The sequence below is a fragment of the Sminthopsis crassicaudata genome, chromosome 3 (genome assembly GCF_048593235.1).
Source record: "Sminthopsis crassicaudata isolate SCR6 chromosome 3, ASM4859323v1, whole genome shotgun sequence".
NCBI classification, from domain to species: domain Eukaryota; kingdom Metazoa; phylum Chordata; class Mammalia; order Dasyuromorphia; family Dasyuridae; genus Sminthopsis; species Sminthopsis crassicaudata.
The window spans coordinates 546,643,114-546,704,061 of record NC_133619.1 but is presented as its reverse complement, the minus strand read 5'-3'; the positions used below and the strand labels follow the sequence as shown (position 1 = coordinate 546,704,061).

Sequence of the window (60,948 nt, the reverse complement as noted above, 5' to 3'; positions counted from 1 at the left end):
AGTAAATTTAATACTAAATTAATACTAAGAGCTTGGAATAAGGACCCAAGGCTGCACCTGTTGTCCTATAGCTTTTTCTCTAACTAGCCGCAGCCCCCACAGAGCAGTTTGGGGAGGTGCCTAGGGAGGAGCTGCAACTAGCTTTGTTCTCTGACCCAATGAGCAGGGGGCCAGGTGGCGAAATCATTCATTAGCGTAGAGAGTGAGGGAGAGCGAGCGGCTGGCTGGGTTGGAAGCGGGGTGCGCGCGCGCAGTCCAGGGTCTGGGCCGTAGTGGAGAGGTCCATGGGGAGGTGTAGCGTGCCTGTGAGGAGAGAATACTACGCGTCCCGTGGACCCGGAGCTGCCCCGGTACTAGGCGGAGCGCGAGCCTGCTTCGGGCCCAGAATCCGGCCCTGGGAATGCTCAGGCTCGAGGGACCTTATAGCCTGGTCTGAACCTCGCTCAGAGCGTTGAGGAAGCGGCAGCCACAGCCACTACTACGGCGGTGCTTGGTACGGCCGAGCTTTCCCGCCCCAAGAGCTGGCTCAGCCTCCGACCTGGAACAAAAGAAGCTGGGATGAGCCCCACCGAGAGTTTGCGAACGGAAAGTGAAAGCAGGGCTGAGCGCATTGAGGCTGTGACTGGCTGAGAAATTGAACGCCTGTCAGCCAGTCCACCCGGCGCGGCCGAGCATCATGAGCCCTGGAATGCAGTCCTAAGCTGGATTCCCGAAGTTAGCTGTCCCCGGCGGTCCTCCGAGCGATTATCCCTGTGCCGCCATGGCCATAGCCCACCTGGCCACGGAGTACGTGTTCTCGGACTTCCTGCTCAAGGAGCCCACGGAACCCAAGTTCAAGGGTTTGCGCCTGGAGCTGGCGGTGGATAAGATGGTCACTTGCATCGCAGTGGGGCTGCCCCTGCTCCTTATCTCTCTGGCCTTCGCACAGGAGATCTCCATCGGTAAAAATCTGGGGGAACTGGGAGGAGAGAAAGGAGGAGCCCTGTCCTCCTTGGCCCTGGGAATTATCTTTCCGTGGTCTCGGGCCACTATCTTTCGTGCTCCTTCAGTTCCTTTAATTGCGGTTGGGGAGTGCATTGGTTTGTTTAAAGATTTAATTCTCGTTTGTAAAAACACTTCGTCAATCAGGGGTTATAAGGAAACCCTTTACATACCTTAAATGCTTGCTGTATGTCAAGGACTATGCTAAGGCGCTAGCTAAACAAAAACCAGTCAAATCTTACCCTCAAGGAGCTTACACTCTGTTTTTCGAGGGATTCAACATATTCACACGTGTATTAAAATATATATACAAAATTAAAGTTTTGGAGAGGCACTGACCGCAATTAGTCTATTTCAGAAGTCTGACACAGGATATTTCTGACACTGGATACAGACCTTTTTCCATTTCTCGACAACCACATACATAACAACCACATACACCACTACAACACCACTACCACCATCCACTATTAATTTAGCACATCGTTCCTAAAATAGCCCAAGAGGGAGGTAGTTTTTAAGAGTCGTCTTCACTTAGAGTTGAAGAAAGTGAAGTTAAGTAGCTTTTTCTGTAATCTAGAACTGCTGCAGAACCAGAAATGAATTGTTGTCTTCTGACTCGTTACGGTGTTTTTGTTTTTTTTTTTTTTCGTTAAACAGTGGTTTTAGGATAATTATACTATTTTCGATTCCAGTTGCACCATGTCCCCTGTTTTTTCCAGAATTAAATACAGTAATACAAAATAGATTTGGTAAGATTCATTGAAAATTATTTTTTAATAGGGCAATGTTGGCCAACATTTTTAACCATAATTTTTATGATAGGCTCTTTGTTCATTACCACTGTATTGAGCACTAGGGGATTAGAGGAGAGCAGACTGATTATTAAAGGGTAGTGGTGATGCAAAATCATCAAACATTTATTAAGGTCTTACTATGCTCCTGGCACAGTGTAGATATAAACGACTGAACGAAAAATCTTTTATGCTTACTGTGTTATCCTATATCTCGGCTTACCACGCCCAAATAGTCCTATCTTTATCTCATAACATCCTAATAACAATTATGTGAGATAGGGCAATTATGGCAAGGTGGCCACAGTGCAAAGGGTTTGGGATTCAAAAAAACCCGAGTTCAAATATAACCTCTGGAGCTTATTATCTGAGTAAGTTTTGGTCTGTCTCCCTAGCTGACTCATTGAAAAATGAAGTTTGGATTCAATGGACATATTGGACTCAGATGTCCATTATAGTTCTAAATCTGTGATTCCATGATAGTCATTTTTCAGGAAGAAATGAAACACAGAATTGGGTCACTTATCTAAAATGAGCCTCCCACTGTAGTAGAAGAAAGCCTTATCTCATCTAAAAATTGAAGGGATAAGGTGGCAGGCCTAAAATGGGGAAGACTCATGTTCCCAAGTTCAAATTTTATCTCAGACACTTTATTAGCTGTGTGATCTTGGGCAATTCACTTAACCAGTTTCTCTGTTTTCTTATCTATAAAATGAACTGGAGAAGAAAATGGCAGATCATTCCATTGTCTTTGCCAAGAAAACTCCAAATACTCCAAACTCTAACATGATTAAAAATAGTTCATTATTTATGAGCCTTCCAGCAGTGATCTTTGTGAAATTGAGTTGGATTATAAACTCATATGTTTCCAGTATAAAATATTTAGGTTTTATTCTTTTTCAGAATTTCTCAAAATATTTGGAAATTCCAGTTTTGATAAGATACAGTTCAGCAGGAATTCTACTACAGTGATAATTGGTAGAGAAAGTAATGTAGAGGAAATCCCCATTTTTAATGAATCATCAGCTTACTCTGGGAAATGAAGGGAAAGCAATGAATTGTGGCTAAAGTACTATATGAATGTAAGATATTCGTATTGTAGTTGCAAAGTAGACATTTTTTTAACCCACATTAATCTTCTGCTCAACAATTGGGTAAGACTGGTAGGCAGCTATTGGTATCCATATTGTATAGCTGAAGAAGCTACATTATCCATTCAAATGAGAGACAGTATGGAGTTAATGGATATACTGCATTTGAAGGTAGTAAAACATAAGTTGAAATCTGTGAGAAAGGGTACATATCTGTAGTGGAGGAAATCTGGCCAAGTTAGGTTCTGTTTGACTGTTAGGGTGGAACCTAGAATATTTGTTTGGTCTTGCCCTGATGTGGGATCAGCCCCATTTATAACACGCATCAGGAATAGAAATTTCCTTGGGCTATCAGTTTACTGGTGAATAGTTATTTTAGATTTTTAAGTTGGAGTTAGAAGGGTTTTTTTCATTTTCTTTTGCTTTCTTTCTCTTTTATTTCTTTTATTTTTATTTTTTGTATTTTGAAAGGTTAATTGAAGTTTTTGGATTTTGTAAAGTAGTAAAAAGTATTATCTTTGTTGGATGGATTGAATTACTCACACTCTGACCTTTTGTAGAGTTTGTCAGTTAATGAACATGTTCCTGGGATGGTGATATAGAACTGAGAGGATAGAAAGGGTATCAGGAACAAAAGATATAAAAATTGGGAGTTTTTCTTCTCAACTAAATTGGAAGCTATTTGAAGGCAGGTGGCTAGAGAGAGCATGTATTAAATATTTACTATGTGTCAGGTACTCTGCTTAATAGATATTAATATTTATGAACAGTATGAAAATTAGAAGTGTATTGAAGTGCCAAATTTTGTGGTAAACAACTCTATTGGCTTTAGTGATAATTCATGATTATATAGCACTCTATTTTATATATATAACACATGTATATATATTATATATAATTAATAATATAACATAGAGTATATATTAGCCCCCTTCATTCTGCATTATATATATATATGTGAAGAAAAGTTTTACATGCTATCTATCACTGTGGATGTCTTTATGTATATATATATATATATATATATATATATATATATATATATATATATATATATATATATATAAAAGAGAGGACAAAAACACACAAATGGAGGAGGATGCAAATTACAATGTCTATCTCTTATAATAGGCTATCAATTAGAAATATGAAGAGGATTAATCTAATTCAACTTTGAAAAGATAGCTTGGATCTAGATTGTAAAAGACCTAACATTCCAGGAGAAAGGATATATATTTTGTCATGTAGATTAATAGGGAGCCACAGAAGATTTTTTTAATCTCATTTTATGTGTATAAAAACTACAGTATAATTATGTTCACATAATTCCTGGTTTTGTCTTGGCAGGTAATGATCTGATATTGTATATTGTCCATAGTTACAATTTATAATTACTTTACACTTATCTTAGTTTTCTTTATTTTTAACACATTGCTTTATGAATCATGTTGGGAGAGAAAAATCAAAGCAAAAGGGAAAAACCATGAGAAAGATAAGAAAAAAAAAAAAACCAATAGAAAAAAAGTGAACATAGCATGTTTTGATTTACATTCAGTTTCCTTAGTTCTTATTAATTTCAACATTCACCTGGGAATGCTATATGATTACAAATAACATAATGCTACAAAATCTACAAATAATCAGAATTAGGTGACCAAAATAGATGAATATATGGTAGGAATAAGTAGGCTATATTATATTTGTGTGTGCAACAGGTAGCATAAAAAAAAATCCAGGAGATATACAATTGCAAAAGAAGATGGACCCCCAAAACTAAGTGCTGTATTTCTGCTGGATATCCTTTCCATACTATTTCTAAGTAAACTTCCTTTTGTTAAAAAGAAAAAACGGGCCATTCATGCATGGAGAATGAATCACAAAGGGACAGCTATGATGAATAACAATACTCATCAAGTATTAAAAGACCTTCAGGAAGGGCCTCAGTGTAATAGGTAGATCCTTTCTGGAAACCATGGACCAGGCTGGGATGAATTGATTATAATCTGCACTACTGGTGAAATGGTAAAAGTTTTAACTCTTAGTTCTCCAAAACATGCAGGATATATTTTAAAGGTAAACCTTCAATCTTATAACACTTTTTCACCATCATTTTCTTACATCTAGACAATAAATTAAGCTCTGATCTATAGAAATGCTCATACTAAAATTTTAATAATGAGCTCTCTGTAAGAGCAGACTCCATCAAACCCCAGGAGTACTAATAGAAGAAAGATTACAAATCTGTTGGAGACCTAGTGCCATTCTTGTACATCCCACACATATCATCTAGCTAACTAGTACTACAATCTAGTAACATGTACCTTCCTTCAAGAGCTTCTTTTTTCTGCATGCAAATGGCATTTTCTGTTCAAAGCCTGTTGGGATTGCTTTGGATCACTGAACTACTGAGAATAACCAAGATTTTCATAGTTGATTCATAGCACATTCTTACTGTTATTGGGTACAATGTATTCCTGGTTCTGCTTGTTTCACTCAGCATCAGTTCATTTAAATCTTTTTGTAATCAGTTAATCAACATGCATTTATTAAGCACCTATTATATGAAAGATACCATACTAGGTTCTGAGGTTGCCAAGACAAAAGTAAAATAATCCTTGTTCTCAAGAAGCTTAGATTCTGTTGTGAGTCTGGAGTAAACAGTAACTGAAGACCTGGGGGAGGGAAGTGTGGAATTTTGATATACCAAAGTCCTTAGCATTGTCAAATGGTTCAGCATGAGAAATGGATATGCTTTCCACAGTGAGGGCAGGAAACAACCACTCCAGTTGTTGGAAAGTTTGATTTTTTTTTTGTCTCTTTTTCCATCTGTCTGACTGTCTAATCACCTAAACTCTGAATGGCCTAGGTCTTTGGAGTCGAACTCAGATAGAAATGGGGATTACTAAGCCATACATAAGGATCCCTGCAGATACACATTAACTTAGAAAACCACATTATCCATGTTCTATTACAGTTTTAATTATTTTGTCAAATGTTTCCCAATTACATTTTAATTTGATTCTGATTCCAACATGAGAGCTACATATTAAACACTTCTGTTTTAGGCAATTTACAAAAAGTAGAAGTTTCAAAAAAGGGGATTATGACTCTCAAGGAGTTACCCCATCCTGGAATTCCCTATTTCAATGAAATCACAGGTTCATGATATTCCAGTGTACATGCAAGATATAAATTACTTCATGTATATGTATGTGTAAATAAATGTATGTATTTATAAATGTATAAGAATATAAACATGTATGCATACATATACACCAGTGAGTTTCCCTTTCTTCCTTCTAGTTCTTACCTTCTAGATTAAAGCAGAACATATTTTAATTCCCCTGTATCTTCTGTGACCCAGAGGTCTGAGACCAGGGAAGGACTGGAGACAGCTGAGGAAAAAGAGAGCTGCAGCCTAGTAACTCAGAGATGTGGCCTTTTTTTTTTTTTTTTTTTTTTTTTTTTTCTTTTCTTTTTTCTGAGGAAACAATAAACCAATCAGGCTTTATTAAAGCAGTTTTAATTTTTTGTTATTTATAGTTCTTTATCTACATTTAATATACACTCTGAAAGTTTACCAGGAATTGTATTAAGTTCACAGGGCTGTAGTTTGTGGACTTTGTTCTTTTTGGTTCTCTGATTCTGTCATGTCTCTCCCATTTACCAACATCACCAATGATTCGATAATCTCACCTCTCTGGTTGTTTTTTGTCCAAATTCTTTAAAAATTTTTTTCAAATTACATGTAAAAATGATTTTTAATCTTCCTTTTAAAAATTGTTCCAGATTCTCTCCCTTCCTGCTCTCCTTCCTTTTTGAGAAAGTAAGCAATTTGATATATATGAGTCAGCAATAGAGTGATTGATTCAAAACAGTTCCCAAGGACATTTGTGATGAAACATGCTCTGCACATGCAGAGAAAGAACTGGTGGAATCTGAATATAGATTGAAGCATACCTTTTAAAAAAAAATTTTGGGAGGGTTTTAGTGTATATAGTTTATGTGTATAATTTTTGGGGGGAGTGGTCTGGTGTAATGTTCTTCTCTAAAATGTAATGTTCTCTGAGAGCAGAGTTCTTGGAGGGCTTCTGGAGGCAGCCTTTGTTTCAGTTCTTGTAATAATCACCTCAAATGCAGCCAGGAGTTAAAGTCCAAATCCTTTATTTTCTCCTTCAAAGTCTTGACTCTTTTCCTGGGGCCTGATTAGCTTTAATAGAGGCCTATCTCTCTCCTTGGTTCCGAGAGCTCTTGCTGCTAGTCCTTTGTCTGCTGTCTTCAGCCTCTCATCCTCCCAATGTCTCCAGCCAGCACAAAGGTGGAAAATGGAATGAATCTGACTCCGCCTCCAAGAGTGGGCTTCTGGGCTTCTGTGGGCTTGTTCTTTTGGGAGCTCCTCCTTATATATGCTCTCTTAAAGGTGTGAACTCTAATAAGTTCTAAGTACATAATCATTGTCTCTATCTATTCCAGTGACTTAGCACCTTGTTTCGAGTTCTAGCCCATAACAGTCTGGATTTTCTTTTGTAACATGGATAATATAATCTACACTTATATGTATTAAGTGTGTATATAATACGATCTATGTCATTATATAGCGTATATTACACAATTCACACAATATACATACATACATGTATAGATGTGTTTGTATGTAAATGGACATACTTAAAACCACAGGACCCAATTTTATATTTGGAAGAGGCTTTAGAGATCATAAGATCATTGTATCAACTATAGGCAATTCATTACAGATCTTCTTCATCCTTAAAGCAAGAACAGTCTCTAAATGATCTCTAAGGTGCCCTCCAACTCTACCAAAAAAAAAGTCTTTTAAGCAAAAACTAATATTGAAAAATAAACATCAATGTGCTTAATTAGATGATCATGAAATTTGTAGAAATTGAGTGTTTGAGAAGACACTAAATAATATGATATTTTACCAATAAATAATATGTCTTATGTGTTTATTTATCTGAGAAACATTTATCAAGCATTTATTGTTTGTAGAGCTAGGTGCCAATGGAGATACAAAGTTTAGATAAGCTAAGCTCTGCTTTTATGAAGTTGACAGAATTTTGTGAGTGTAAGTCACAAATAGTTGTAAAAGGATCTCATGATAAATACATTAGAAAATTGCAAAACAAAGTGCTAGGGAGACCCAAGTGAAAATGTTGTGATCTGTGGAAGGATCAAAGAGGATTCTATGGAAGAGAGGGCATTTAATTTGGGTTTTAGGAAGTAGAAAGGACTTTCACAAGGAAAGACAGAGAAGACAAACCTCTAAATTTAATGTAGTATTTCAAAGTGTAAGCAGGTCTCTACTTATGAACACTAAATTCATATATAAACAAATGACCATTGAGCCATGACATGTCTCCCCATAGTAAAAAGAACACTTTGCCAAATTTTTAGAAACATTTGCACCATATTGCAGTAATAATCCCTGGAAAAATGAAACTAATTCAACTGAAATAGGCCAGTTCTATAACTGAGATCCTGTCTCAATTCCATTTTTTTTTACATTATTACTAATATTTTTTCTTTCTTTACTTGGGTTTTTCCCCTATAATTCTCTACTGCTCATTTCAGTCCTTTTCTAGCCAGACCTCGATACAAGTTCACATAATTTCAGAGTTGTAAGGCATCACGGTGGACATACAGCCCAACCCAAAATGAAAAGAATTTTTCAATAACTGTAGCCAGTAAGTGATTGTTCAGACTCTGATTACCTCCAATCAGAGGGAACTGAGAAATCTCCTAAAGTAGCACTTGCCCTTTTAGATTGCTCTTAAATTATGAGAAGTGTTTTCTGAAACCAAGTCCAAATTTCCCTCCTTGTAACCTCTATTCTTCTTTGGTTCTGTCCTCTGAGGTCAAATCCCTTTCCCACATGGTAGCATTTCATATTTGTGGAGCTGTGACTATATATTCCCCATGTCTTGTCTTCTCTTTCTTCCATAGCTTATCCAGAGGGTAGGATTTTCAAAGAGTCTTTATTAGTAATCTAAGAAAAGAAAGTAAAATGAAATACCTGGAGTACAAGATTGCTAAGTTACAGAGCACATAAATCTTAACTTAAAAGATCTCTACTAACTAAACAAATATAAACTTCCTAGGTTAAGTAGTTCCATTTACCTTTCAGATTGAATCTCAGTTTGGTGTCCACAGATAGCTAGCCCAACATCTTTGCTTAGCATCTAATAAATGTTTTAATGACTTGATTCAGCAAGTAAAACTTTTCTAACTTCTTTGACCCTGTCCTACCAAATCTTCAATTCCTTTATCCAATCCTAACCTTCCATTATTCCGTCTCTTATTATACTTTCCCCTCCCAAAAATGTTCTTCATTCTTATTTGGACCACCAATACTTCCATTACTCCATACTCTCTAAGATCATCACTCTTCACTTTCTTTTCTAGTCTCAAATCCTATTGTTTACCAGTATAACTCTACACAGTTTTTACTTTTGAATCCCTTATTCCCTTTTACCATTGATGCTGATACCTTGTCTAATTCTTAACTCCCATGAGACATCTTCACTTATATTCATGTGCTGCTGAACAGACTTAAAGGAATCATATAACTGAGCCAATTAGTCTATAACAGATTTGTTCAATCAAACAACAACAAAGAAAGGAGAAAAAACTATTGATTTGGATTTTTAAGGAATAGTGTACCTGTCAGATCCATGGAGAAGAGAAGAGCTTATGACCAAAGAAGAGATAGAGAACATTATAAATATAAAATGGATAATTTTGATTACATTAAAAAAGTTTTGCATAAACAAAACTAATGCAACCAAGATGAGAAGGAAAGCAGAAAGGTGGCAAATAATTTTTGTAGCTACTGTTTCTGACAAAGACCTCATTTCTCAAATATATAGAAAATTGCAAAACAAAGTGCTAGAGAGACCCAAGTGAAAATGTTGTGATCTGTGGAAGGATCAGAGAGGATTCTATGGAAGAGAGGGCATTTAATTTGGGTTTTAGGAAGTAGTAAGGACTTTCACAAATTTATAAGAATATAAGTCAAGGAAGAAAAATTTGGAACCAAAATCTTATAAAAGTCATTGTTGAAAATCATCTTTACATGTAATTTTCATGTATTAAGTTGAAAAGAAGTTTGAGTTCCAAATTCTCTTCCTCTCCCCCTATCTTTTCCTGACATGGCAATTTGATGAAAGTTATACATGTGCAGAGAAGCAAAGTTCCCTATTAATCATGTTGTAAAAAACAAAAAATACAGACCAAAAAAATGAAAAAATAAAGTGGAAAAAATGGTGTGCTTTGATTTACATTTAGACTTCACCAGTTCTTTCTTTGGAAGTAGATAACATTTTTCAGTTTGAGTGAAAGAAAATATTTTATATTCATTTTTGCATAATTGTAACACAGTATTAATTAACACAGTATCTAGGATATAGTAAGTATTTACATGTTTGTTGGTTGTTTTGTTGATTGGAATCTACATTCATTACTTCAGACCTTTCCTCTTAGATTTTTCATATGGGCAAAGCTATTTCCAGACTAACAAATTCATAGTTTCCCTTTCTTTACCAAAAAAACCCATGGATCTCCTATAGCTTTTAAGGCATAAGAGATGGATCATTTTAAAAAAAAATATTTTTAAATGTTATTTGAGAGCCTACTGTATTCATAACCTCTGCCATGCCTATTTATTTCCTGATATGGATTGGTATTTATGTAAGTTATATTAATAAAGACCATATGATTTGGAAGTAGATGGAACTTTGGAGATCATCAATAGCAATACTATCACTTTACAGATGAGCAAACTAGAGTTGAGGGAGATCATAGAATCATAGATTCAGAACTAGAAGAAACCTTTAACTTTGTTTTTTAAGGAAATCAGGATTACATGACTTGCCCAGATCACACAGCTAATAGGTGTATGAGGTCAGATTTGAATTCACATCCTCCTGACTTCAGGGCCAGTGCTTTATGTACACTCCACCACCTGGCTGCCCAAAAGAACTAGAAGAAACATGAGAATCAAGTCCAACCCCTTCATTTTAAAAAATGAGGAAACTGAGGCCCTGATGGTTAAGATCTGTAAATTTAAAGTTATACAGGTCGTAAATGTTAGAGATAGAAGTTAAATACAGCTCCTCTGACTCGGGAGTCAGAAGCTGACTGTTTCAACTGCACTAAGCTAGATCACCTATCTAATAAGTGGCAAAGCCAAGAACCAAAACTAGTTCTTAACTCCAAATCTAGGTCCCTTTCAGCAATTCCAGAAGTAATTGCTTTATTTTAAATCTTAAGTTAACACTTTAAGGTTCCATGGTTTCATCTCTGTGGGTAAATCCTTCTAACAAGAGTATTTCACACATTGTCATGCCCCCCAAAATGCCAATTCTCATGGGCATTAAGGGGCAGGAAGGGCAGGTAATGATATAGCAGATAGGTCACTGGAGTTGAAATCAGAAAAACTTGGTTTCAGATATTGTTTCTTACTCGCTTTGTGACTCTGGACTAGTCATAGCCTCTCTGGGGCTCCATTTTTTCATCTCTAATATAAGGAAACTAGATTCACTGGCTTCTGGACTTCCTTCTAACTTTAAATCTATAGTTCTTAAAGAACAGACAGTATGTTGGTGGACCCATAGCTTTTTGTATTGCTAGTACTTGAGTTCTGCTGAAATTAGCCTCAGTTACCTCAGTCCCATAATGTGTTATCAAAGTAACTTTAGTTTCTTTAGGGAAGAATCCTAATGTCTATGACAATTAATTTGATTTTCATTATAAACACTTTTTTTCCCTTCTATTTTTTAATGAGGTCTTGAGAAATTAGCCTTTTTCTCTTTGTGACTCATTTTACATGACAGCTAAAAGAAACAACTTTTGGTTTCACTTTTGACCATCTTTTTTTCCATTCATTATTTCCATTATTAAGAAATATAAAAATATCCCTTTTTGACTCATGAAATTGTTGACATCATATACATATAGATACATATGCACATATATACATATTTAGGTCAGATGTTAAGGTGATGGGCAGAAAAATTTACATGATAACTTTATGATATATTTAAAAGGAATAGCAAATTGTACATAATAGTTTCATATGTAATCATCTTTTTTATTTTAATATATTATGGAAAGATTGTTTTATTTCATAAATCAAAAATTAAATAAGATAATTTTTAAAAAAGGAAATTGTTGACATCATCATACATTATTTTAATGTCTTAAGATGGCCAAGCCCAATCATTCATTTAATTACATTTATTGAGCACCAATTTATCCTTTCAGATATTTGTGCTAGGGTTACAGAATCACAAAATGTGAGAGTTTGAAGGAACCTTGGTAGCATCCAGTCAATGCATTCACAAAGGAATCTTTTTCTCTAACATATTCAGTAAGTTGTCAACCAACTTTTGCCCCTTCTCTAGATAGCTCATTCTACTTTCAGACAGTTTTTGCTATTGGGAAATTATTCCAGATATTGACCTCAAATTTACCTCTTTTCATCTTTCTCTCATTACTGCTGGTTTCTTTTTAAATACAAATGGAACAAATGGCAGTCAGGTAGCACAGTCAGTAGAGTGAAGTCTGGAATTAGGAAGTCAACTCTTTCAGAGTTCAAATTTGTTGTCAGATCCTAACTGTGTGGTCCTGGGCAAGTCATTTAATTCTTTTTGACTCAGTTTCCTTATTTGTCAAATGAGCAAAGAAGGAAATTGTAACCCACTTTAGAATCTTTGCCATGCAAACCCCAAATGGGGTCAAGAAGAGTCAAACACAACTAAAAACGACTAAACAACACAAAACCAAAATATGGCACACTATGTGCCAGGGGACTGGGCAAAGTGCTGGACCTGATGTTAGGAACATGTGATTTCAAATCTAGTCCCAAATACTAGTAAGCTGTGTGACCATTGTCAGATAATTTAACCTCTACTTCCCTCAGTTTCTTCAACTGTAAAATGGGGATGATAATAGCATCCACCTCTTAGGGTTGTTATAAGAATCAAATCAGATAATATCTGTAAAGTGTGTAGTGCAGTGTCTGACACATAATAGGTGCTTTAAAAATGCTTGTTTTTAAATTTTTTTTTTTTTTTAAAAGACTATGAACAATTATTCATAGTTTGGTGAATCAGGCTTGGAACGCAAATGCAGACTACTCTTACTCACTTAAAACATCTCATCTCCTGGCAATATGCATTTGTATAGTCCTTCTCCTAAGCTTGTAATGCATTTCTTCCTTACCTCTACCTCTTTAAAGATCTATTTTTGTTCAGAATTCAGTTCATATTGTTGGTGTTTAGTCAGCTTTCAATCATGTCTGACTCTCTGTGACTCCATTTGGGGTTTTCTTGGCAAGGATACTGGAGTAGTTTGCTATTTCCTTCTCCAGCTAATTTTACAGATGAGGAAACTGAGACAAACAGGGTTAAGTGACTTGTTCAGGGTCACACAGCTAGGTAAGCTAAATTTGAACTCAAGAGGATGAGTCTTCCTGACTCTAGGTCTGGCTCTTTATCCATTGCACCACCTAGCTGCAATATGTTCCACCCTAAATATGAGGTCTTCTTAATCTCCCTAGCTGAGAGTATAAACCCTATATTTATTATTTGTATTTATTTTTGTATTGTATTAATATTATATTTATGCACTCCATCATGAAAGTCCCTCTTCTTTAAAATTCACACCAAGCACTATCTTCTGTATAAAGCTTTTCCTGTCCCCCACCAACTGCTAATGCTTTTCTTTCCAAACTATTTTATAGTCAAATAGTTTGTATTTATTTATATTTAGTCTCTCTCTTCCCTTCTCTTTATCTCTATGCACAGATGTACATTAAGCTGCAACGTGGACCCCAGGCAACTGACCTAAGCCAATAGCAGTACCACTACTGTCATTCTTTATTTCTACCCCCCCTTTCCCTTTTTTTTTCTTTTTTTTACAGACTGTGTCCTTGTGCTTGAAATAGTTTCTTTTCTCACTTTTGTCATTTAGATTCCCTAATCTCCTGCATAGCCTAATTCAGATGTCATATCCTTTGTGAAGCCTTTCTCATTTTCCTGCTTCCCATAAATTTGATATTATATATACTTAGATATGTACATGTTATTTTCAACAATATAACTACCCAGGGCAGGTAATATTTTAATTTTTGTCTTTATTTGCTCACAATCTATTATTATTATTAGATGATTATTGATTGGTTTAAATAAAGATTATAAATAGAAAGGCTGTCTGGTTTGAAAGATGTAATAATAATGATAATGATGGTGACAGTAATGACAGTGATCGTTGTTGTTGTGGTTGAATCATATCTGATTTCATTTCGGGGTTTTCTTAGGAAATTTTCTGGAGTATATCCTCCATTTTTCTTCTCCAGCTCATTTTACAGATGAAATAACTGAGATGAATGAAGTTAAGTGATTTGTCAGAGTCACACATCTATTATCTAAAATACATTTTGAACTCAGGTCTTCCTGTCTCCAGGAAGTATTTATTAGATACATTAAGGTTTGCAAAGAACTTTATATGTGTGTGTCATCTTCATTTGATTCTCACCAAAACCCTGTAAGGCAGGTACTATTGTTAAATCTGAGAGAAATAAAGGGATCACTTAGCTAATAGATATCTGAGGTAGGATTTGAATTTAGGATTTGAATTTAGGTCTTTCTCATTTGGATTCAATGCTCTATCTACTGTACACCAAAGCCTCAAAGCTATGGCTAACATGTATTGTAACAACTTCAAGACATGTATCCCCAAGAATTATCTGTGGAGTTTTAGGGAGATTTTATTTTCAGTTCAGCAAACTTTTCTGTATCAAGCAATGAGCTAGATTCTGGGTATCCAAAACCAAAAATGAAACAGAGCCTGCCCTCTAGAAGCTTATATTTTACAGTTCTCATACCTTCCTTAAATATATTACCCATTGCCTGAGCAGTATCAACAGTTTGTCATTTTAATAGGATGGTAGATATGGTGAGTGTGCTTTCTAGGGTGTATTTTCCATACATTATCAAATTATTCTTGTTTTCAGTCTCATGCTTTTTTTTTCCTGTTCTTCTGGATCATGGGGATTTTTTAGGACTAAGATAGAGTTATTTTTAGTTATATCTTCTCACTCTTAAGTGTACTTTATTGAAGGGCATTTCCACCCAGCATTATTATGGTGAATATAAGACATCTGTGACATTTTAAATATGAAGGAGCTCTTTATACATATTCTTATTTAAATATAAAGAAGAAAAATGCTAATGCCGAGCTCTTTTCTCCCTCTTAATCTTAACTCTATTTGTTGTTGTTCTTGGCTCCAGTGGTAACTGTACTTCCCGGTTTGCCTCTGGTAATAGATAATCATGCATGAATCCTAAGTTCACTACTACTCTATGAATCAAACTTTAAAGCCATAAAAGACTTAGAAATTGATTATTTGGTCTAACTCATTCAATGTACAAGTAAAAAAACTTTGGGCTCAGAGCAGATATTAGATGCCCCCAAAGTCACACATCAAGGCAACCTGTTACTTTGTTTTTACCTAAATTAAACAAAGTTCTTTTTAATGTTTTTTAAAGTAATTAGGTTGCATATATTTGAAAAGTCTACATTTTCTGTCATAGTGAGGCAGTATTACACAGATATGCTGGTTTTGACATGCTAGTTCCTGAAGAAATTGCTCTCTTATCTTTAATCAAATAATTTACCTTTCCCTATTAAATTGTCATTGCCTAGTTTTTTAGATACAATAGAAAGATGATAATACTCAACCCTTGAATAGTTTAGAGCAACATATCTCCGGATGTGGATAGTGAGCAGGACAATTTTCTGAGATGTCTGAGTTTATACTCTAGAAAATGAGATTTGATTGAGACACTTTTAGTGGAACAAATGTTACTTTGCAAGAAACATCACTTTTCGGACTATTGCAGTTAAATTCAAGTATATTTCTGTTCTTCCTTTTGTAAAGTCAGTTATATTGATAAACCAAGAAAGATTTGGCCTAAAGGAATTATTTTTTTGAGTTCCACCTTCCCAGTTTGGGATGCAGAAGGTAACTAGTGTTGTCTCATGGATTTGAAAAAGTTAGCTACTTGAATGAGTTTTTTACCTTGGTAGGAGGAGGAAAAGTATGAGCAAGTATTAACTGGCTTAATTTAGAAATCTTAGGTGCAGCACAATGGATAGCATAGTGGACAAAGCATTAGTCCGAAATCAAGAGTGCCTGCAGTCAAATCTAGCCTCAGAGCCAGGATTCATATGCTTCAGTTCCAAATGCAGTGTTCTTTGATTCTCAATTTTTACATTCATTCCTCTTACTATTAACCTTCTTTCACCAAAGTTCTATTCTGATGTATCATCACAATGTAGAGAAGATGACTTTTTTCATTAAAATTTTTTCCCCATTTAATAGTATTTTATTTTTTCCTAATTATAAGCAAAGATGGTTTTCAACATTCATTTTAATAAGATTTTTAATTCCAAATTTTTCTTCCTTCTGCCTTCCCTTCCTCCCTCCCTCCCCAAGAGACTAAGCAATCTGATATAGGATGAATATTACTGCTGGTTTCTTTCTGAGTACAAATGGAACAAATGGCAGTCAGGTAGCACATATTTCTACATTAGTCTTGTAGTGAAAGAAGAATCAGAACAAAATGGAAAAATCATGAGGAAGGAAAAAAAAAGTGAAAATAGGTGTGCTTTGATCATTCAGGCTCCATAGTTCTTTCTCTGGATGAAGTCAGCATTTTCTATTGTAAGCCTTTTGGGATTGTCTCTGAGAAGAGCTAAATCTATTATAGTTGATCATCACACAGTGTGACTGTTACTTTGTACAATATTCTCCTGGTTCTGCTCACTTCACTTAGCATGTGATGATTTTTTGAAAGCTATTCCAAAGAAGCATAATTTCTTATACATTCAATCAAACTAGAAAAGTTTGGGATTTAAATCCTAGTTATGGAAAGTGTATCTTTTTTTCCTTGTACAGACTAACCTGGTTAGCAAACTGCAGGAAAAACCAACCAACCAACCAACCAAACAAACAAAACCAACTCCTAGATTTGAGGAAAACAAACTTGAGGCACAAGATAATGAATTTATTTTTAGCCATAACAAATCACAGATGTTTTACTAAGACACAAAGAGGTTGGAATATGTATAAGTAAAGGGATTAATTACAATGATGAAATTTCATATAATTGAAGAAAGAAATAAATTTGGACTCCAGGGATTGTGGAGGAGAGAGTGAGGATGATGATTTTGTGAAGCTCTCCTTCACTTAAATCTAATTTACTTGCAAGTTAAGACCTTTGCTCTTAAAAGTGATGTCTTTGTACCTCTTTGAAAATGAAGAATGAGGGGCAGCTAGATGTCACAGTGGATAGAGCACTGGCCCTGAATTCAAATTTGGTCTCAGACACTTAACACTTCCTAGCTGTGTGACCCTAAGCAAGTCACTTAACCCCAATTGCCTCAGAAAAAAAAAAAGGAGGAAAAGAAAATAAAATGAAGAATGAACAAAAACTATGGAATGGCAGGATAGGAAGCCCTTACAAAGAAAAGGCATATGGAAAGAAAGGCTGGAAACCCTTAAAAAATAATGTTAAGATAGATGATCAATACCAGTGGTCTTCTATTTTACCTGAAGGAATAGAATTGATAATTCCCAATACATCCAAATCATATGATCAGACAAGTAAGTTCTGAATAACTTAGACTTCAGGAAGGGAGTAAGAGGAGAATGCTGAGCACCCTTATGATGGTAGATCTTTTTGCCTCAGAGCAGCCTGCTCCAGGAGAGGAGCTATGGTAGAAAAACAGATAAATTGTCTTGGGGATCCTTTTGGTGTAATAGTTTAGACTACCTGATCACTGAGGGTAAATCCAACTCTAAAATTCTGTGATTCTGTGCCAGGTAAAACCTAAATAGAAGTCATTTAAATTTCAATGTCAGTTTGGTAGGTCTGAGTACCTGGAAGAATCTCAGTTTGGGCTTAGGTTACTTCATATTACTATCCATGCTTCGGATAAAAGGATACATGCTGAGTTTATCAGATTTACAGATAGTTAGAAGGGAAAGCTAGAACAGTAGGTCACACATAATAAGATGACATTTCATAGAGACCAATGTAAAGTTGTACATTTGTAAAGTTGACTTTTTTGGGGGGCGCGACACAGAGGTACAAGGTAGGGAAGCTATGCCTAGATAGTGTTTCATTTGAAGGGGAACTAAGGATAAACGCAGTGTAAGTCCATAGAATTTAACAGCTAGGAAAGCTATTTTTGCCTTGGGCTACATTTGGAGAGGCACAAACATGGAATTTCGGACTAGGGAAATAACACTCTATTCTCAACCTCAGTCAGATCATAGGGGTATTGTGTTCAGTGTTGGGTATCACATTTTAGTAAAGATATTTATAAGCTACAAGGCATCTAGAAGAGGGCAGCTTGACTAGCAAAGAGCTTCATACTCTTCCATATAATTTCTATGTAGTGCTTTTTAAAGGCTAAAAAGCACTTAATATTTATTTTCACATTTGATCCTTACAACACTCCTGTGAGGTAGATGCTATTATTATCTCCTTTTCACTGAAGAGGAAATAGATTGAGAAGGATTTAAGTGACTTGCTCAAAATTACACAGATAGTAAATGTCTGAGGCAAGATTTAAACTTTTTTTTTTTTTTTTTATTCCAAGTCTAGCCCTTTATTCATTAAACCACACACTAGCAGTGTTTGGTCTAGAGAAGAGAAGATTTCGAAGGCATGTGATAACTCTTCAGGTATTTGAAAAGCTGTCTCATAGGCAACAGAAATCACAAAAAGGACAAATTTAAACTTTTTGTAAGGAAAAAAAAGAAAGCCTGATAAATGAAAATAATAATAAGAGTTAGCATTTATATAATGCCTTAAGATTTACAAAGCACTTTTATAAATATTTGATCTCACAACAAATCTGTGGGGTAGGTGATATTATTTTTCCCCCATTTATACATGAAGATATTGAGGCTGAAACAGTTTAGATGACTTGCTTATCATCTCCTAGTATCTAAAGCAGGATTTGAACACTTCTTTCTGACTCTCAAGTCCAGCATTTTCCACTGTATGGCCTCTCTGCCTAGCTGTCCCCTCATTATTGTTGAAAAGGCAGAATGGGATATCTTGGGTAGGGGGGTTCTCACTTTTTTGGAAACCTTCCATAAGAAGTTGAATTAACCTATTGAAAGTTATGTGGTAGAGGGAAAGGCTTTTTTAGATATGGATTGGACTAGATGGTTTCAAGACTCCTTACTCTGGACTTTATAATTCTGTTAGGCTTTCTTCTTTATTTGTCTTCTTGCTTCAAACCAAATTTGTATCCCCTCCTCACCACAGGGCCACTAAATGCTAGTTAAATGTGTATCTTTGATCTTTTGTACCTAGTCTTTGAAATTCTAAATCTATTGAAGAGTTCTTTGTTAATTCAAGTTTCTTGTTGTTTTTCTCCATTTTTTTCTCACTTGCAATATCTGTAGTGTTATGGTTAGAATTTAATTCTTCTGAGCTCTTACTTGCCTTTTAATGCCTGATAATGAGTCATATGTATCTTAGAATCCAATTGAATAAACATTTATTAACAACTGTAGGCTTGGGACTGTGGTGGATATTGGGGACACAAAGACAAAAATGAAATAGGTCTTGCCTCCAGGGAGCTTACTTTCTACTTGAAGAAAACTATATCTACATAGATAAGTGAATATACAACAAATGTAAACTAACTGGAGAATTTGGAAGAAACTAGCAACTGGTAGGGGATCAGAAAATGACTCTCTCTTGTAAGAAGTGGTATTCCAAACATGATACATCTATTTCCTCTCTCAGCTGACACGACATCAAAAAATAAGTATTTATTTAATATCTACCACAAGCCAGGAACTAGGGAGTCTGGGTTTTTTTAATTGCCCTTCCTAAAATAAAAAAAGCTTAGACAGAACTCTGAGCCAGTAGCACTTTAGTAAAAGGTACGTGGTCCTTTCTCTCTAATGATGTGAACCTCAGATCCTTCTTACAATCTGAGATGCCTTCTTTCTGCAGGACCTTAGTTTTAGTAGTGCTTGCTACCTGGACAATACAGATGAAGCAAATTAAAAATACAGCATCTCATTGGTTTATAGATCTTGCCATTGACCTCCAGGAGGGTTAATAGAAAATACAGACTCCCTTTTGTTGACAAAAAGGGCTAATGAGAAGATCTTGACAGACCTTTCTTGACTTTAAAGGAGATCTACCAAGCCAATGAGCACAGTCATGGGTTGGTAGAAAGGCAGGTTGCAGACTGACAACCAGCACCACTTATTGGTCAAGTGCTTATGGTCATTTCCTCATATTGGGCAAGAGAGGGGTGACAAGAGATGGAGGCAACAAAAATAGCTGGGGGACTTTCCAGGGACTTTCCATGGAGCCACCTCTGCCATGTTGGGCTTCGCTACCATAACAAGGAAAACAAAGGTGGAGTTCCTCTAATTGGCTTCCTATGATTAAGCAAATGAACTTGCTATGAGGCTTCCTCACATGTACTCTAACTCTCTATGTCTTTATATTAGTTGCTCCCAATGCTTTTTCCTAATGTAGTTTTCTCATCTCTATCTCCTTATTCCTTGCATGCCTCAAAGCTTAGTTCAAGTCCTTCTATCTAAACCTCTTTCCATATCCCAATGCCCTATATCTCAAAATCTCCTTGTATTTATGTATACATATACCCACATGTGTGTCTACCACACACACACATACCTGCATGTCCACATATATATATATATATATATATATGTATATACATACACATGCCCAATACCTTTCCTAATAGAATATGAGTTCCTTAAGGGCAGGAATGGCTTCAGTTTTGCTTTTCTTACTACTGTGATAGATGATTATTTGGACTTCTATTTTATCCCAATCAGTATTAACCATTTTGATATGTAATGATTATAAATTCTGATATTAAGCCTCATAGCAAGCTCACCAACTAGGAAAAGAGACTAAGAAGGAAAGGTCAGCCTGTTGGAGAGAAGGAGGGAGGGAGGGAGGGAGAGAGGGAGAGAGAAAGACAGAGAGACAGGGAGAGAGAGAGAGTGTGTGTGTGTGTGAGTGTCTAGGGAAAAGGTGTGGGGAGAAGAAGGGGAAGAGAAAGAATTGAAATCTTTACATTATTGTGGTTATTGTATAAATGGTTCTCCTTCACTCCACATTTGTTCATACCAGTACCAGAGTACTCATATATACAGAAAATTTTAGCAGCAATTTAAAAAATTGGAAACAAAGTGATTGCCCAACAACTGATGAATGACTGGACAAATTGTGGCATATGGATGTAATGGGATAATGGGATACTACTGCTCTATGAGAAATTATGAATATGACAAATACCTCTTCCATCTCAAAGTACCCGGGGTAGACTGGTATGAACTAATATAGAGTGAAGTGAGCAGAAGCAGGAGAATAACTTATACAATGACCACAATAATGTAAAAGACATCTTGGAAAGATTTCAAAATTCTGATTAATGCAAAGATGATTGAATAATTCTACACATTTCTTAGCAGAAAGGTGATTGACTAGAGATGCAAAAGGAGGCCTCCTTTTTAGATCTGCTCAATTTATTAAATTGTTTTGCTTGACTGTATATGTTACAAGAAATAACATTGGTGACAGACTGAATTTATGGGTAATGATAGAGATGCAAAAAATTTTTTTAATTGCATAGAAGAAAAAAAAGTTCAGAAGGGGATGCATACAGGATAACTTTGTCACTATTTTATTTATTTATTTATTTTTTGGGTTTTTTTTTTGTCACTATTTTAATTTCATATACTACAAAATATGATTTCACATAGAATTTTGTTTTTCTTCATAAATGGAAATGTGTGTGTTTATTGATGCTTAAGTTCATAATAAACAAGAAAATGTAAATTTCTAAAAAGGAAAAAAAACGACAAGGTAATGGAGGCAATACTCTGCCAAGCTCCAAGAGGCTCAGTATAATATTTCACAGACATTTGTTAGTCTGAGAAGCTAGCAGGTAGTCAGGACTATTTGGAAATGGTTAAGATGAGTGAAGGATTTTCTTGTGTGAAGATACTTTATTCAGTATCACATTGTCACCTGGATATACCCACAAAAGATCCACCCTTTGCTATCCTGACAAACCCCACTCCATTAGTCTGCTTTCTGGTATTCTTGCCTTATTTTCTTACCCTACTTCCTATTTTTGCCCTTTGTAATAAATAGGGATCCATTACATACTAAGACTTCTTCATAAGTGGTCAGTCCCTGACACTTGGCCCCAGTAGTCACAGAGACTTTTGAACAAACTTCCTTAAAAGCAGAACCAATAATAACAACATGCTGAGACAAAACATTAAGAAAGAATTGGCTCAACTCAAATCTTATCAGAACCAGATTAAGGAACTCATTTACATGCTCTTGACAATACTTTTCATCTATCATTAACCCACTCAGGGCATTGTGGTGTCTGTTTTCTATTACTAGTTGCAGCCTTCTATTATTATCTTGTAGCCTACTCTGCCAATCCTTACAGCATAAATGCAAGGCCATGCAATGGCCCAAATGTTGACTGGTCTCCAGACAGGAAAAAAAAAAAAAAAAAAAAAAAAAAAGATTAAGAGCAGCTTGGGCATCCTTCCCTGAAAGGATTCAACATCTTAATGTTAAACTTAATGAAGATACCAGTTTGAATTACAATTGCAATGCAGAACATATAAGATTGTGAGATCTAATAACCTCCATCTTTCCTGTAGCTGTGTTATAAACTACTACATGAGGCAGTAACTTGACATATCTTGTGCAGGTTTTGATGAGATCTTCATAAATACATATTTCATCCCTTTGCTGTTCAATTACACTTGATCAAACATATTAGTTGGGATCTAGGGGTGACTGTGATAATCCATATGTAAATATTTAAATAGGAATTCCCTTTAGAATATACCTGACAGGTACTCATTCACCTATTACTTGAATCCCTTCATTTATTGGAAATCCACAACTTCCTGAGATAGTTTAAACTTTTTCTACTTACAATTCCTTTTCTCCAAAGAAATTTTTTTGGTGACCCTGGGTACAGGATGTATAAATTAGATATACAAATCATAAATTTACTGATAATAAGTGATAATTTTGCATCTTCCACATTCAGTTATGAAAGTCCATATGGAGTTTAAGAAAACCATTCTTCTTTTAAACAGATCTCATTCTCATATGGACTTGAAATATCTTTCTGAAAACTCAACTCATGGGATACATTTCTGCTTTCTGATATTAAAAATGCTTGAAGCAGGAAGAGATTTGAGGGTCAGCCTACCACTCTTCCCAGTCAAGCCAAAAGACTCCCATTTTCTGGGAGGAACAAAAGACAAATTTCCTCTACAGAAGAGAGAGATTTAAGAAGGGTTCAGTGTGCACAACAAAAGATTCTCTATTGAATAATTATCCTGTATCTTTTCATTCTCTTAAATGTAAATATTTAATATTTCTTATTTAAGGGATTGGCTCATATGTTGACCACTTGTGTGTTTTATTCATACTGCCCTCCAGTACCTATTATCTTGTCCTCCTAGGCAGATAAACATGCATGATGCCTCTTCTCACTTGTTATAAAATTTCAGTGGTATGGTTTTTTATACCTTGTTTTAAAGTACGAAAACAAAGTTATTATTCTTTAGAATTCAATTGCTTTTGGGAACTCAAGTGTTTCTCAAATATGTAATTCTCATTCTTGTGATAGAACACAACACTAAAGAAATCAGGCTTTAGGCTTGATCCTTGATAGATCAGTTAGCAATATATCCTGCTTTTTTGCCTCACACTGGTGTCTGTTACTAAGCCCCTTGCAAATGTACACCATTATAAAATTAACTTAGTTAGCATACAGAGGCATGCCTAAAGTTCCCAAAGCAGGTGGGGAAGCAGGCATGGAAGTAAGCATAACTATTTCACCTGAAGGGAAAAAAATTATACACTCTTAACAGGGGATAGATAGTAAGTTATTTTAATTATATAAATAATATTTTAGCACTTTATTATATGATAACTTATGTTATTGGCTTAATGGAAACAAAACTTCACATCAGACTTTCCCCCTTGAGGCAATTGGGGTTAAGTGATTTGCCCAGGATCATACAGCTAGGACGTATTAAGTGTCTGAGACAGGATTTGAACTCAGGTCCTCCTGACTTCAGGGCCAGTGCTCCATCCACTGTGTCCTCTAGCTGCCCTGCATCAGACTTTTTAAGAGCAAAAAAAGAATTGTAGATAAAGCTCTAGAATTATCTTCAAGAAGACCTGAGTTCAAGTACGCCTGAGACTTGCTGTAACTCAGATAAGTAATTTTGCTTTTTTCAGACTTGTTTTGCTCTTCTGTAAAAGGGGAATTTACCTCCAGAGTTGTAGGGAAGATCTATGGAGATAATTTATGTAAAGTATTTTGTAAACATTAATGCCCTATGTAAATATCAGCAATTAATATTTATTACCACTTAATCAACATATTACCAATTCAATCAGCATTTATTGAGCTGAGCCCCTATTCTGTGTAAAGTATTTAGGCTAAACCCTAGACTTAAAAAAGCCAAAGGATACATCTTCTGCCCCCAAAGAATTTATAGGAATTCATAGAAATTTGGGGACAGAAAATTTTAATTGGGTATATAGCTTGAGGGGTTGGATTAGTTGAGTGCTAAGGATTCTTCCTGCTCTTAACATCTAAATGGGCCCTATATTCCTAGACTAGATTATTGTCAGATCCTGTCAGAGTCCATGGTGTCCACATCTTCTGAATTTTGTTCTCTATAACCTCTCCTCATCTCTAGCTGTCCCTACCTTGTCCCCACCTAGGAGATGCTTTATGTAGTTACCTAATGAAGCAGATTCTGTTTGGGACAATGAATCAGTGAACAAATAGTAAGAAGGCACATTGCAGATGTCATGTGTGAATAAATCAAAGCCAGGAGGGGAGGGATAAAGTGTCTTAAATTGGCGTAACAGGATAGTAAGCCTGTCACTCTTGGGGATATTCAGTGGATTTCTCAACCAAAGAAACTCAAGGCAAAGTTGGAATTGTTTTAGGAGGAGATGGCGGAGAGACAATATGAGGTATCAAATTTTATTCATGAAACCCCAGTAGCCCCTAGTAATCTGGGTGAGAAAAGCCATTTCATTCCAACTGTTTTGTCTTTCATATCATGAATTCCATTAGAAGCAGCCAAGAACACTAGAAGCTAAGATCCAGTTTAATCTCATCTTCTTCACAAGGCAAAATCCTTGGGTGGGGAAACCTAGTGTGTTTCACCTCAACGTAAGCAAGAATAATATCTCAGGAGTAGGAATGTATGGACATTATTGAAATTCTGACATTACAAAGTAGTACCAATTTCTGTCATGTTAACAAGTATGTTATCAAATTTCTGCCAAAGATGTTTTAAGTTATTAACAATATTTTGTTTTGTTTCCTAGGTACACAGATAAGCTGCTTCTCTCCCAGTTCATTCTCTTGGCGGCAGGCTGCTTTTGTGGATTCCTACTGCTGGGCAGCAGTTCAGCAAAGGCGTTCATTGAGTAGTGATTCAGAAAATCTCCCATTGTGGCTCCATAAGGTAAGTGTAGTTATAACTTCATTACCCCAGAGTATTAGAACCTGAGAGATAATGGGGGAGAGAGGTGCCATAATAGAACCTTATAAGGAAGACCTTTGTACAAATCCTTACCCCTCTTCAGTTCTTTCTCTTTCTTCTGCTCTTTTTTTCCTCTTTTTCTTCTTCCCCCTTTCCCACTTTCTCTTCCTCTTCCTTCTCTTACGGTATTGCTGTGAAGCTCAAAAAAGATGATCTATGTAAAGCTCTTTACAAACCTTAAAGCACTCTATAAGCTAGTTGTTGCTATTGTTGTTTTTGTTATCTGGCTAACCGTACTAGAATGTGAATTCTTGAAAGCAAGGATTGTCTAACTTTTATGTTCCTAATGCTTAGTACTGTGCTTGGTATATAGAAAATACTTAGTAAATGCTATTCTTTTATTCAAAATACTCTTATGTCACTGAGGAAGATAGTGGTAGAAGTGCTGAGTGATTTGTCCATAGTTACACATAGTGTTTCAGGGTCAAGATCTGAAAACTCCTCTGATAGACCTAGAAAACAAAGTTACTAATAGGGAAACTAAAGTGATTTTCAGTGCTTTTCTCTTTTGAATTTGTTGGGTTAAATTTAATTGTATGAAGCAGCTTTGATAGGGCTCCCCCTTGGAGTTGAAATGTTGTATGGAAGATATTATATCACAGAGGATGATGCTTTTCTGGCTAGAAGACAAAAAATAATAGCAGCTAACTAAAGTTGATGAACTTTGCTTATACTGTACTAAGTGGCATTTCTCAAGAAGAAAGCTCCATTAGTGATACAGTGGCTCATAACGGCTTTTTATGCATTAATGAAAGCAGAGTCCTATTTCAGCTGGCCTTCAGTACCAGCCACTGATTCCTTTTGTCCATCATGAAAACAAATGGAGTAGTTGTGCATCTTTTATAATCCCCATCTGCCTAGAGGAACACAAAGATGCAGCTCTCAGCAGGCTTATCCTGCTCTGAAAAGGCAAATACTGGAGTTTACTTCACTCTATTCTGCTACAGAACACAGACACAACACTGGCATTCACCCTCTTTTTAAAGGAATATTTCTGCCTGACTCATTCTAGCTTCCTTAATGTTTATTTCCTGGAACTTAGCTTATTGTTGGGGCCTGATAGTTGGCATCCTTATCCTGTGTGTGCTGGGTTTTTTGCTCCTGCTTGATTTTTTGGTTTTCAGCCCTAAGGGTGACAGAGTATGTTAACTATAGAATTTAGTAACCTGGGAAACAAAATAGCTTAGAAAAACAGTTCTTGAGTGGAGTTCGCAGGTTCAGATTGTAGAGACAGGAAAATCCCAGTTATATTGGATTATATGTTCCTAAAAATATTTGTTTGCATGCTGTAAGAAAAACTAGTATTCCTCTGATAAAGGGCTAGAGTTGGACTTGGGAAGATTCAAGTTCAAATCCAGAATTTGGATTGCTTGCTAGCTAGGTAAATCACTTCTCTCTGCATCAATTCCCTCTTCTACAAATCTTAAAGCATTACAGAAATGCTTATTATTATTATTATTATCTTTCCATCACAGATGGATATTTTTCTTCCATTCTATTTGCAATTTTAAACTTTTTGTGTTATTTTCTTCCAAAAGTACTAGATCTTAAAGCAAGAGCATTTGTTCTTAATCAACAGCCCTTTATGGTTTACAATGCATTTTGTTTTTTTTATCTCTTTTGCTTTCCCACAACAAGGATGTAGTTAACCTAATAACAGATAATCTCAATGGAGACAGATTACCAGTTCACTTCAAATGTTACACAATACAAATTGTTTTTACACATAATTGGGGAAATAAAATATTATTTTAAAAATATTGGACAGCAGGACCATAATCAAGTGATATATGATGTCATATAGATGGTAACTTCATAGGAATTCCAAAGTTTTCAGTACAATGTCAATTATCCAAGGGCATGGAGTGTTTCAGGTTTTGGCTTGTATCCCCAGAGGCTAGTATAGTTGCATAGATTTAGAACTGGAAGTGACTTATTTCAAATTCCATTCTACAGATGAGCAAACTAACAATAAAAAAACCCTACTTATTAAATGCTTGTTGTGTCTGGGTCATTGGGACACAAATATCAATGGGAAGTTAGCTTCTACACATAAAGAGGTGGTGGCTAGGGGAGGGAATATTGGTTTGAAGCCTACAAGAATGGTTAATACTACCATGGAGGAGTAATAACAATTGCAATGTTGAATGACCAAGAGGGAGACAATGGTTAATGGGCAATGGTTCATGTAAAGTGTCTAGAGAAGAGATGATTGGAGAGCCTATCTAGACAAGTTAGGATATATGAGGCACTTACTCAGTAGACTAAAACTTTTATGTGTCTCCTAAGCATTCTGTAGATTTAACATCTTCAGTATGGGAAAGGAACCCTTAGGGTCTTTCATCATTCTGGTTGCCTTCCCCTTTCTAATCTATCAGTGTTCTCTTTGAAAGTGGGAATTTTTAAAGTGACTATCCAGTAAAATCTAACTAGAACAGAGTTCAGAGGGATCATTTCCTCCATAATCCTGGAGGTTTTCTTATTGAAGACCAAGATCACATTAGTTTCTGAAGCATGGCCTTTTATCTTTGACTCCTGTAAAGATTTCTGTCTATAAAACTCCCATGCTTTTTCATACAACCATGCCTTTCCCATCTCATACTTAAAAATTTGGTTTTTTTAACCTGTGCAAAATTATTTTTATTTGTCAATATTAAAATGCATTTTATTCTGTTTGTTCCATTGTCCTAGCCTGCCAGAATCCTTCCGGATCCTGAATCCATCATCCAATGTTTTGGCTGAGCCATCCAATGTCATCATCTGCCTATTTGGGAATAATACCACATATGACATTATACAAGTCAATGATCAGTGATATTGATCAATAACATCAAAATGTTAAACAGCATAGGGCCAAGCTCATATCCTTTTGGAGATCCTCCAAGTAGACATCAAGTTGATGATGACTACCTTTTGAGTATACCTTTATTAGAAAATTTGGGCGGTTTCATGAAGGAGTAGAACTTGAGTTGAACTTTAAAGGATGAGTAGACTTTAGGTGGCTGAAAAGGAGTAGAAGAGGAATCCAATACAGAAAACACATAATCCAAAGCAAAGAGATAGGAACATGAGCATGTGTGTGTGTGTGTGTGTGGGGGGGGGAAACCAAGGAGACTGACCTGACCAAAGGGAAGGTTCCACATTGGTGAGTGGTAGAGAATGCACAACTTTGGGAACATAGAATTTAATAAATGACTTTTCATTCATTAATTTGTTCATTCAAACATAACCTGTTATATATTCAACAGTGCTATAGTTTTTTTATGTAAACCAAATAATTTAATTCAACTAGTAGCACTTTAGTTCCTGTTCTGTCCTAGGTATTTTGGAAAGACAACACAGACTCTTCTCTCAGAGCTTTAAACTACTTTAAGGTTTGTTATTCTAATTTCTTAGCATTTGAATCATATTGCTATCTTAAAAACTTATAAAGGCTTATATCCCAGATTACATCCATGAACTCATAACTTCCTTATTCTGCTCACTTCCTAGGGCAGACTTTCCCTCCAAATCAAACCTTTTTCCCCTTGGCCTTTAAGTCCTAAAATAAGCCCTTCATAGTAATTACTGACCAATTATTACAATATCAAAGGAATTTTTTGGTAATTAAAGAGGAAGCACACAAAAGCAAAATAAGTGGGCAAATACAGCAAACTAAGATACCCAAAGCTTGGTTACAAGGACAGAAACTTGTCCTATCTGATCTATCTTCCTTTCTTCAATGCCATTTCCCTTTGCACCTCAGGTCTTCCTCCAAACACTGGTAACCAGGTTTATCCAAATGGATTTGTTTTGAGAGGGCTATGGATGTGTCATCTTTCTGGAATGTGATTCTCCCAACCCTTTGGCCTGAGTGTGCAGTCTGAGTGCCTCTCTCCTATCGTTAGTTCCTCAGTTCAGTCTGGTGGGGTTTTTTTTTTGTTTGTTTTTTGCACCTTTATTACATCTAATTTTGCTACTTGACCTTCCAGACAAGAACTTTTCCTGTCCCCTCAGGTTCACCTCAACATGACTTCCAGGCTCTCTTCTTCCTCAGGGTTCAAGATTCAGCTGTCTTCTGTAGATCTCTTTGCATGGATCATGAAAATTCTGCCATTGTTACTTTTTAAAATTATTCTTCTTAATTATTATTATTTTTAGTGAAGCTATTGGGGTTAAGTGACTTGTCTAGAGTCACACAGTTAGTAAGAATTAAATATCTGAGGTCATTTTTGAACTCAGGTCTTCCTGACTTTAGGGATGGTGTTCTATTTACTGCCCCATCTAGCTGCCCCTTCTTAATTATTTCTAAAAATTATTCATTGCTATTTTTGATTTTTTGCCTCCCCATCATATCTAAACTTATTTCTTCTTCCCTTCCCTCATTCATAGATGCTTTTTCAATTTACTTAACTCTAATGATTCCCTGTTACCTCCAAGATAAAATATAAAATTCTCTTAAAACCATTTCCAACTTGGTCCCTTCCTATTTTTACAGTCTTCTTATACCTTATTCCCCTCCTTGCTATTCCTCTGACCTAGTATACTCTAAACATTTTCATTCCCTACAGCCAGAGTTATATGCCTGGAACTCTCTGCTTCCTGGATTCCCTGGCTTCTTTTCAGCTCTCAGCTAAAGTCCCACTCTCTTCAAAAGGTCATTTCTTCTCCTCTTTAAGATTTCATGTCTTCCCTCTGAGAATACCCCAAATTTATTCTGTATTTCTCATTTGTATACAATTATTTGCATGCTGTCTCTCCATTATACCATAAACTCTTTTAAAACAAGAGCAGTGTTGGGATTACAAAGAAAAGCAAAAAACTGCACATAGTGCCTGACACATAGTAGTTGCTTAATAAATGCTAATTAACTGTTTAGAATATTTTTAAAAGAAAGAAAAAAATTAATACTAATCCATTAACCCAAACTGGTGATTGTCTTCATCGTTTCCCACACATAGTTTCCTGCCTCTCCAAAAAAGGAAGGTATGGTCTATAACCTTATGAGATTGCTTACTGTCTTGGGGAGGGAGGAAGTAAGGGAGGGAAGAAGAAAAAGGTGGGACTCAAAATCTTACAAAAGTAAATGTTGAACCCCCCCCAAGAAAAGGGGGGAGTACATTTTCTCTTTTCTTCTTCTGGGGCAAGCTTGGTCATTATAACTAGATAACATTGTGTCATTTTTTTCTGTATACTTTCCATTTGCATTGCTGTAGTTGTTATGAGTTACTTTTGACACAGATGAGTGGTGTAGTGGAGACAGAGTTGGCCTCAGACTCAGAATGACCTGAATTTCAATCCTACTTCTAGCATTTACTAGCAGTGTAATGATGGACACTTGACAAACTCTCAGCCTCAGTTTCCATGTCTATAAAATAGTACTTCCTCTGAAGGATTATTGTGAGTGTCAAATAAGATATATGTAAATCACATTGCAATCCTTAAAATTCTATATAAATGCTATCCAATACAGGTGTACTTTGTTGTATTGCACTTTGTAGATGTTGCATTTTTTTTTTAACAGATTGAAGATTTGTGATGACTCTGTAGCAAGCAAGGCTACCTCCCCCATTTTCCCAATAGCATAAGTAAATTGAAAAAGCATCTCTGAATGAGGGAAGGGAAGAAGAAATAAGTTTAGATATGATGGGGAGGTAAAAATCAAAAATAGCAATGAATAATTTTTAGAAATAATTAAGAAGGGGCAGCTAGATGGGGCAGTAATAGAACACCATCCCTAAAGTCAGGAAGACCTGAGTTCAAAAATGACCTCAGATATTTAATTCTTACTAACTGTGTGACTCTAGACAAGTCACTTAAGCCCAATAGCCTCACTAAAAAAATAATAATTAAGAAGAATAATTTTTAAAAGTAACAATGACAGAATTTTCATGATCCATGCAAAGAGATCTACAGAAGACAGCTGAATCTTGAACCCTGAGGAAGAAGAGAGCCTGGAAGTCATGTTGAGGTGAACCTGAGGGGACAGGAAAAGTTCATACTTATTTACTTACATCATGTTTCTGTGTTACTTTTGGTAATTCTTATAGTATTTCAAACTTTTTCATCATTAATATATCTATTACAGTGATATGTGATGTTACTATTGTAATTGTTTTGGAGTACCACAAACCACACAAATATAAAAGTGAACTTAATAACTTTTGTGTGTGCTCTAACTGTTCCATGGACCAGCTAATCCCCCATCTTCTTCCCTCTCCTCTGGCTTGAAGGTAAGATACCAGATCTAGAAGCAACTAAGTGGCACCATGACTAGAGCATTGGACTTAGAATCTGGAATATTTGAGCTCAAATCTAGCTTCAGACACTTACTAGCTTGTGACCCTGGGCAAATCATTTTAACCTTTGTTTTCCTCATCTGCAGTTTTCCCATCCTTCATGAAGGCAATTTTCTTATATTTCTCCATAATAGTGAAGACACTAAGAAAGCAATATCTGGAATATTATTAAATCGGAGTGTTAAAACTAAAAGCAACACTAACCTCATTTTACAAGTGGAAAAACTGAGTTTTATTCTGTTTAGAGCATAGCTACCTCATTTTTACTCCAGTGCACTTTCATCTGGCCAGTGCAGATACAAATTTGGTGTGTGCCATTAGGCTGAAGTTGAAAAAACTCATAAGAGTTATATTCTCCAGAAGAAATTGTTTCTGTGATTCCTTTATGCCTAATAAATCAAATTCAAACTGCTTAGTCTATTCAGCATGCTGTCACCCTGCATTTCTGGCTCATATCTCACAAATGCTCTTCCTGTCTGGGATGCTACAGTTTTCTGCTCTATGTACATGAAGTTATCTAGTACTCATTCCACACATTGGCTTTTGTTCTTCTTTATTCATGAAATTTCTTTCTTATTGTGGGCCAGTTGAAATCCCGTCTATTCTTTCAAATTCAGTACAAAGGCCATTTTCTTCCCTATCCTCTTCTTGGTTTGAATGTTGTGTTGTCTTTCCTTTGTACCTCTCACAGACCTCAGTACTTGTGTGATAGATCTCAGGGAAGTAGGTGTTCCTTCTACTGGAATGGATTAGAATTTCCATTTTTTTTTGTCACCTTGCTTGACTTCTCTCTGTGATTTTCAGTGAATAATTGATAGTGTTCACCTAAATGGATTAGAACTTCCATTTTTTTTGTCACCTTGCTTGACTTCTCTCTGTGATTTTCAGTGCATAGTTGACAGTGTTCACCTTAATGGATTAGAATTTCCATTTTTTTTTGTCACCTTGCTTGACTTCTCTCTGTGATTTTCAGTGAATAGTTGACAGTTTTCACCTAATATGGAAGGGGCCTTGACATCATAGAATTAGAATTTCCTCTAGACAAGATATAGTGCAGCTTCATGGCATCTTATCTAAGACTTATTGTTCAATCACAATCACACAAGTTTAGATAACTTGTGCAGGGTCACACAGCTAATGTCAGATTTGAAATCTGAAAGATGAGTCTTCCTGCCTCCATACCTGGCCCTCTACCTATTGTGCCAATTAGCTTCCTTTGTATAAGACTAGACCTCTTCATTTTCTCATTATTATATCTTTTTAGTGCTACTTTCCCTACTGTTTTTTTTGTGTGTATTCTTCTTGAAAATACGGCACAACTTGTTTATACTTGCCATATCTCTTCCCAGAGCCGTTTGGATGACCTGGAAGTTCCAATTTTCAGAAATTGTGGTATTGTGTTTATTTTATGGTAGCATGATTATCTATGCCTGCTTTTTCTTCCCTACTACTTATAAACTCCTTGTTCCTTGAGGACAGGAGCCATCAGAAGTTAAATGACTTAACCAATCTGACACAGCTAAGTTAGTGTATGAGGCTGCATTTGAATTCAGGACTTTTTGATTCCAGACTCAGTACCACCTAAACTCTTCCATCTCTCAGAAGAACCACACAATCTCCCCATATGGACCTCATTTTTCCCTTCTCTCCTCTTCCTGACTTCTTATATCCTCCCTTTTTTTCCTCCTCTTGTTGCATAGGCAACATGGTCCTCATAGAAGTCATGGATTCTTGCAGTTGAGGAGAATTAAATAAAACCAGCAGATGGCAATATGGTATCATTTAGTCAATGAGGTTTGGCGGCATAATACTGTTTATGTCCTTTCTGTAACACTGAAAACTCAAGATACAGCTTTTTTAAAAAATCAAAACTTTGCAAAGATATGGATCTCAGGGTCTTATGGGAATAGATATTGAAAAATATCTTTGCATGTAGTTAGATACTATACTATTTAATTAAAAAAAAAGGAATGGGAAGTTGTACATAGAGAATTTGCAGTTTCATATGCAATTACTTCATTATCATTATCATCGTCATCATTATTACGCTATGCTATGGAAATGCCTGTTTTATTTCTTTAAAAATTAATAACCTTAAACCAAATTCAAAATTTTTGTGACAAATTTTTCTTTGACTCTTGGTATACCAGAAATAGAAATGTCAGTAATGCCATATATTAGTGGGAGCATAACATAATAGTTGGTAGAGCACTAGATTTGTAGTCAAAAAGACCGAGGTTCAGATCCTACCTCAGAAACACTCACTGGCTATGTGACCTGGGCAAGTTTTATAATGTTTGTGTACTTCAATTTCTTCACCTGTTAAGTGAGGAATTGGATGTGAGGTTCTTTCTAATTCCAAATCTAGGTTTTTCTGTGGTTATCATATCTAGTGGTTATATAAATTCCAGTCATGAGCGCCTATGGTTCTGGTAAGGGCCAAGAATAAGACATCTTTAAAGCTAGACAGCTGAAAATTATCTTCTACAATTATGTGCTTCCTTTTGGAGTAGGGTGGGTTGGGAAACTACTACTTTTGAATTAAGAGCAAAAATAGTAATAATGATAACTGGCATTTAAGTAAGTCATTAAGATTTGCAAAATATTTTTATGTAGTCATTTCATTTTTCTGTCTGTCTTATATAAATTGAAGAGGGTTGGACTAGATCCCAGTTTCTTAAGATGTAGTTCTCAACTCCATATAGGATATGTATCTGAATATAGAAGTTGTGAAATTATGATTTCTTGTCAGTAAATGTTTGATTTGTATAGCTATCTTAAATACCCAGGGTTACATAAAAATTTCTTGGACAAAAAGGTCATGAATGGAAAAAGTTTAAGAAACCCTAGACTATATAACCCATAAAATCCTTTCCAGTTCTAAATCTATAATCTCATTATTTTATTTAATCTTCACAACAACTCTGTGAGGTAGCACTTTAAGTATCATTCTCATTATTTTTCAAGATTCAGAAACTTAGGCTTAGACATCTTGACATAGCTAGTAATGTCAGAGGTAGCACATGACTCCTAGGTCTTTCTAGATTCCTCTTGTATACCATAGTACCTCTGAAAAAAGATCTTTATAATCAACAAGTCATGCGTTTGAGAGAGGATGACTGTGATAAGATTTAAAAGAAAGAATTTCAGAGAGAATCTTGTTCAACCCCCTTGTATAGAGGAGGGAAATGAATCTGAGAGATGTTGCCCGATGTCTTATAAATCAGGAAGTTCCAGAGCTGGGATTTGAACACAGCTCTGTGGTTCTCAATGCAACTCGTATTCTTCTATGCCATATGGAAGCTTTCACTATCTTTTCAATTTATCTTTCCATTGGAACCAAATCCATCACTGAATCCTGAACTCAACCAAACCTTTTATTCAGTATTGTTGTCCTCTCACCCTTCATGTCCATTGATATTCCTAAATCTTCATTGCCCTTTCATTTCCATAATGGAAATGTTTTCACAATCTAGATTCCTCTTTCCTTCCTAGTTCTAGTCCTTCCTTCAGACCAAACCTGGGGAATTTAGCAGGAGAGTTGGAGGCAGAGAACAAAACAAGGTTATGTAAGGTCTGAAAATCCAGTGTTTTAAACTGAAATGAAGCCACTAGTGAAATCCTCTTAACTCTTTGCCCAGCTCCTCTAGCTCACACAGAAATGGACAGATGGTATCTTTTCATCAAAAGACCTTCAGGTTATTCATGAGATATCCTAAATCAAATTTTGCTAAAAGCAGTTGTCCTTTACCAAGATGTTTTTCTCCTAGCTCCATATTTTTCACTGTTTTAAAATTTCTCAATAACCTCTACTTCCCTTCCCACCCCAACACACCCAAATTCCCACATTAGCCATGTCTGAAAAAATAAGTCTCTCATTTTAAGTTTATTACTTTCTGTTAGGAAATGCTGTATTTCATCTTTGTTCTTTTGGATTTCTGTTTTGTTATTATATTGATTATAGAGTGCTATGAAGTCTTTCAAAAGCTATGCTCAAGTTTGTTCCATGTTCTTTGGTGAAGAGAAATATTAGAGTCTATAATTAATCACTTTTTCAAATGCTTGTTTTGATGAATTAACTTTTAATCCCATCTTCTCACAGATTCAACCAACCTACCTCTATTTCCAATCTGTTTACATGTTACTGCCATTCTGGAATCTTCAAAATATACATACTGGCTTCTTTCTGTTACTTGTATATAATGTTTCATCATCTGTCTTTGGACCTTTCTACTGGCTGTCCTTCATTCCTTGAATGTTTCCCTTTTTCATCTCCATCTCTCAGAATCTCAGGCTTCCTTGAGGAGGCCTTTCCAAATTCCCTATCTGACCACTTTCATCCATCCTCATCTGCTACTGTCTTCTCCCCAAAGGTGTATATCTTGTATCTAATAATCTACCTCTCTCATTAGAATGTTGAGAGCAAGGCTTTTTTTTTTTTTTTTTTTTTTTGCTGAGGATTTTGTTCTTTGTAATCTTTTTTTGAAACTTCAGCTATAGAATGGTTATATAGTAACTGCTTAATAATTCCTTGCTACTTGCTTGATTGATAAAATGGGAGAAAAATTAGGCATATGGATAGAATCAGGAAACAGTGGTACTGGTACAGGTGGTACTATTCATTTATTCTTTCCTGTGAACATAGCTTTGGTGTGAGAAAACTTCAAAAGAAAAAGTAAATACCCAGAATTTAATACATTTAAGTACCCATTTTTCTAATTACAACCGAGCCGTGGTGAGCTGTTCATTAACATTGATTACACAAGGCTGGGACAGGTGGCAAAATTGCTATGCCCATAGAACAGCCACTTGTTCATTCATTCACTCAGTTTGAGATAATATGCTATTGTTCTGTTGCCTTTGAAACCAAGCTGGCTTAGAAACAGATTTCTTGAGACCAAGGTGAAAATCATACTTTTCTCCTGTGGGCTCTGGTAGATAATGCCTGGCTTTTGAGACTATGAATCCTGGCTGACTTTGTTATCTTAGTAATTACATTTCACAACAATGCAAACCCTCCAGCGTGGGCCTGGGTGAAAACTTCCCTTAGTGTGTTAGCGGGAATCTCAAATGAGGCAACCAGAAACTTTGCTAATGACCCATTTATTGTGTGCCCAGTGGAATCATGGGAAGTAAGTTAACATTTTTTGAGAAACCTATTTACATGCATCTGTGATATTAGCTGGAGAGTGAAGACTTGCTAACAGCAGGAGTAGCAAGGTGAGTGTTTATGTCTCCTCAGATTGTGTTCCCCTCACCATTTTAGGAGATGAACTAGGTAAGCTGGAAGAAGGGCAGAGCAACTTCCTCCTCTGAGAGAAGGGACATTTCTTCCCTTTCATGAACAAGCTACTGCTTTTTTCTACATCTCTTTTTTTCTGCCAGCAGTGGATGACAAATCATATTATGGTTATTAAAGGAAGAGGATGGAAAAGAAATAAATTTAAGGTGGTAGTGATCATGACATCCATATCTTCCTATGAACAAAGCTTAGATGTGAAGACATTTCACAAGAAAAAATAAGTAAGCAAAGTTCATTCCAAGTGAGAGAAGAAGAAAAGCAAGTTGGCTTATTAAGGCTCATTGTTGGCCCAATCAGCCTTAGAATTGATTCTGTATCTCAGTACTTTTGTATCACCTTCAAGTTATTTTATCTACTCTATTGAAACTCTCATCATTTCATAGAATTATGGAATTTCTGAAGTGGAAGAAATGTTGTCAATATTCTTGATCCATCTATTCTTTTTTTTTTTTTTTCTTTAACAGATGGGGAAATTAGCTCAAGGTCATGGGAGACTTTCTTTGTTCAACTAAATTAAGTAAGCTATAAAGTTTGTTGCTGGTGGTAGTTGCAAAAACATTCTAGCAATAAGAAACTAAACTTCTAGTCATGAGTGCATAGTTGAAGACTATACCAAAGTTGTAAGACTCAATGACTGTCACTGGTGAAAAAGTTTAAAATTAATTATGGCGTGTGCTTCAGGGTCCTAAGTTCTGAGTTTACACAGACCAAGTTCAGTCATGGTCATAAATCATATTTCAAATTCATACCTTCCTTCTTGGTAGAGTTTCCCTTGGGAACATAATTTGTTTCATTTTTATACCCATTCAGGATTTCTAAAGATATTGAGATCTAGGTAGTTTCTGGGCCTCTGCAGGTACAGAGGAGTTCCCAGTTCCCATGTGAGTACTCACAACAATAATATTTGTATATGGAGTATAGATAGCTCCTTATTTCAGTAAATCAGGCAGTAAGTAAACATGTAAATAGTTTACATATCATAAAAATTCTTAGTATTCATTTTTTACAAGATTTTGAGTTTCAAATAGTTTTCTTCTCTCCCTCCCCTCCCTTCTTCTGAAGATAGCAGATAATTTGATGTAGTTTTTACATGTGCTGTCATGTAAAACATATTTCTATATTAACCACAGTTGTTAAAAGAAGAAACAGATCAAAAGAAAAAAAACATAAAAATGAATGAGAGAATTGAAAAATAGGCTTTGATCTGCATTCAGAGTTCACCAGTTCTTTATTTGGTTATGAATAACATTTTCCTTTGTGAGTTCTTTGTACATGTCCTGGTTGATTGTATTGCTGAGAAGAACTGAGTCAGTCATAACTGATCTCCCACAGTATTGCTGATTCTATGTATAATGTTCTCCTCATTCTGCTCACTTTGCATCAATTCATACAAGTCTTTCCAATTTAAAAAAAAAATCTGCCTGCTTATTGTACAATAGTATTCTGTTACATTCCTATACTACAACTTGTTCAGTTATTCCCCAATTGATTGGCATCCCCTCAGTTTCTAATAGTTTGCTGCAACAGAAAAGACCACTATAAATATTTTTGCATGTGTAGGTCCTTTCCCCTTTTTATTATCTCTTTGGTATATAGAAATAGGTAAACATTTATTAAATGCTTTGTGTGTCAGGCACAGTGCTAGGGATGCAAAGTAAGATAAAAACCCTCTTGCTTCAAGGATCCCATATGTTGATGGAGAAGACAATATGCAAATAAGAGTGTGTGTGTATATGTACATATACATACATACGTATACATATCTCTATATTTATATATGTATAAATATATAAGATATGTGGAGTAGATAAAAGATAATCTCAGGGAGGAAGGCACCAGCAGTTGGGAAGTGCTGAGAAAGGCCTCCGTAAGTTGTGATTTTAGCTCATCTTTAAAGAAAATGAGGGGAAAAAAAAGAATAAGAGGGGGAGAGAAGGATCATAAGAATAGTCTAGAGTAGGAAACATTCAAGACAAAGGCACAGAGACAGGAAATGGGATGTTATGTGTGAGAAACAGTTCATAAGCCAGTGTACCTGGAGCATAGAATAAAGAGAAAATATAGATTTATTTTGAGAGGTATTAGACACGAATTTATTGAATATGGAGATAATGTGGTCAGCCTTGAACTTTAGGATGATCAATTGAATGGAAGATGGACTTAAGTGGGAAGAGACTTGAGATAACAAGAGCAATCAAAAATCTGTTGCAATAATCCAGACAAGAGGAAATGAGGAATTGTACCAAGATAGTGGGGAGTACAAAAGGAAGATGTTACAAAGGTAGAATTGACAGAACTTGTCAACAGGTTGGATATGAGTGAGGGAATGAGGGCAAGGAGTTGAGGATGACTCCTAGGTTGCAAACTAAGTGACTAAGATGATGGTGGTGGCATCCATAAATAGGCAAAATAACATTTTTTCCATTTCCCTTATCCCTTGATAAGTGAAAGTAATTCAGGTTGCTAGAGAACTAACTAGCCTCTAACTTATTGACCCTGTACAGTCCATTTAATTCACAGAAGTAAAGGGTCAGGGCAATGGTTACTCTTTCATATAATTATTTAACCCCTTGCTATTCTTTGCTACTTTAAGTTGGATCCAGGAACTCCCAGAACTGGCTGAGAAATCACTCTCCATTCTCTAAGAGGCTTGTTCTTGCCTCTCCATTGAGGTGCTACTTCAGAAGGACAGCATTGATAAATATACATCTATGTCTTCCTCAGTGACCCAAGTTTGCTCTCCATGTCCTGAAGTTCTTTCTCTCCATTTTTTGTTTCCTATTTGATCTTTGATCTAACCCTACCTTCTCTTTTTTAAAAGCCAAGTCCAAAAAGTCCATTGTACCCTGGGACTTCACTCTATCAAGTACTCAGATCCCCACATCTGATGAAAGAGATGTTCTCACTCACCTTAATGTAGTGTGAGTACGTATGTTCGATTATTTGTGAAAGAGAACCATATATCATGCAGGCAGACAAATTCAAAAACAGATTATGTGCCTCTTCCAGAGCCCAGCTGGAAATATCTCTCCTTCAGCGTTCCAAGGTTCACAAGCCTGTGGGGTTTGGCAATGTCTTTTTTTCTCTGCTACTGACTCAATTCCACCATTAACATTTCCCTGCCAATTTTAGAGAACAAGTAAATAAACTCCCCAATCCTAGTTCCATTTCACTACTTAATATTTGTAATTTTTATAAAATATATTTCCTTTAGAAAGAACAAACCAAAAATCTCTTCTCTAATATCTCTGGGACATAATCTCCATTTGTGTTTACTGGGGGTGAGGAAAAGGAATTAGGTTCAAAACTTATCTTAGTTCCTACATAGCCTTGGTCCTACCAAGTTCACAGCCAAATCTCATCATTGCTAGATGAGTCTTTTTGCTAGGCTGAGGTCCCAAATGTCACCCCTAACGATTGCTCTTGTCCCTTAGAATATTTATGCTATACTCTCTGCAAAATATAACCTAGATTCTGATTTCTGTATTCCCATGCCTCATTTCTCTCAGCCTCTGAAACTCCTCAGATTCCCTTCTAGTACCCTAAAACAGAAAACAAAGCACATGAGCAGACCAGCCAGGCCTTGCTTCTTGGGAACCAGTTGACCTCAATTCGGGGAGAGGAAGCTGTGAGGAAAGGAGTTCTCATGGCCCTTCCCCTTTTAGCATACTTTCTCACTAGATGCCATTAGTGAAAATGCTTTGTCCTCCTAGATATAAATACACAAAGAGACATCCAGAGCTGAATATATCAACAGTTCTGCTACACAAGCCAGTAGAAAATAGTTCCTTCCAATTACGTGGTAGGTTATCCAGAATCAGTTTCAGAATGTTCAAATGTCTCTCCAAACCATCTTCACTCTTGTCCTAGAGACAGCTCCCCATGATCTTCCATGTGGAGATATCATCTTAGAAGCTGATGGGGTCTGCAGGTGCACCAATTTCCCATTACAAATATAATGAAGACTTCTTTCTTTAATCTTGTGGTTTTATTTATATAGTTGTATTTGCCAAGGAATTGTGTATTATTTTAATATCCATATGAGGGACTCCTGGTTGTAAATAAGGTTTTGAGGATAGACTTTGCTGTAGAAAGCCAAGCATTACAAAGATCATTTGGAAGAACAAAAGGTCAGGAAGTTCAAAGAAATTATGGGAAGAAAGATATAAAAAAGAGATTTCACAATATCAGATCTTAAAGTTATGTTATAAGATAAAAACATTGTTGAGATATAAAATGGATAATTTTGATTATTTTAAATTAAAATTTTCTTGTATAAATGAAACCAATGTAGCCAAGAATAAAAGAAATAAAGAAAATTTGGGGGAAATTTTCTTAGAGAATCTCAGATAAGATGTGATTGTGTTAGAATATTACCGTGGTGCAGAAAATGATGAGCTGGTTGATTAAGAAAAATATGGAAAGACTTGGACCTTATTACAAAGGAAGAATTTATCCATCTGCAGAGAAAGAGAATACAAGTTGAGATACGCAGAATATGGGCTTACATAATATGTATATAACTACATATATGTATGTTGACAGATTATATATGTATGTGTGCATGTGTGTCTCTGTATATACATATACACATATTCCTCCCATTTTTAAAGGGTATGAGTATATAACATGTAGTGTGTGACAGTTAAGGAATGGCATTAGTTTGGATGTATGACACATACATTCTAGAAGTAATGCACGGAGAGCTGCATGTTAACAGGACATACCTGGTTAGTTTCCCAAGCGGACCATGAAAATATGAAGAGGTCCTTTCTTTGACCCAAGTTGGAAGGTTTTACATGGTCATATGTCAGCTTGGACTACATCAGCAAGAATTATAGTCTACAAAGGTATGAACTGGTTTCTCTTTGCTAAAAATGAAAGAAGGATCTCTATCTCCACCTCTATAGGAAAGTCAGCTGATCAGTACTGCTTAGGGAACAGGATATAAATAGAGACTCCAAGGGAAGAATGGTTTTTGTGTTATGATGGCTTTTTCTATTAGGGCTGAGCATACTTGAGTTGGGGATTATATGGTGATACTCTCACTATTGCCTTTGGTGTTTAGTATCCACAATGGGAAACCAGTTGTAATCTTGGATTTTACACACAGCAGTTGCTTAATACATTTTTACTTATTAAATGCTGCTGATGGGATAGGAAGGATTGCTAAAGACATGGGTGCTGGAACCTCACTAGCCTCAAATGGCTGAGGTATTGGAAAATATAAGGACCTCCAATATTTATTGTTTGTTAGCCTGTTTTCCTTCCTTCCTTTCTTCCTCTCTCTCCTCTCTCCCTTCCTTCCTTCCTATAAAATTCCCATTTCATCAAAACCTACATAATAAATACTGCACATTGTTTTCAAAGCTACCCAGCTTTTCTTTGCTTTCTTGTAGGTTTTCTTTTGTCTTTTGCTGTGTAATTTTTTACTTTATTTTCTCTGAGTTTACATTTTATTGAGGGAAATATATGTACCTGAAATTAGATATAAAGTTAAAATTTTGGGGAGAGGAGGGAGAACTATCAGCAATTGTGGTCAGGCTTGGGGGGAGAGTACCTATCAAGATAGATTTCCTGAAGGAGATGGCGTGTGAGCCAATCCTTGATGTAAGCAAGGGATTCTTTGAAGTAGAGATGAAAAGGGAGTGTATTCCAGGCAAGGGGGGAAACTCCTACAATGGCACAGAAAAAAGAGATTGGGGAGCATGGGGAAAAGCAAGTAGTCTATTTTGGCTATAATACTGCATATGAGGGAAAGTAATGTGCACTAAGCCTAGGTAGCTAAATTGGATCCCAATTAAAGAGGGTTTTAAAAGCTAAACTGAGGAACTTGTATTTTATTCTGGAAGCAAGAGGGAAACCCTAGAGCTTCTTGAGGAGTGATGTGACAATTGAGCTGTACTTTGGAAATATCACTTTGGCAGCTTTGTGAAGAATGGATTAGGGAGGGGAAAGATGGAGGCCGGGGAATCAATTAAAAGATTATTCCAATGGCCCAAGGAGAGTGGTGATGAGGACTTAAAAAGAGATTATGTGAGGAAATAGAATATGGGAGATGCTATAAAGGTCAACCCAAGGACATTTGGCAACTTACTGGATTTGAGAGATTATCAAGAGGAAAGAATTGAGAATGACTCCAAAGTTTTGAACCTGACTGCTTGGACTATTGAAGATGCACTGTACAGAGAAGAAGTGAAATAGAAAGTCAAAGAAGGCTTCTGGCTGGGTTTAATGACTTTTATTTCTCTGTTTGCTCCCTTTAGTTTTTCCCTTACATTTTGTTGCTGCTCGCCATCCTGTTGTATTTGCCTACTTTGTTTTGGCGTTTCACTGCAGCCCCTCATCTTTGTTCGGATATGAAGTTTATCATGGAGGAGCTTGACAAAGTTTACAACCGGGCCATTCAAGCTGTGAAGAGTGTTCGTGGTGTTGATGTGAGAGATGGTGCCGGCCCATTTGTGGGTGTAAATGAGAATGTCGAGCAAAGGTGAGATTGCATGGGGATTCTAACTGACTCTTGCTATGCTTTTACTCTATTCCTGAGACCTAAACCAGCCTAAAACTAATGTTCAGGAAACTGTCTTTCCATTACGTGATGCCTGCATTTCTACCACTAGATTTCTACTCCTTCCTACTATTTCCTTTCTCCTACTCCTGTCCTTTGCTTTTTGAAAACAAAACTCTCTCAGAGATAATTTGGTAAGGTATTGATGCTTCTAAAGTAGGAATTGTATGTCAGTATGTTAGGTTGCCTGCTATTTTTCTTTTTATATTATAGAAACTCTCTTTGGTATCATGATGACTTCCAAATACACATGTACACACACACACACACACCTATATATATAAATACACATACATATCAAAATATACATATATAACATTTATGTGGATACATTGTCAAGATGTTTGGAGATACTCTGTTTTCCAAAGCTAAGACCCAGCAAGTAGGCTGTGCTCTGAGTTTGGTATAACAACAGTCTTTTGTCCTACTCTCTGGATGACCTCATCCTCTGGTAAAATGTATTCTTTAACCAACACCAAGTGTTTTCTGAGGGATTTATGATTTTTATATTAATAAATAACTATTTAGATTTGTTGGAGCATCCCAATTTTTCCCAGGGACCTAAGAGCCAGAAATAGCTGACATGTTGCAGCAGAAAGTAATAAATCAAGCCTCCTGACACTCTAACAATTTCTGTGCTTGTTTAACCCCTAACCAGATGCCCACTACGCCAGGTTTGGTTCAGTATGTCACTGAACAATGACAAGGCTCAACAACCTTTATGCAGTAATTCTAATGACTAAATGATGTTCTCATAGAATTGTCCCCAAAATGCATGCATACATGGACCTGCAATGCGAACTACTTACTCAAGACCGAAGGATGACTCTATTGGGTTCCATCTTTTTTGTGGTTTTAGTCAGGGGTAGAAATAATGATCTTACATATTAAAATGGATAAGCAGGGAAACTACAGCCTGCTAAAAAGGAACCATAGACAATGAATATATCTAAAAATAAGGTAATAATATTAAACATATATGTACTAAAGGCATTTCATCCAAATTCTTGAAGAAAAAATTTAAAGCCTTTTCACTAAGATTAGGGATGAAACAAGGATGTCCATCATCTCTATATTCAATATTGTACTAGAAATGCTAGTTATAGCAATTAAGACAAGAATAAGAAATTAAAGCAATAAAAATAGACATTGAGGAAACAGACTATCACTTTTTATAGATGATATTTTGAGTGTACTTGGAGAACCCTAGAGAATCAACTAAAAAAAGTAGTTGAAACAATTAACAACTTAAGCAAAGTTGCAAGATAGAAAATAAATCTACATAAATCTCAGCATTACAACAAAGTTTAATCGAAAGAAATAGAGAACTCTCATTTAAAATAATTGAAGACAATATTTGATACATGGAAGTCTTCCTGACTAGACAAATCCCTGGATTATATAAACACAGTTACAAAATACTTTTCATACAAATAAAAACAAATCTAAACAATTAGAGAAATAATTGCTCAAGTAGTTTAAACTAATAGATAAAAATGACAGTTCTCCTAAATTAACTAATTTATTTGGTGCTATACTAATCAAACTACCAAAAATTATTTTATAGAGCTAAAAAGTATTAAAAAATTCATCAGGAAATATAAAAGGTCAAGAACATAAAGGGAATCAATAAACAAATATAAAGGAAGGCAGCTTAACAGTTCAGATTTCTAGCTGTATTACAAAATAGTTATCATCAAAATAATCTGGATAAGAAGTAGAGTAGTGGATCAGTGAAATAGACTACATAGTAGTAAGTGGCTATAATAATCTAGTGATTCATAAACCCAAAGATCCAAACTTTTTGGATAAGAACTGAGCATTTGACAAAAATTGATGGGAAAACTTGAAAGCAATTTGGCATACACTAGGCATATACCAACATCTCACATTGCATGCCAAAATAAGGTCAAAATGGATAACTGATTAATACATAAAGGGTGATATTGATATACCTATATCTATCTATCTCTATCTCTATACCTATATATATAATATATATATATCACCCTTTACATACTTTTCACATCTATGGGTAAGAAAATATATGCTAAAAAAAGAGAAAGGGATCATAGGAAGTCAAATAGATAATTTTGATTACATGAGATTAAAAAAGCTTTTGCACAAATGAAAGTAATACAGCCAAAAAATTAAAAGGAAACGGAAAACTAAGGTAAAATATTTACAGTAGATTTTTCAGATAAAGGTTTAATTTCTCAACTGTATAGGGAACTAAGCCAAATTTATAAAATTAAAAGTTACTTCCCCATTTAGTAAATGGTTAAAGGATATGAACAGACAGTTTTCAGAAGAAGAAATCAAAACTATCAAAAGTTATATTAAAAATGCTCTAAATCACTATTGGTTAGAAAATAAGCAAATTAAAACAACTCTGAAATACCACTCAAACTTATTAGATTGGTTAAATGGCTGAAAAAGAAAATGACAAATGTTGGAAGGAATGTGGGAAAAATAGGGACACAATACACTGCTGATGAGGTGGTGAACTAATCCATTCTGTAGAACAATTTGTAATTAAATATGCCCAGAACTGTACATACCCTTTGACCCTTTTGTTTTATTTTTGTCTATTTTCTTTTGCAATATAACTTCACATGTATAATCAGTATAAAATTGCTTGAGACAGGACAAGAGGGAACTCAAAATATTAAAATATTTTTAAATGGTTATTGAACATTTTACATTTAATGCAAAATATTTAATGAAATAAGTAAATATATATCTAGAAATAAAATAAGCTCTGCAATATTTAATGTAGGGTCACATTTCTTTGATCACATCTATTCATGCCCTCATAAAACCACAGCTGTGGTTTATCACATGATAGTATTGAATGTATGGAAATGTAGACCCATCCCACTTATTTTATGAGGTTCTAATTCAAATTTTACTTAATCATTTAATCAATTCTCTCTCTCTCCCTCTTTCTCTTTCTCTTTCTCTCTCTCTCTCTCTCCTTCCTTTCTTTTACTTTACAGTCTCTGGGAAATATCCGAAAGCCATTTCAAATACCCAATTGTGGAACAGTACTTGAAGACAAAAAAGAAGTCGAAGAATTTAATAGTCAAGTACCTCATCTGCCGGGCTGTGACTTTCATAATTATACTGCTGGCCTGTTTCTACCTGGGGTATTATTTCAGCCTCTCCTCCCTGACAGATGAGTTTGTCTGTAGCATCAAGTCAGGAATCCTGAAAAATGACAGCACAGTTCCAGAGCAGTTTCAATGTAAGCTCGTTGCAGTTGGGATTTTTCAGCTTCTCAGCTTCATTAACCTGGTGGTTTATGCTCTTTTGGTGCCTGTGGTTGTATACACATTTTTGGTTCCCTTTAGACAGAAGACCGATGTTCTCAAAGTCTATGAAATCCTGCCTACCTTTGATATCCTACACTTCAAGTCGGAAGCATACAATGACTTGAGCCTCTACTATCTTTTCTTGGAAGAAAATATAAGTGAACTTAAATCTTTTAAGTGTCTTAAAGTCCTGGAGAACATTAAAAACAACAGTCAGGGGACTGATCCCATGCTACTCTTGTCTAACCTTGGGATGATCAAGACTGATGTCATAGATGGTAAAACCTCCAAGCCCGCAAACAAAAAGGGAGAAGAACCTGGGAATGATGCGACAGAGCTCAATGGTAGGGATGCTTTTAAAGTCAGAGGTAAAGGGCAGCCCTCAGAATACTGTATCTATCCTTTCTGGGTAAACATAGATATTATCACCACCTCTGTTGAAGCTCAAATCATATTTTAATGTTATTTTAGGTGATGATAATAAGAGTGTGGAGATGAACAGGAATGGGCATTTTCTGGTAGGAAAGAGTAAAGGTCCAATATCATCCCAAAGACTTCTGAAGAGGAGATACCAAAAAGGCCTTTTCACTTTCTCTTCTTTCATCTTCTTTTTCCCAGCTTCTCCATCTCTCTATCTCCTGTTTATCCATATATCTTAATATATTTATTATATAACATACATTATATGTAATATAATATAATACATAATATATATCTATATTTGCATCTATAACCATATTTGTCTATATCTAGTTTTATCTACATCTTTATATACCTCTCCCATCTATCTCCCATTTATCTATATATTTTATATATCTTCATTTATTGGTCTCTATATCTATCAGTCTCTACCTCTATGTCTATATATTTCTATCTACCTGCCATTTATTTCCTGTCTTTCTTTTTTTCTTCCTACCTGTCATCCATCTGTGTGTGTGTGTGTGTGTGTGTGTGTGTGTGTGTGTGTGTGCCCATCCCATTCTGGGGCTTCCACATTCTCCTTCCCAATACTCTCCTTCCCAGTCTGGTTTCTCCAGACTTCAGTGAAACTGTTAATCCTGTTTCAACCAGTGACTTAGACATGTTTTGTCTATCCCTTGAAGTTGAGGTATAATCAAAACTGACTAAAAGAAAAAGTTTTAAGTTCTAAGATTTGTTTAAATCCTCTTATATTTCTGAGATAACCAAGCCAGATCTGTTGAAATTTAAGTGTAACTATGGAGATATGTTTATTTGTGTGTATGCCTTCTGTCTGGTGAGATTTCACAACTACCTACCTACTTCTCTAAAGGAGCGAATAGTTCTCAGATTATTGACAAAGGGGGCAAATCAAAGTGTAGTTGGCTGCCTAACTTGAATTCGTATAAACTTCCCTTATTCCTGTTAGCTCTGTTTGTTTCATCAGCCTACCAAAGATTTAAGCAAACTAACAGACAAAATTTAAATTCTCAAATTTGTATAAATTGATAGTTTTGGGAAACCAAACCACATAAGTTTACATGATTTCAAAAATATCCCATTTTCAGTTCCCCTAATTCTGGTAGAATCTTTAATATTTTTTTTCCTTTTTTTTTGCTAAGGCATTGGATAGTGACAATTAACTTAACTTTGATTCTTTTGAGTCTAACTGTGTAATTGTTGATTTGAATAATTGTCCAGGGATCATTTACAAATGCTTTCTTTCCTTTTTTTTTTTTTTTTTTTTTTTTTTACACAAAAGCAAAGACAGCCTTTTTCAGACTCCATCCTGATTAGTTAGGAGAACAGTGGTTTCTAGAGGCTGAGACTGGTTCTCTTCAATTAATGCTACTATATAAAATATGGGTTTTTTGTTTTGTTTTTAGTTTTGACAGATCAGGACATAAGTGATGAAGCCAAAGCAAATAATGAAGAGAAGAGAATTCGCCAGAGACTTCTAGAATCTTCACAATGACCTTTTCCTTCTAACTTTCAGTGTTATGACTTTTATGATGAGTAGCATCCCAATTATGGTGCAAGCTTTGTTGATTAAAGAAATAAAAAAATCAACTCTTACCTTGATATTGAGCCTAACTCACAATAAGTGCACATTTGGTGAGGATGGCAAGGAACTAATCTACTGTTAGCACTGGGATGATGAGCTCAAAGATTTTCAGTATTGTGACCAAAAGGCAAAGTCATAGTGGTTTAAGAACATCTTGAATAAATTACATGCGAGCGAAACAAGATTGCCTCAAGTATAGCTAGACCACTTTATACATAAATAATAAAACAGTTAAGGTATAAAAAGAAGTAGCACAAATGAGAGATCCAGAGAAAAGCATTTCTGTAGAAGACAATGGTGATCAAGTGCAGATCAACAAGAAGATATGAACTTCCAGACTATAACTATCAAGAAAGGATATTAATGAATATTAAGCTCCTGGCAGTACTTAATAATTACTGTTGGACCATAAAGCACCACAAGATATATATGGATGGCAAGTGGGTAGGAAAACTGACTTCCTCTTAAGTGTCTTATTTTAGGGATAATAAAAATTAGACTATTTTTAAAGTTTTTATATTATATTTTAGGTTTTTTGGTATCCTTAATTTAAGCAGTTTTTAGAACAGACCAGTCAAATGCCTTCAACAATGGTTTGGTTTGGTTTGAGGATTTGGGGAAACAAATATTGTTGTAAACAATCATTTAAGTCAGGAAGTCTAAAATGTAGGGAAAACTAATCTGAAAAGAGTCTAGTTAAAATAGAGACAAAATTAACATATTAAGCCTACATCTGGGTGACTCCAAATACAACTTTGTTTTAAAAACCATAACATAGAAATACAAACTGCCAAAGTAGAAAGATAAAGGAAAGAACATTTTACATTGCAAAGGGAATTCCTGCAAACTTGAACTCACTTAATGTATCTAAGTTTTGATTGAATTGAAATGCAACTTGAAGGGGACATTTCTTTAACTTAAAAGTGAGATAAATTTGCATTGTATTTCTGTCAGAAAGCATTAAATAATTCCTGACAAAATATAGCACATTAGGAAAGGATTTAAAATGTGGTACTAGGGCTATTTAGCCAATTTTTTTACAGAATTTTTAATAGACAATTTTAAACATAATAATATGTTTAGATGTTCTATGTACAGGAGGATAGACCAGGTAATTCTTTCAGGTAAGAATTCAAAGCTATCATGTAGATCTTGCCACCACAGAAATTTTTAATATAAATCCTTTTAAAGATTGCATTTTCTCATTGGGATCTTAACTGTTAACCATGTTTATAGGTAGAAGTGAATAGTGATTCTTAGTTGAGCAAACTTGAATCTTCACTAGTCAGTCATAGTTGTTTACACAGTGTAATTATTTATGGGGTAGTTGCAGAAGATCATATCATAGTATCTGCTTCTCATAGGCTTTTAAAAAAATAGATTTTTCTGTAACGAGTTTGAAAATAGATGAAGTAAATTAAGAAATCAGTGTTAAAATCTTTTTTTCTGTTTCATGATACTTTTTTGAATTTGTATTACTACCTTTTGGAATGTATTTCACTGTGACCTTAGACACATCGACAACTTGGTTTCCTTATGCTACATTAGCATAAATGTCTTCATACTAGACATACTCGAGCCCAGATTTTTTGATGTTGGGAGCACGTTTTATGGTGTGAATATGTTTGTTTAGAGAATTGTGTGTGTCCCCTTCATGCAACCTGTTTTAGTAAAGTTTTGAATACCAACATATTGCCCTTACTGATAGTTCTAGGTTCTCTGGGACTAGGAAGGGAAGGAGGTAATCTAGCTAAATATTCTGGACTTGGAGTCAGGAGAAATACTAACTGGGTGATTCTGGACAAATCACTTAATCTTTTTAAGCCTCAATTACCTAATCTATAAAATGGGTATCAAAATTTCATAATGTTAATAATAATATCTCACTGAGTTGTTGAGAGGATCAAAGGAGGTAATATGTTAAATGCTATGTAAATCTTAAAACAGGTATTGGTATTCATGGCCTGAACTTGTGTCACCGCTTTTTTGTGTGTAACTCATGGGCCAAGAATGGTTTTTATATTTTTGTTTTTACATGTAAAATGATTATTGTAAAAATATAAGAAAACAATTTTTTAGCTCCCAAACCATACAAAAATAGGAAGAACTGGCTATATGGATTTTTTCTTTAAACCACTCTGCCTAATGAATGTTGTTATTTTATCCACTAATACAACAGGTGTTCTTTTATCATATTTGGTCATTTTGAAGCTAATTGTCAGAATTAGTACCATTAACTTTTTTTGAATTTTGCCTTCCTTTATTTCTTTTTGACCATTTTCTGGCCAGAAGTGCTAATGAGTAGAAGAGAGGAAGAGAGATTGGAAGAAGAAATGAAAAAGTAGAAGAAAAGATCTCTCTTAACCTATCTCCAAGTGGGTTAAATAGTTTACATCTATAAAAAGCCCATCTCCACACTGTGTGGAGATTCTTTACCATTTATGGAAGATGTCACACATGATTTACCTTCTCTCTAAAGGATTATATTCTGCCCTCATCCCTTCCATAATTTTTCCAGGGTCCCATACAGTTTAATTGGCAACACAGAATCTTGTCTAGCAACAGTTTCCTAGCCAGTCTTGATTTACAAATTTCCTAAGTCTAGAGTTGGAAGAGACCTTAGAAATCATAGAAGAAACTAAATCCCAGAAATCTAGGTGACTTATCCAGGGTCATCCATTAAGTTTGAATTCAAGTCGTCTACCACCAAGGTTAGATCTCTATAGCATGATGATTCCAATTGGCAGTAGAACAATAATGATTTTTTCCTTAAGAAATTCTTGTATATTTATGGGAAATCTTTGAATAAAATCCAGTATAAAGCTCCTCCAGTTGAGAAGTCATCAATGACTTTACAAGCTGTGGCTAAGTTCCTGACATTTTGATCTCATTCTCTTCTTGAGGAAATAGAATAATTATTGTGGCATTTCAGATGAGACTTCCTACAGGGGAAGATAGCCTATTTATTCTTTTATAAAAAAAGAAACAATTAGTCCCTTTTATTATTATCTTAAACTCTAGATCAGAGTTTTTAAACTGGGTTCATAAGCCTAGTGAGGTTTTTTTAATTGATAACTGATTTGTATACAATTGGTTTCCTTGACAATCCTCTGTATTTTATTTTATGCTCTTAAAAATGTTTTTCCAAGGAAGAAAGCCATAGGCTTCACCAGATTCTCCAAAAAAAATCCACCTATAGCAAATGATTAAGAATCTTTGCTATAGCTTTACTTGATTAGTTCTAGCTTCTAATCCCTCCTTTCCCAGTTCTTCTTGGGGGATATCATTTTTTTGGACTTGGGATCTGAATATGGGTGTGAAGAATTCCTTCCCCAGATGCAGACAACTAACTTAAACGTATAATCTTAAAAAGTTGTCTGTGGGCATGGAATGGCTAAGTGCCTTACCCATAGTCACACAGCCAATATGTACCAAAGGCAGGACTGGGTCCATATCTTCTTAATATCAAGGTATATAAACTTTACTATGCTTTTTCAACACAGGTCCTACAAAAATCAAGCCAGACATAATATTATTACAGAAAAATAACTGAAAAATAGCCTGACCATCCTGGCAATGAACTATTCATGTTACTCCAACACTTTATTAGTCCTGTGAGATACTTCCTTTAGTATCATTACTTCCACTCATATTTTACAGATGATGAAATTGAGACTCAAATATTAAGTGACTTTTCCAGGTCTCACCTAGCTCCAAGTTCAATGGTATTTTCAATGTAATACAGCAACAAATAATTCTGAATAACAATGTTTGTGCTTTTCCGAAGGGTGGATTATACCCAGTTACAAGCGAATTTCTGTGGCTAAAACCTATGTGAATTTTTATGTATGCAAGACAAATACTGATCTTTGTAATTATATCCTAATACCAACACTATCTGTATCATCTTAAAACATGGAGGACCATCCTATTTGGCTGAATTAACTCTTGTCAATCTTTGAGTGAACTCTCTTGGTTTAATCAGCTGACAAGTTACAAGCTTGACCGAACAAGGGAAATGTGAGAATGAGTAGAAATGTACTAGAACCATGATGCTCAATAGTCTTTTGTTTTCTTGGAGGAGACTTTTTTTTTTCTTTTTCTGATAAAATAGTGAACTTATTCTGACCTATCGTCTCTCTGGACTTGGGAATATGAATTTGATAATGTTTGTAAAAAAGGTTTGTCCCTCCTTTAAAGTGTTGCTATAGAAAAACTAAACAATTTCCATATATTTTTAACCTTCTTAGTCTTTACTTTCAAGGATATGGAAAAATCTGTTCACTCTGCTGAGCAATATTTACAACTGTGTACAATGGGTTCTGCCCAATGCAGGAAACCACTATCTTTGCCTTGGATGAAGCAGGTGCAATCATCTTTGCCTAACTGGGAATTAATTCAGCAGCCTTTTTAAAGGCCAAATCCAAGGTCTGAAAATCTGATCTTTACATAAATACCTTTTCATAGGTTCATTGTTCTATTTACTTTGCTTAGTCCAAGCCACAGGTGATGGCATTTGTATTACTTTAAGATTCTGTTCCCTGTGAGTTGAGATTTTGGTTTTTAAAGGCCTGTGGTGATTCTTTGTATTTTCAACAAAATTCATGTAGTTATTTGTAATTCTGTGAAAACCAGATTTTAACATATGGGTAGTCAAAGGCCTCAGAGATATTGGGATAGTTGCAAGCAAATGGTCAAGGAACAATTAGTTTATCAGGCATGAAGACTTGAACTTTTTAAGTCTATGGAAATTACAAGGGGGTAATCTCAGAGAAAATAGAGATCAACTTAAATCTTTAGTTTCCAGAAATTAAAATTTCATCCTATGATTTCATATAAATTGTTCTCTGAGTAGTGTTTTTAATAATAATACTCTCTTCTCCCTTCCTCCCCCCAATTTTATATAGATCCATTTTTCAAAAGACTGATGAGAATGGCATGGTATTATAATATATAGTTACTAGTAATTAACTCCCAGTGACCACTGTGTAATGTGCTTTGAATAGGATGTATTTTTATTCTTATGTTCCTTTTTCAACTGAAAAGATAGTTTGCCATTTATATCATGAGACTTGATAAAATAAATAATTTCTTAATGAAGTCTTTGCAAGTTTGCTACGAATTTCTTGAGCATTTTGCTCTACCAAAGTGAGGAATATATCTTAGATTATAAGGTAGTATAGTATAACAAATAGTCAGCATATAATGTTAGATCCATAAGTGACTCTTGTGTTTTGTGGGAAAAATGATTGTGTTAAAATGTATTTATAGCTCTGTCAGTATTGCTGTTAAAAGTCTGTTTCAAAGTGATGTTCTTGACTTAAAAACCCCAAGCACTAACAACATTTTTTAATACTGTTCTTCAGTAACCTGGTGCTCCTATTTAATAAGTTTGAGGACTCCAGAAGATAATGTCAATGCTACTGATATTTCTCCCTCTAAAATATTAAGTATGAAATTACTTAAATGTCCAAAACATTATTTATTTATACAATAATTTTGGGGATATTGAAGTAGGGCTAATTTGTTCCTTTTTTAACTGCCAAATCTCCTTGGCCTTTTTTCATGGGAATATTTTATGGCTGCCCTAGACCACCATTTATGGGACACATCAATATGTTTTGAGTCCCAAAGTGTTCACTGAGCAAATTAATTTGGGAAATGTTGCACTCAGTTGGGTTTTTTTGAACTGAAAGGAAAATTATTTTTTGCTATAGTTTCTTTGATAAAGGTGACCCCCAGCAGAGAGGAAAAGGATAACAACTTAGGACTTTATTAGTCTCCCTCTCAAAAAGAAAAATGGACATGGTACCTTCTCTCTCCCTAGCAAAAAAACACATTTTCTTGAAATATCTCTTCATAAGACACAAATGTCTTTATACACTGTAATAAGATGTTTGTAGATACTAATACATTGCTTATTTCCTTGAAAAGGTCAATATCTAACCTCTGCAGACTTCCATTAAAAAGTGGTGAGAAGCTGAAAATGAGATGGAAATAAGATACAAATAAGATTGCTATGTTTACAAAGAAAGATTAAACATAATATTGTAATTTTGCACTGTAAATTTGCACTCCCCAAGTAAAAGTTTTCTGAAGAAATAAAACGTGTTTGTGTCTGTGTACGTGTCATAGTTTCTTATCAATAGGAATTATGCTCATAGACTTTGTGACAAGAGAGCCGTCTTGCCCCACTGCTCTCCCAATTGAATTTCAAGCACCCAGGATTTTCAGACACCCACCTGGCAATAACTAAAGAAAGAAAACCCCTGATTAAATATCCTGGATGATGGAAATTCTAAGGCTTAAATTGCAGGGTTTTTGATTACTAGTAATCAGTAATTTTGTTACTGGGCTAGGTTAAAAAAAAAAAAAAGAATATACCTTCAGTTGCCAGGAATCACTCATTCAGCTCTTCTCTCAAAAGGAGGACATGGCTTGCATGGTGGTACCGAACATCTTTTTTTTTTTTTTTTCCCCCTGAGGTTGGGGTAAGTGACTTTCCCAGGGTCACACAGCTAGGAAGTGTTAAGTGTCTGAGACTAGATTTGAACTCGGGTCCTACTGAATTCAAGGCTAGTGCTCTATCCACTGCGCCACCTAGCTGCCCCCCACTGAACATCTTTCAACTCTTTCTTCTGCATCATCAGAAATGACCTCCACAAAACTCATGCTAGCCTTGCTTCATTTGGTTTTGGAAGTGAAGCTCCACCTAGAATGCCAAGTTGAAGTTTCCCTGAACATTTCAATGTTGCTCTTGGGTTCTTTCATCACCTCCTCTCAGGTACGGGGCCCTTGCCAATTGGACAGAATGAAGTGAAATTTTTCAATATTAGGTTTACCAGCTCCCTACTGCTACCCCTTCTTATGATTTTGAATGACTGTTTATTTTTTTTAATAACACAAATTTTCCCAATTACATATGACAATTTTTAACATTCATTTTTTTTAAGTCCTGAGTTCTAAATTTTTTCTCTCCCACCCTCACCACTCCCCTCCTTAAGATGGTAAGCAATTTAATATAGGTTCTATATCTACAATCATGTAAAATGTATTTCCCTAATAGTCTTGTTGTGAAAGAATAAACAGACCAAAAGGGGGAAAAACCCACAAAAAGCGAAAAATGATGTGCTTCAATCTGCAAGTTCCATTAATTCTTTCTCTGGATATGGATAACATTTTTTTTATCATGAATTCTTTGGAATTTGGATCTGAGTGACCACTTGTCAAGGAGTGACACACAAATGCTCCAGCTATAAGCACAAAAACATCTGATATTTGCTTTGCAATTTGATTTTTATCAAATACTTTCACAAAGAGTAAGTATGAGAAGACTGGAAAAGTAAGAACAGATGAGGTTATAAAGACTTCAGATGAAGTACTTGATCTTGAAAGTAATGGGAAGCCCCTAAGGTTTATTGAGTAGGCACAATGGCATGGTCAGATTGGCACTTGTGGAGAAGCACTGACAACTATAAGGAAGATGGTTTGGAGTGGAGAGTTGAAGCGAGGGACAAATAAGACAGATTATAATAAAAGGCCATGCATGAGTCAATGAGGGCCTTTCAGGATGTCAGGTATCATAGAGGGGATTGTTTAGATATGGATTGGATTTGAGGACAAATGCCCCCCTCCAATTATAGAATTCTCTGATTCTGTATGAAATAGATGTGTCAATTCAGAGAGGAACTGAGAGCAATAAGATGGGAAGAAATATAAGACAAAGGCAAGCCCTCTTATACTTCTCAGTATGTTTTGCTGGTATTTCATTTGTGTTTTGTCCACTAACCAGAAGTGTCCTCCTAGGTTCTGTCTGAGTCTTTCTGCTCTTTTATTTAACTTCCCTTGGTGAAACTCCTATGGGTTTGATTATTTTCGCTAGGCAAATGACTCCCAGATTCATCTGTCCAGCCTTAGTGTTTCTGCTAAGCTAGTTGTTTGCCACCAACCGGTTTTTTGGACATCTTAAGTTGAATGTTCATTAGCATCTCAAAACTCATTTTCAGGGAAGAATTATATTTCTTCTTAAATCTTCCCTTCCCACCATCCAGGCCTTTATCACCCTTCACTTTGAATTATTGCAACAAAGTCAGTGTCAAGTCTCTCCCCAGTTCAATCCAACCAGTTGCCAAAGTAATTTTTCCTGAAGTGCAAGTCTGACCACACCACATCTCACCCTATAAACTCTAATGATTCCCTTTTATCTACAAGATCAAACATAAAATCCAGTTTGGCATTTAGGGACCTTCACCAACTGGCCATTCCTTCCTTCCTTCCTCCTACCAGTCTTCCCTGTAATCTATAATCCAACTGCACTAGCCTCCTTGCTGTTCTTACACAAAATACTCTCATCTCCCACCTCCATGGCTGTGTAATACTTGTCCCTAAAGCTATAAGTGTTCTATTTCCTCAGCTTTGCCTTTGAGCTTCCTTTGCTCATTTCCAAGGTTCAACTGAAATCTCACTTTGTACAAAAGGTCTTTCTCAAGTCTCACCACATTGCTTTGAAGTGGCTTCTGTTTCAGATTACCTATACTGAATATATCTTATATGTGCATAATTATTTGCATATTGTCTCCCCAAATAGACTAGACTTTTTGAGGAAAGAATCTATTCTAACCTTTCTTTGTAACCCTAGGAGATAGCATAGTGCCTAACATGATAAGCACTTAATGATTGTTGGCTGACTATCCAATGAATCCCTACTTTCTCATAATCGAAATTTCAGATTGTGAATTGCAGGAAAGAGTTTTGGGATCCCAGCCTTATCTTACTCCATTTTCATAAAATGATACTAAAAGATGACATACGCAGTACTTTAAAGTTTGCAAATAGCTTTCCAGGGATCTCATTGATTATAACAATCTTGTGAAGTAGGCTCTACATTATTCCCATTTTAGAGAGGAAGAAATGAGCTGAAAAATAGGTAAATGACATGCTTTTGCAACTTCTCCTGACTCCAAGTGCAGGGTTCATTTCATTAGGCCGTCTTCTATGCAAACCTTATGCATTATACCTGACCTCTTCATCACCTCTAGTACACATATGGAATTGTGATAAGAATTTCTTTCAAGATCTGTCAATGAATAAGTAAACATTTATTAAACATATGACATATGCCAGATATTCTAATGAAGGAAGAAAACAAAAAAGCTGACACACACAGAAGAAACAAGGTGGGAATTGGGGACAAAGATGTGGGGAAGTTGGGAATATGGTTTGGAGAGGAATGAAACATAGCTGACCCAACTGCTCTCCTTCATGGGGGCTGTTGACTAAGTTCAAGAGTTAATGAATTGATGACAGACAATCCTAGTTGGGACTTTAGTGGTTATTCAGCTTCCTCATTGTTCAAAGTCACAAATATATTAAGGTCACACTTAGAATTTGAATCCAGGTTCTTCATAAACTAATTAGACGATGTTTCAAGTATATGTATGAGACCAGTGTTTATTTATCAGAAGTTGTAGTTCAATTTGGGTAGAAATCAGTATAAAGCAGAAATAGTAGCAAACAGACTTATTTTTTCCTAAGTCCCCAATTACAAAATTTGCATTTTGATCAGAAGTTAAGGATACAATTTAATCTAGGCTTCCATGGAAACTTCTTCATTTTAAAAGAAAAAGTGTTCTGTCCTTGATAGTTTGAGGTAGATCAGATACTCATAAAGATTTTAATGTGAAACAACTCAGTTTATCTTGGGAAATATGAGGGCTGTTACAATAAAGGATGTACTGTTAAGTACAGAAGCCCCATGAGGCCCTCTTGTCTCTTTCAAAGTACTTTATTTAAAAATGTTATCATTTAGCATAAGCAATGATAAATTCAATGAGAATAAACTGCCCATCAGGAGATCTAAGATAAAGCATTTCTGTACCCAACATAAGGCTTGATCTACATTTCAAAATGGCATCTTCTCTGAGCTAATGTCTGTTCAAGGTTTTGTGCATTTGCTATAACACATGGGACTGAATTTATCACAATATTCCTCTGTACCAGAGAAATGGAAATTTCCTAATGTAAAATAGTTATGTACCGTTATGAAATGTAATATATCTCTGTGCATTATAGCCTAAGCAACTAGCCCTATGCTGTGGGTACGAAGAAGTCAGGGGATTTGGATTCAAATACCACCTAACCTGTTTATTGCCCATGTGACTTTGAACAAGTCACTTCAAGCCAAATAGGCTTCTGAAGTTTGGTTTAGCCCCGAAGTTACAATTATGTGAGTTGGAAGCAAAGCTCTGGTTACAGAAACTGGATGGTGCTGGTACATAAGAGCGAGTCCTCTGGCTGATTCTCAGCAGTACTGACACTGCCCCTTGTCCCACAGTCCCTGAATCCCTGAAAGAAGACAGCCAAGTTATCAAAAAATGGCCAATTTTGTCTTTCTTGAGGGAGCAATTTATCTTGTTTTTACCAGTTTATATTCAGATATGTATTTTAAGGATAAAGCATACAGCACATAAATATATAAAGTATAATGTTTATAGCTTTGTATAGCAATGTAAGATCTGCAAAATTGTATATGAAACAGCTTAGGTGACCCAGTGGATCCTGGAGTCAGAAAAACCGGGGATCAAACCCCACCTTAGACATTTATTAGCTGCGTGACAATTCAAGTCACTTAACCTCTGTCTCAGTTTCTTCATCTGTAAAATGACGGTAATATTAGCATTTACCTCCTGGGGTTGTTATGAGGATTTTTAAAGCTTAAACCTTAAATTTGCAAACCTTAAAATGTGATAAAAATATTAGTAATTATTCCATATAATCACGTCTGATCCTTACTACAAGCCTATGAATAAAATGTTACTATTATTTCTGTTTTATAAAGGAAGAAAGACTCAAAAATAACCACTGCTCACACTACTTGATTGAGTAGTCGAGTTGACTGAATTAGAAGTTGAATCCAGTTCTAGGCTTCTTGTTCAGTTTTAATGTCTCTGACTCTCCATGACCAGAGTCTGTACTCCTTATATGGATCCCTATTTAAATAGAAAGATTATGATGTGCTATAAAGAATGATGGATGGAAACTAAGGAGAACTGGAATCTAACCCCAAATTCTGCCAGGTTATTAGCTACGTGAACAATTTCTTTTTTCTTGGTCTCATAAAATAAAGAGATTGGACTAGTTGTTCTTCAATCATGAACAGTTGTGACCCTCTTTGGGGTTTTCTTGGCTAAGATACTGGAGTGGTTTACCATTTCTTTTTCCAGCTTATTTGACAGATGAGGCAACTGAGGCAAACAGGGTTAAGAGACTTTCCCAGGGTCACAAAGCTACTAGGTGAGGACAGATTTAAATTCAAGAAGAGGAATCTTCCTGACTCCATGCCTGGCATTCTATCTGATGTGCTATTTCACTACACTGCTGCAATTTAAAAAACGCAGGATTTGCCAGAAAGGGTATCCACTAGGTCTATATCCCAAAGAGATCATAAGAGGGAAAAGGACCCACATGGGCAAAACTGTTTGTAACAGCCCTTTTGGTAACTTCAAGCCAGAACCTGAGTGGATATCCATCAGTTGGGGAATGGCTGAATAACTTATGGTATATGAATGTTGTGGAATATTATTCTTCTATAAGAAATAATCAGCAGGATGACTTTAGAGAGGCCTGGAGAGATTTACATGAACTGATGCTAAGTGAAATGAGCAGAACCAGGAGATCATTATACACAGCAACAACAAGATTATATGATGATTAATTCTGACCCTTGTGGTTCTTTTCAACAATGAGGTGATTCAGTGAAAAGACTCGTGATAGAGAGCCATTTGTATATAGAAAGAGGACTGTTGGGACTGAATATGCATCACAAAATAGTATTTTTACCTTTTTGTTGTTGTTTGCTTGCTTTTTTTCTTTCTCGTTTTT

General features: G+C 35.5%; 1 protein-coding gene across 2 annotated transcripts; it reads left to right on the top strand.

Annotated features, from left to right (window-relative positions):
- Nucleotides 1-212: 212 nt before the first annotated feature.
- On the top strand, nt 213-50,637 carry PANX1 (pannexin 1). Of its 2 annotated transcripts, none has more exons than XM_074304516.1 (5): nt 213-941; nt 25,366-25,505; nt 43,430-43,653; nt 46,731-47,413; nt 48,890-50,637. In XM_074304516.1, the coding sequence occupies exons 1-5, from the start codon at nt 761-763 to the stop codon at nt 48,976-48,978; spliced, it is 1,317 nt and encodes a 438-aa protein (XP_074160617.1). In that variant the 5' UTR covers nt 213-760; the 3' UTR covers nt 48,979-50,637. The 2 variants fall into 2 exon arrangements, with proteins under 2 accessions (XP_074160617.1, XP_074160618.1); XM_074304517.1 differs by having other exon boundaries at nt 216-941; nt 46,731-47,389.
- Nucleotides 50,638-60,948: the final 10,311 nt, after the last annotated feature.

Coding starts and splice junctions, on each gene's coding strand:
- PANX1 (XM_074304516.1), top strand. CDS start 761: ATGGCCATAGCCCACCTGGCCACGGAGTACGTGTTCTCGGACTTCCTG. Junction 942..25,365: donor CGCACAGGAGATCTCCATCG/GTAAAAATCTGG, acceptor TTTGTTTCCTAG/GTACACAGATAAGCTGCTTC. Junction 25,506..43,429: donor TCCCATTGTGGCTCCATAAG/GTAAGTGTAGTT, acceptor TGCTCCCTTTAG/TTTTTCCCTTACATTTTGTT.